This window comes from Thermobia domestica, chromosome 14 (genome assembly GCF_964235325.1).
Source record: "Thermobia domestica chromosome 14, izTheDome1.hap1.1, whole genome shotgun sequence".
NCBI classification, from domain to species: Eukaryota; Metazoa; Arthropoda; class Insecta; order Zygentoma; family Lepismatidae; genus Thermobia; species Thermobia domestica.
The window spans coordinates 202,320,220-202,392,308 of NC_137467.1; the positions used below are offsets into that span (position 1 = coordinate 202,320,220).

General features: G+C 35.1%; 1 protein-coding gene across 3 annotated transcripts; it reads right to left on the reverse strand.

Annotated features, from left to right (window-relative positions):
• Positions 1-389: 389 nt before the first annotated feature.
• LOC145670543 (uncharacterized) lies at positions 390-59,991 on the reverse strand. 3 transcript variants are annotated; one of them, XM_081739347.1, is made up of 3 exons: positions 59,873-59,991; positions 53,935-54,486; positions 390-2,452 (listed from the first exon to the last, which is right to left on the reverse strand). In XM_081739347.1, the coding sequence occupies exons 2-3, from the start codon at positions 54,369-54,371 to the stop codon at positions 2,005-2,007; spliced, it is 885 nt and encodes a 294-aa protein (XP_081595473.1). In that variant the 5' UTR covers positions 54,372-54,486; positions 59,873-59,991; the 3' UTR covers positions 390-2,004. The 3 variants fall into 3 exon arrangements, with proteins under 3 accessions (XP_081595473.1, XP_081595472.1, XP_081595471.1); XM_081739346.1 differs by having other exon boundaries at positions 59,797-59,986; XM_081739345.1 differs by having other exon boundaries at positions 59,217-59,986.
• Between the last annotated feature and the right edge of the window lie 12,098 nt (positions 59,992-72,089).

The following is a 72,089-nucleotide window of genomic DNA, read 5'->3' on the forward strand; positions in this document are numbered from 1 at the left end:
TGTGCCCCTTTGTATAGTTGCTTCGTGCAAAGTTTCGCTTTTCTCTCTCTTTTGGTTTCTCCGTCATCAAGGTTTGACATTATAAATGATATATATATATATGTGTGTGTGTGTGTGTGTGTATGAAGTCATAACAAAAAGTCAGTGAATCAAACTCAGAAACTCGCAGCTTGTAAAGCCTCTAATTGCAGAGACTGACCATGGCTCGGGTCCCAATATAGCGATCATCATATAGTGAATTCATGGGCTTCTTGCCCATTGACTTTCGTCGATATAGGAGGCAGTAATCAGGTCAGTTTTTTCCCCGGCTACGGCACTGTCTTGCGCTATTAAGCTTGTCACGTTTAAGAGGAAACTTAAATAAGAACAACTTTTGTATGTTTTTCCTTATCAGTTTTAAATTGTCATATGTATATTTTTCAAAAACACAATAGTAAGAACGGAAAATTTTACACGTATCAGTATGTGCTTGCGTTTTAAATCAAGAAACACGGCGTTTACAGGGTATGAGTGTACTTTTAGAAGACAGTACTTCCATATATAAGATATATATCTAGTTTCGTACACGAATGCACAAACTAATATAATACAATGCTTACTGAAACTTACTTTATTATAAAATACGCCTTTTGAGCTTGGCTTTAAACAAGTCTTTTGATAGTCTTGAATTTTAAACCTAATTCTTTTCCACCATTAAGACGTGAAATGTTTCGTCTACATGTGTAAACATATGCTTCCTTAATGTGTAAACATATGCTTCCTTAACTAGCTTTATATTTTTATTCTTTCAAAATATCCTTTTATGTGTGAACATGTATTGTGCCAAGTTTTCAATAAGTTGTTTCAGCATTCCTTACACGTCAAAGACATATTTACTTTTTTTTGCATTCTACATTCAAGTTATATGTGCCACTCTTATCTGTTAACACGTATTGCTAAATTTAGTTCTGAATTTTGTCATTAGTTACACTCTTCGCTTGTATGAAGATTCTTAACTTTATATGTTTACACGCCTATATACACTCATACATCATACCCTCATACACTGTGCATGTTGGAGAAATTAGTTTTAATATACCGCTTACAACACTTTACCCAATGCCTTTCCAATCTGTGCTGCTAACTTCAAGTAAATACTCTCGCACAGTCTTGCGACGAAGAACATTTTTCAGTTGTTTTTCCTAAATTTACTTTAAACCAAATATTTAACCATATTTTATATTTTGCCACATCTGAACCTCCCTTACGTCCAACTCTTAGGTCCTGTGTTTTTTCTCAACTCTATATGTAAATATCTGAATTGCTAAATTTGAATTTCGACTAAATTCTTTCTCGCACTTTTAACACCAACGGAAGTTCCTTCTGAGTGATAACATACTCAAAATTAGAGTAAAGTATTTATCACACTCTTGGCAAGTTTGACTTTTTCACCTGCAAACACAAACACGTGATGCAAATGTGATAATAGATGATATAACTCTCGGGAACAAAATGTGTTACCAAATCTGAAACATCTCTTTCCACACTCTTGGTATGTGTCATCTTTTCAACCTCTCTCTTGACATGTGTGTGTCTAAATTTGAAATTGGAACAAATCCCTTTCTACAATCTTAGTATGCGTCTGCTCTTACACTAGTATGTATTAACACGTCTAGCTAAATAAGTTTTTCTACTAAATGCCTTTCCACAATCATTGCATGTGTGAGGCTTTTCACCTATATGTATTAGCATGTGTCTAGCCAAATGGGATCGTTGACTGAATCCCTTTCCACAATCTCGGCATGTGTGGGCTTTTCACCTGTATAAACTAACATGTGTACAGCTAAATTTGAACTATGATTGAATCCCCTGTCACACACTTCGCATGTGTGAGGTTTCTCACCTGTATGTATTAAGATGTGTCTCTTCAAATACCAACTTCGTTTAAACCTTTTACCACACTCCTGGCATGTGTGAACCTTTTCACCTATATGTATTAGCATATGGTTAGCCAAATCGGAACGTTTATTGAATCCCTTTCCACAATCTTGGCATCTGTGAGGCTTTTCGCCTGTGTGTATTAGCATGTCTAGCCAAATGGGATCGTTGACTGAATCCCTTCCCACAATCTCGGCACGTTTGGGGCTTTTCACCTGTATGAACTAACATGTGTACAGCTAAATTTGAACTATGATTGAATCCCTTGCCACAGACTTTGCATGTGTGAGGTTCTTCACCTGTATGTATTAACATGTGTCCAACCCAACTTGAAAGAACATTGGATTCCTTTCTACACTCTCGACATGTGTGCGGATTTTCACCCGTGTCTTTGAACATATCTGTTGCAAAATGTGATTGAGGAAACCCTGCGTAAGCCTGATTGCAAATATGGGATTTCTCACCTGAATGACAATTTATTTCCTTCTGTGTTGTAAAGATATATGGTTTCCTGCAAGCAGTCTTTTTATGTAACCTGCAACAAATTCAATAAACACCCTGATGGGTATCAAGTTAAATATGAAACACTAATAATATGTAAACAGTTCCATATATAATACTTTCTTTCTGTTATATTTGTTATTGCATCTTAAAGCATGGATTGCTATGTGTATCATAGTGGTAAAATGACGTGTTCCGTCTATGCTTAGTGTATCATATCTGATACCGTAGATGCGGGCTACTTGGGCCCAATTTTGCAATAAATTCGTTCTTTCGGCCTGTTTTCATTCACTAAAACTCGAAAGTTATTGTCATAACTCATATTAAGTGGAATTACAGCCTTTATTGTACATATGGAGCACAGTTTCAATTACATACATTGAAAAAAACAGGCGATTATTGTAAAAAAAATGGGTCCACGTCAGACTCGCGTTGAGCCCCATATTTTCATACAGAAAACCACTGAAATCTGCTCTGAGACTTAGTAGGACGTAGGTGTTCCAAGAACAACACGTTTTATTTACTGCAAACCACAAAGAGAACATGTTAACAGGTACTATCAAATATAATGACTGTAATAGCTGATTACTTTGTCTTCTACAGCTGCACGAGCCCTATCTATATTAGCAGCGAATTTAGTAGTTGACTGGAGGTGCAGTTTCTAAAATAACTTCACCCAATCTCGACTGGGAAGATTGTCTTAGAAAGCAATGACAGTTCTTCCATGGATGGCTAAATAGGACTTCACAATAAATCTGAAATCAAGTTAATTAACGAGGAATCCGAAATCACAAACTTTATCAAGATGACTAGCGAAGGCTAATTTTTCTTCTTCAGTGAACACTTTCAGATGGCCCGGAATCTGCTTTGACCTGTTCTTTAATCTTTTTTCTATGGTGGAACGACTTATCTTGAAGTGAGCTTCTGTTTCTTTTTGCGACATTTTCCCAAACTGAATTGCTGGTACACATTCTTCAAATGAAAAATCAGCATATTTTCGACCTGCAGGCAATATTTTATATTGATGTACCATTTTGTACCGGTATCCTTAAGGAAAGAATGAAAATTCCTTACTTGTGTGCCACGTGACAGCAGACCTTTATTTTCAATTGATAAAGATAACAAAGGATGGGGTGGGATAAAGATAACAAAAGATGTGGTGGGACAAAATATCCATGTTTTCCACGTCATATGTACACACTTCATAAATAATGCAATTACGTACACATCATATTGTATATGAGAAAGTTTACCATGTCAGTTTCATTAACCTATATGTAACTAATTATGTGTTTACTTAGCATTGGTTCCACTTCCTTGCAAATAGTGTTCACACATAAAAGTTTGGCGGTCAATAAATACACTCTTTTCGTCAACGACCTTTCTCACAAATGCTGTTCAATCGTAGCCTACTACAGAACTAGTTTCAATATGTGTACGCCTTCATTATGAACCCATCTAACGGATCTAACTCTGAACTCACTCATTATTGCATTGCATAAGGGACTTTAAACGAGTTTTTGGTATGGGTCCAAGTAGCCCCTTAAGGGTCCAAGTAGCCCGCAATTACGGTACGTAAAGAACGTTCTTCTTATCGCTGTGAGTATATATATACATGCTTATTGGCCGTCAGGGAAATAGAAAAACATACTGCAGCAATAATTCTCGCGTTAGTTTAATTCTTTCCCTTCAGTGACTATGTTTTTGCTAAACAAAATGTGTAAACATTTAGTTAATACATCTGAACTAAGCAATTTGTATATTACCATCTTTATTTTTCATACGCATGTTTGGTATATTGTACAAACATTGGTTTCTGTAGGTAAGGTTAAGTTGATATAGTATCTATTACAGACATATGTACTAGGTACCATACTACTGAACCTGATGAGAGTTTTCGCGCAACAAGTGAAATCAAATGAAATCTTTGAGTTTTACATCCCACGGTAATGCCGGTTAGGCTAAAGACGGTGATAATGAGAAATGAGTGAAAATGGTGGAATGAAGAAAGTGGGAGGAAACGGGAGAACCCCGAGGAAACCCACGCAAACGGTGTTTGTCCACCACAAAGTTCACTTGGCGGGGGCTGGGATCGAACCCGGGACCCCAAGCATCAGAGGTGAACGCTTTACCACTGAGCCACCGCGGCCCCTTGGGCAACAAGTGATATTAAGAGCAATAATGATAAAATAATTGTCTACGTTAAATGAACGTCCTTCACAACAAAGTCCTGTAATCAATTACACAACCACTCCCTCCGGAACTGACTATCTTGATTCACACTTCTACCAAATACCATGCATAACCATTATCACTACATAACTTAAGAGACATTCATTTCGTATTTGTGGCGGTTCGATGGTACATAATGATGGAACAATTGTAGGCCTTGTCAGGGGATAATGGATTAATCCATGCACACCTTTCCTCCTCGAGGATATATACATTGATATTTGCTAATCAACAGATTTAGAATGTTTTCTACTTTATGAAGTCTATTGTCATTAGCAGTTTCGTTGTCGGCAAAATGTCACAATCGCAACAAAAGTTCAAATCTATTTTCCGACAACACCGATCTTGGTAGTGTGAGACTACATAATTTACTATTGCTCCAAAAGTCCTCCACACTACACTTTGACAAGTACCACAGAACCTACCAAGCCAAAAGTTTTCTTTATTTCTTCCATATTAGTCCGAGTGGACCTATATAGTTTGAATGAGGTTCAACGTCTTCATTTTGCACAAGAGTGTGAGTAGCGACGAAGTTTGTTTCATTCACCATAAAATGTAACAACATTTGGATTGTTAGACAAGTGAAATATGTTATATAAAATATCTACTACAAACCAGTGAGTAAAGTGATCTACGCTTTAAGAGATTGAAGCGGCAATTTGCGTAGATTTCTTAATATATATAAAATTACTATATTACGTAAAATTAATAATGAATGTTCAGTTTAGCGGTCACAGTTTTCCTTGCATACAAGAAATTTCAGGTAAACTAGCTTTTCATGAAAATTTCATAAAATGTTGTTCACCTGTGAATCCATGCATCTCAAACACAACATATAGACTTATTTCCATATTTTAACATGAAACAATGTCTTAAACTGTAGAAGCTCTCGTGGGATAAGACACTAGAGATCTTTTCAGGCAAACAAAGTATTTCCATCATCTATATAACGATATTTTCCCCTTCTTCAATTGCGTAGATTATTTTGCTGCTTGGGAAGAATATGTCAAAAAAAACTTTCTTCCTCCGTATTTCATACTCATATTACGTGTATCATTCCCAAGTTACTACACTGCAATTTTCACTGAACAAGACTTTACTAAGTATGTCTATGTAGTTTTAAGACTTCAGGCAGTATATAACTTTTTAAACAGACGACTGGGAAAGTAAAAATTACACACTATATGCCAAATAATCTGATAAGTACTCAATATTTGAAGACCAATATAACAAAACTAGAAAAGCAATTCAAATTTAAAATAGTGCTTTAGAAAATAACTTCTTTCCACAACTATACCAGTGCTTTCTGAAAACTGTACATATTTTATTTTTATTATCTCATTAAAGTCCCTTTGCTTCGTGAAAATGCTTGCAGAAACTTGTAAATTCTCATTTTAGTAACAAATAAGATCGAGAACCTGCAAATCTTGAATCGCGGAACAATATAGATAACTTATCCTCCATTGTATTTTCTAAAGAAGAGCTGTGAAATTCAGAAATTGAAGTTGTGCATTAGTTTTAAGGACATTCTGTTACAGAGATCGCATCTGGGTCAATCCATGCAATGTGATCGAGAAAAAAGAAAAATTGCCGCTCGACCTTTTCTAAAAAATCTAATTTTTTCAAGAATGTTTATCCTATATCAGGGTACTTCAAAATCACAATTAATTATTTTTAAAAGGTACCATGACGACGCAGCGGCTGCCGCCAATTTTCTTTTCTTCGATTTTAGGCAACCTTGTTTTGAATATTTCAGCATGTATTTGTCTTACCAAATTGAAAATTGCTGGACGTCTTTAACTCCTGCAGAACTAAAACTTTGATTTCTTAACATTTTTGCCTAAAACTACTTGAAGGGGGTGAAATCAGGGTCTACACTAGCAACGTTTTGGGACATTAAAAACATGATTGCAAAGAGGAAGCAACTGACGGAAATATCTGAATTTGGTTGTCTGTAGCCCGGGATCATAAGTTAATACACAAAAACTTACAGAACTGTAGCTGGTCCCAAAGCCCTGAAAAAAATAGTGAAGTTTGGGAATTATGCCAATTTAGCATCTTTCACTCTCCAATATCTCTAATGGACCTGAATAAAAAAATCTGAAATTTTTGCAATAGTTTGTTCTTAATATACCATAACACACAAAAAGTGTGTTTTGTGTTTTTGAGCAAAAAGTGAGTCAAAGTATCAAGTAATGACGTCATACTCTAGGAGGTGTTTTCTTCATTAAATCTACTGGAAATTTGTTATTGTAAAGTAAAATGAAGTAGGATGAATGCTTAGTTCAATCAAGGCTCACAAACTCGTTTCTTTCCTCAAGTTATAAACTTGTCACCACAAGAAAAGTCAAACGCTATTCTGATGGCATGGAAAAACACTGATGTCACAACAAAAGTGTACAGTAAGTACATGGTAACTAACATCTTAAGACCAGTATAGTTACAAATATCCATGTGACTAATACTACTACTACTTTTGATAATAATAATAATATAGAGAAGTTCACTAAGTTAAAATATTTGCCATAGGGCTAAAATGAATGAGATTAACGAGAAGAGAGGAACATTAATGGAGAAAAATGCGTGTAGATCTACTTACAAATATTTTTAACATTAGAATTAATATTGAAGAAACTAAACAATTGAAAATCCATAATTCATCAATAATAAACATACAGAGCTAGGGTACAGAACAATTGGAAAGGGTACAATGCATCAGTACAAGTTAACGATCGTATCTGTTTATAGAACTCCTGATAGTAATCCAAATGTTTTTTTTAGAAAAAATGGAGAAGTTATTGGCATTTCTCAGTTATTGCCAGTAACTCGCATAATTATCAGGTAGTAATAGGGAGCGATGAAAAAATGCACATTTTGATGTGACAATTGAGAAACGAACTGTCCAGGAGTTACTTAATCTACACAAACAACATAATCTTCAAATGGTTAACTTAAACCGACTAGAGGCACAGCGTGCTTAAATAATGTATTTACCAACGGAAAAACGGAATATTTAACCACTAATGTACGGTATGTCAATTTCCTTTCTCAGATCATGATACCCTCCTAGTCAATCTAATTAAAAGAAAAGAAGAATCCTGCAATTTTAATATTCCCTCCACCAAACTTATAGCAACTAGGCCCATCACACAAACTAATTTGCAAAGTTTAATTCAACCATTATCGTATATAAACTGCGATGTAAAAATTAAGTATAATAATTTAACTGCCAGGGATACATTTGATTTTTTCTTAAGTAAGTTTCTAAATAGTTTTGAAAGTTGTGTGCCTAAAATGGTGGTCCAATATAATTCACCAAAGAAAGCCAAGTTAGGTAATGGAACGTGGTAACCCCAGAACTCTCTGCTATGAAAAATAAGCTAATGCAATATTATAATATATATAAGAACAAAATGACTAGTGAATACAGTGATATTTATAAGTCTCAAACGAGTAAATATAAATCTGCAATAAAGGTAGCAAAAGCAATATATCATGAAAATTGGATCATCATCAAATAAATGCAAAACTGCATGAAAGATAATCAACAAGGTAAACAATAGTAATAATAATAATAATAAAATATGAAATGAAATTTTTGAGTTTTACATTCCACGTTTTTGCCGGTTAGGCTAAAGGAGACGGTGGTGATGAGAGATGAATGAAATGGTGGACTGAAGAAAGTGGGAGGAAACGGGAGAACCCCGAGAAAACCCACGCACACGGTGTTTGTCCACCACAAAGTTCACTTGGCGGGAGCAGGGTTTGAACCCGAGACCCCTAGCACTAGAGGTGAACGCTCTACCATTGAGCCACCGCGGCCCCAATAACAATTACGTTACGCTGTCGCCTGATACTCTTAACACGTATATTGTTACTTCCGTAGAGGAAAACAAGAAAAACAAAGCAGATACTAATGTAAATACGTATCAGTATTTAACTCAACATAGTTTATTTAATGGTTCTTTTGTTATTAACCATGTTAGTCCTGATGACGTCATAAAAGTAGTAAAAAAATGAAAACTTCTGACAGTAAGGATATATTTCACATATCGGGCAACCTTATAAAAGCTATCATTAATCACATTACCAAAACCCTTACAATGTGCTTCAATAAATGTCTCTCTCAAGGTGTTTTTCCTAAAGCGCTTAAAATAGCAAAAGCTATTCCTATATACTAAACGGGAGATCGATCGTGTTCGTCTAATTACCGTCCAATATCTCTTATTCCAGTTTTCTCTAAAATATGGAAACTAATGTTAAAGAACAGCTATATAAACATATAACTGATCAAAATTTAATTATGGAATCTCAAGTTTGATTCAGGCCTGGGAAATCCACAACTGATGCAGTAGAATCATTAACGAAAAACATATATGAAATTTTTGAAAAGAAGGGCTAGCTACATTCTGTGATTTAAGTAAAGCATTTGATAGAGTAGATAATAATATCCTATGTGATAAATTAACGTATTACTGATTCCATAGTAGCAGTTTAAACTTTGTAAAATCCTATTTAAACGAACGTAAACCCATAGTGTTAACAACATGCACTCAAACATCTTAAAAGTGAAATTTGGGGTAACGCAGGGTTCTGTTCTGGGTTTGGTACTATTTTTAAAATTATAAATGATTTGTCTCTAAATACTAATACCTCATCAATTTTATACGCGGATGACACTACCCTACTTAATATAAATACAAGCTTTGAAGAAGTATATATAGAAGCTCAAGCTGCATTAAGAGAGGCAGCGACCTGGTTTACAAAAAAATGGTTTTGTTCTAAATCAAGATAAAAAAGTAACCTTTAGTCTCAATCACTGCAATGATAAAGGAAACTATGATGCATTTTAGGTTAAATTTATTGGTATATGTATAGACACCCAACTAACCAGAAAAAAAAATTTCAAATATGTATGTACAAAGCTCTCCCGAGTGCTCTTTATGTTAAGAAAACTGTAAGATACAGTTCCCTATGAGTATCAGTAGTAGAAAATGGATCGATCTGGAACAGATCTGGAACAGCATAGAACAACTCAGGAGCCCCTGGGAAAGTGACCACCGTGCACCGTGAGCCCACGGTCTTTTACGACCTCCATTTTAGGGGTGAATTTATTCCCTTTTATGACCACTTTTTAGGGGGTGTACTCGTTCTCTTTTATGAGCACATTTTTAAGGGTGTACTCGTTCCCTTTTATGAGCACTTTTCCAACCCCTATGTTAATTACGAACACATAGAAGAAGAGATAACACATAACACTACGTAACACACAGCAGAACAGATAAGAATATGAAACATAGAAGGGGTGTATTCGTTCTCTTTTATGAGCATATTTTCCAACCCCTATTTTAAGATAACAGAAATTACATACGATTACGAACACATAGAAGAGCAGATAACACATAAGAGTACCTAACATAACAAGGGTGTATTCATTCCCTTTTATGAGCATATTTTCCAACCCTTATTTTAACATAGCAGAAGTTACATTGAGACTATGAACACACAGCACAACAGATAATACATAGCACAGCTAATAAAAGAGCATGGCGTATTTTCCAACCCCTACTTCAACATAGCGCATCAGACAGAGACTACGTAGCGGGGGTGTACTCGTTTTTACGAACACACAGCAGATACATAAGACACGTTCCACCCTTCCAACCCCTATTTGAACCCATGGTCTTTTAGGGGGGTGAACTCTTTCCCTTTTCGAACCCTTATTTTAACATAGCAGAAATTACACTGCGACAATGAACACACAGCACAACAGAGAATACGTAAGATTCATTCACTTTTAAGGGGTGTACTCGTTCTTTCTTATGAGCACATTTTTCAACCCCTAGTAGAAATTACATAAAACTAAGACAATAATGAGGGTGTATTCGTTCCACCGAAGATTAAACATAGTCCATTTTAAAGGGTGATCTCGTTCTCCAACCCCTATTTTAACATAGCATAGAATACACTGAGACTATGAACACACAGCACAACAGATAATACATAGCACAGCTAATAAAAGAACATGGCTTATTTTCCAACAACACATAGCACACATAAGACTACGGGGGGTGTACTCGTTCTCATTTTTCAACCCTTATTTGAACATAACAGATAATACATTCGAACCCTATAGCAAAGATTCTTTTAAGGAGTGAACTTGTTCTAACCTATATTTGAACATAGCAGAGATTATCTAAAGATTGTAGAGGAATGCGAAACTTCCGTGTGTTGTTATCAGTTACATAATAACTTCCGCCATATGTAGATAATTCTCATTACGTCATTCATCCGGATTTTAAAAAACATTGAGCTAGTTTTCTCTTTAACAGACAATAACTTGTCATTCAACGATAGGAATCCCTGAACGTAATGTAATCAATTACAAAGGTATAAAAAAGAGGGGAATCCTCGAGCATGACTCATACCTATTGCGTAATATTGCGCAATGCAATCACGCAGGTATAAAAGACTGACCGACATGTTTTTTGTAATCACTACCTGTTTGCCGTCTGAAGCGTAAAGTTGATATTTTTTGTGTGTGTGGTTTATATTACTAGTGTGGTTTATTATCAGTGTGGTTTTCTTTTCTTTTGTAAGTAACACATTTTATAATAATATTAATATTATTTTATAAAAACTCAGTTCAGAATTATTATAGTAACTTTGAGGAGTTAGTTTTTTTAAAAAAATGGCAACAAAAAAGGTTAAATCAAATACTATCAATTCTGATACTCTATTTAATAATAATTTTAAAAAAAAATATTTTAAAATGTGATACTGATTTAAATGAGGATAGTGGATGTTTTTTAAAGAATAAAAGAAAAGACTGTTTAGATATATTAAAACAGGAACAAGATAATTCAGCATTTAAAGTAAATTTTTCGTTGGCTACAACTTTTGTAAAACCAGTAGATTTAGAAACATGTCGATTCTTAGTAAATAGTGGTAACGAAATTATTTTACCGAGTACAGATGTGAATTCTATAATAGAAAAACTATTTAATAAAATTTTAGTTGAACAAGAAAATAGAGCAATTAAGAAATCAGGGTGGTCTTTCTGTTCTGAACCAAACCATCACTTAGAAATTAAAATCAGTGAATATGATCCTCTTTCCGCTTCTTCTTTTATAAAATTACCTCAATGGATTTTATCCAAAAAGAATTGTGTTCTAAATAATCAAAATAATGATAATAGATGTTTTATGTATAGTATTCTAGCTGCGTTGCATCCCGCAAAAGATAATCCACATCGTGTAAATAATTACATACAATATATTAATACTTTATTACCATTATTTGAAAAAACCAATATAAAATTTCCCGTCGAAATAGAACACATAAGCAAATTTGAACATATGTATAATTCTGTATTTCCTAAGGAACAAATTTCCGTTAATATATATGGCATTGATTATGATCATGAAACTATTTTCTCGTTACGTATAAGCGAAAACACATGTGTAGATAAACGTATAGATTTACTGTATTGTGAAGAAAATTGCAACACTCATTATTGTTTAATAAAAAATCTCAATGCGTTATTGAAGAGTCATAAAGAGAAAACTTATGTAAAATTGCCTCAATGGATTTTATCCACAAAATGTATTATAAATATTCAAAATAACGATAATAGAAGTTTTATGTATAGCATTCTAGCTGCATTGCATCCCACAAAAGATAATCCACATCGTGTGAATAATTACATACAATATATTAATACTTTATTACCATTATTTGAAAAAAACAATATAAAATTTCCCGTCGAAAGAGAACACATAAGCAAATTTGAACATATGTATAATTCTGTATTTACTAAGGAACAAATTTCCGTTAATATATATGGCATTGATTATGATCATGAAACTATTTTCCCGTTACGTATAAGCGAAAACACATGTGTAGATAAACGTATAGATTTACTGTATTGTGAAGAAAATTGCAACACTCATTATTGTCTTATAAAAAATATCAATGCGTTATTGAAGAGTCATATAAAATTGCCTCAATGGATTTTATCCACAAAATGTATTATAAATAATCAAAATAACGATAATAGAAGATTTATGTATAGCATTCTAGCTGCATTGCATCCCACAAAAGATAATCCACATCGTGTGAATAATTACATACAATATATTAATACTTTATTACCATTGTTTGAAAAAACAAATATAAAATTCCCCGTTGAAATAGAACACATAAGCAAATTTGAACATATGTATAATTCTGTATTTACTAAGGAACAAATTTCTATTAATATATATGGCATTTATTATGATAATAAAACTATTTTTCCGTTACGTATAAGCGAAAACACAGCTGTAGGTAAACATATTGATTTATTATATTTAAACTCTCATTATTGTTTAATTACAAATTTAAATGGTTTAGTCAGACATCAGTTAGGTAGTCATCAAACATTTATTTGTAGACGATGTTTAATATCTTTTTATAACAAATCAAAATTAGATGAACATGACAAATTATGTAAAGAACACACTCCAACCAAAATTAACATGGCGAAACAAGGAGAAGTTTTAAAATTTCGAAAATTGAAATTGTTATTACAGAATGATGTAATAATAATTGCAGATATGGAAAGTTTATTAAAACTTATAAATAAACAAAGTGGATCTCATACAATACAAATTCACCAACATATACCATGCAGTTTTGGTTATATTGTATGTTGGAGTAACAACTACATGAAATCAGATTTAGTTATTTATCGGGGAGAAAACGTATCGATAAAGTTTATGTCTGCTATGGAGAATGAATTAAGAAAAATCATAAACATATTAGATCAACAAAAACCATTAATACCATTAAATAGTTCTTAGTTACAGGAGTTTAACCTATCCACTGAATGCTCGGTTTGCGATAGTAAATATACGAGTAACAATAGAAAAGTTAAACATCATAACCATTTAACTGGTCAATTTATTGCCACGGTGTGCAACAATTGCAATTTACAAATTAAACGTCAAAGTAATTTTATCCCTGTCTTCTTCCATAATTTGTCTGGGTATGATGCACATTTATTTGTGAAAGAATTAGGTTGCACCCCTGGAAATATTTCGGTAATTGCTGAAAGCACTGAGAAATACATAACATTCTCTAAGCACTTTAATTTTAATGGTAGACCTATCGAGTTACGTTTTGTAGACTTATTTAAATTCCTGCCGTACAGTCTCGAAAATTTGGTGTCAAAATTAAAACCTGAGCAATTTGTCTATACAAAGCAATATTTTTCTGATGAAACGTTTCCTTTAATTCTTCGTAAGGGAATTTATTTTTATGAATACATAACAAATTTAGATACATTTAAAGAAACTGAATTTCCTGGAAGAGAGGCGTTTAGTAGCAAATTGAATGAACACAAATTTCCGAGACTGATTATCAATATGCAAAACTGATTTGGCGTGTGTTTAAATGTGAAAATTTAGGGGACTACCACGATCTATATTTAAAATGTGATGTACTTCTCACAGCAGATGTGTTGGAGAATTTTAGAAAGACATGTTTAAATGCTTTTTGTATTGATCCGATTAATTGTTTTACTGCACCTGGGTTGGCATGGCAAGCCATGTTATATAGAACAAAAATTGAACTTGAACTTTTATCAGATATCAATATGTATATGTTTGTAGAAAAATCGATTCGCGGAGGTATTACTCAAGCTGTGTTAAGATATGCCAAAGCTAATAATCCTTACGTACATGATTTTGATGCGGAAAAAGAACAATCTTATTTACTGTATATTGACATGAACAATTTGTACGGACTATCAATGATTGACTATTTACCACATGGTGGTTTTCGGTGGGAGGATAAAATTGACAATTGGCAAGACAAACAAAATTATCAATTGGCCCACGGATAGTGAATGGGTTTTTTTTTCTAGAAGTGTACTTAGAGTATCCAAATTATTTACACGAATACCATTCTGATTTTCCATGTGCTCCCACTAATGAAGTTCCACCGAATGGTAAATACTCAAAATTACTATTGACACTTAAATCGAAATCGAATTATATCTTGCATTATAGAGTATTACAATTTTATCTAAATCAAGGTTTAATATTGGTAAAATTACATAAAATATTATGGTTTCGTCAATTTAAATGGCTTGCATCTTATATTCAAGAAAATACTCAACGCCGTGCAAATGCTACAATTGAATTTAAAAAAGATTTCTATAAGTTATTAAATAATTCTGTATACGGAAAGACAATGGAGAATGTACAAAAACGAATTGATATAAAATTAATTAAAATGAAAAAAAGTGTAAAAAATTAGTAGCGCAAAATCAGTTTCAAAATTGGGTAAAATTGGCTGATAATTTGGCATTGTTTCATATGGTAAAAAAATCTGTAACCCTTAATAAACCGATCTATGTAGGAGCGACAGTTTTAGAATTATCAAAATTAGCTATATATAACTTTCATTATAATATAATGAAACCGCGATATGGAGATAAAATTAGAATTGCATATATGGATACTGACTCTTTCATTTACTATATTAAAACTAACAATATTTATAACAATATAAAAAATATGAATGACTTTTTTGATACCTCAAATTATCCTGAAAATAATTCTTTATATAGCACAAAAAATAAACACATTTTGGGTAAAATGAAAGACGAATTAGGTGGAGTTCCCATTATTGAGTATGTCGGCTTACGAGCAAAAAATTATGCAATAAAAACTGGTGAAAATAAAGAATTAAAAAATGTAAAGGGATCAAGAAAAATGTAGTTAAAGAACAAATTAGGTTTGACGATTATAAATCATGTATATTTAAAAACGAAACGATTCATAAAACACAGTTTGAAATTAAAAGTAAATACCATAATTTAACAACAAATCAGGTGACAAAATTAGCGTTAGATCCGTATGATGACAAAAGAAAAATTTTAAATTGTAATATACACACTGTTCCTTGGGGGTATCATAATAAAGATATAACATGTACGATTTGTATATTGTAAATACGATATAACTTTTTTTGGATATATTAGTATTAAAAAAATATGTCACAATCAGTTCGAGAACAAATAGTTGCAGAATTACATAAAAGTGCAAGACGAAACTATCCTCGAATACCCGTTATAACGAAAGGGATTCATTATTTATGGCAAGCTGATTTAGTTGAAATGAATAGTGGAAAATTGAAAGGTCTAGCAAAAATTAATCGAAATTTCAAATATTTATTAACTGTGATAGATACATTCTCTAAATATGCTTGGGCTATTCCTGTGAAAAATAAAACTGGGAAAGAAATTACACAAGCATTTATAACAGTACTGAGAAAAGCAAACAAAATCCCTAAATTTTTACAAACTGACAGGGGTCGAGAATTTTATAATTCAGAGTTTCAGAAGGCGATGAACCAAAATAACATTAAACATTATTCCACGTACAGTGACGTGAAAGCAAGTATTATTGAAAGATTTAATAGATCATTACGTAATTTAATGTGGAGAAAATTTACACTGCAGGGAAATTATAAATGGATTGGCATTCTGCCGGAATTACTACATAAATATAATAATACTATTCATTCCACTATTAAAATGAAACCTATCGACGCTATTAAAAAAGAAAATGAAAAACATCTATTGACAAACATCTATTGCAAAAAGTTTTCTGTGATAAAAAGAAAAAGTAAATTTAAGATAGGTGAATATGTAAGAATTAGTAAACTTAAGCGTCCTGGTTTTGATAGAGGTTTTACACGCAATTGGAGTACAGAAATTTTTCGAATTGCTAAAGTTTTCTTCACTAATCCTCCGACATATCACTTAGTAGACTCAAATAATAAACCTATTGAAGGAAGATTTTACGGACACGAATTACAATTAACGAAATTTCCAAAAACATATTTAATTGAAAAAGTTTTGCGAAAGAAAAATAATAAGGCCTATGTGAAATGGTTAGGTCTGCCAAAAAGCGAAAATTCTTGGATTGATTTAAAACATACTATATTGTAAAAAAGAGAAGTCAAGAATTTATAGGTGAAGCATGTCGTCACAAGTATTTTAAATTCTAGCAATATATCTGTAATAGAGATGGAATGGAAAATTCCTTTTACATGTATGGTAGCAGGTCCTACAGGATGTGGAAAAACATATTTTATTAAATCATTTCTTGACCATTATAGCAAGTTATTTAAAAATATTGTATGGTGTTATGTTGAATGGCAACCGTTGTATGATACTCTTTCAAACTGTACGTTTAAAGAAGGTTTACCTCAAAATAATGAATTTCAAGCACACGAAGGTCCACATCTTGTCATTATTGATGATTTAATGCGTGAGTGTGACCATCGGATTGTAGATATTTTTACTAAGGGTAGCCATCATAGAAATATAAGTGTAATATCTATAACACAGAATATTTTTCATCAACAAAAAGGAATGCGGGATATTTCGTTAAATTGTCATTATATTGTTTGTTTTAAAAATCCTACAGACCAAGCTCAAATTAATTATCTCGCACGACAATTGTATCCAGGTAATACAAAATTTATTCAAGAAGCATATCAAGATGCAACTCGAATTGCACATGGTTATTTACTCTTTTTTATTTAAAACAAAATACTCCTGATGAACAGCGAGTTCGAACAAATATCTTTCCAACAGATTCTTTTAATTATGTTTATGTACCTGTAAAAAATAATAATTGTAATATGGTTTATATTCTAACAACTATTTGTGCTTTAGTAGCCGTAAAAAATGATTAGTAAGGAAAATGCACATTTGTTAAAACTTTTAGCAAAGTCAAAACCGAAAGCACGTAAGGCAATTTTACAAAATGCAGATCCTGATTTAATTCGCTCTATTTGTGAATGTTCCTGTAACGTATTACAGGGAAATGTTCCATTAAATAAAACAGAGATAAATAAGCTAAGAAAATATAAAAAGGAACTGAGATATTTGGTGAAAAAAGGTCCGTCATTAAAACAAGAAAAAACAGGGTGTCTACTAAATGTTCATTTTCAAATTCCAGGTTTTATCAAGGTTTTCAAGGTTTATTTTTCCTTTTTTTCCAGGTCAATTAACTAGAGTGACGTTTATTGTAACACGTATAAGTTAATGCAATTTTATATAGTTCTAAACAAAAACTGGTTATAATTAGAGAATGCATATGGCAAGTGATAGTTTCTTTAAATGACAAGATGAAAAGAAAAAGAAACTGACTGGAATGTAGGTTCTCAAAACATTTTACACAAGAAAATGTTTAATTAAAATATTCCCTACCAGAAGGTCAGTTGAGAAAAATGTGCAGTAGTTTTAAATATCCTAATGTATTAATACTATACAGGGGTGAACCTTAATTAAACCGACAAACTTCGGGAAATGATTCTCGGCACTCAAACAAGAACTCTTCTCCAAGACGCATAGTTTCCGAGCTAAAAGGTGCCGAAAGTGTGGAAAAATGAACTTCCGACGCCTATATTTCCAAAATTATCCAAAGTTGAGAGTGCTGCTTAAAATCTCACAAAGGAAATTATATGTTCAGAACAGATAAGACCCTTAAAAAGATATTAAGCTGCACTCTCTACGTTGGATAGGTTTGGAAATATAGGACACGGAAGTTCATTTTTCCACACTTTCGGCACCTTGTAGCTCCAAAACTATGTACTGTGGAGAAAAGTTAGAGGAATTTTCTTCTTGTTTCGGTTTCGAGATTCACCTCCCGAAGTTTATCGGTTTAGTTAAGGTTCACCCTGTATAATAGTAAATTTCTGTCAAAAACATTACTTCAAATAAACTAATATTATAGTAGTAGCACGTGAATGTTGATAAACAATGACAAAAATGGCGGGAAAATAGCTTACTCACCGCTAAGTTATGGGACAAAATACCACAAGAGTATTTTACTACAAGCACTCCCCTTTAAAGTACTCTTGTGGTATTTTATGCTAAGTACTTCTAGTATTAGTTTAGAAGTAAAAGGAAAATGATCATATAAAATACAAATTCTTAACGCAAAGTAGTCCATATTGTTAAATGTTACTGCACATTCTTCTTGGATGGGGTTGGCCATCAGTTATATTTTATTTAAAATGTATTGTAACGTGAAAGTTTAAAAAACTGACAATGGTATGGAACCACGCACATTATATGAAGAAATAAAGAAAACAACTTTCACAGTGAACAGTTTTTGACATTTAACTTCTAGAGTTCAACATCCCTTTTAACTTTTTCGCCTGTTCTTCCAACGCATCTACTTCTGCTTCGGCGTCAGTTAGTATTCTTTTCTTCTTTAATTCCAACTCTCTTATTTTCTTCTTAATATCTTTCTTTTCTCGAGCTGCTCTGTCTTTTTCACCGCGGTCTTCCAGATATTCATTTCTTCTGCTGGATGCATTCCTCACATACTGAACCATACTCTTTGTGATATTCATATTACGTATGTCACCAGCAACACGCACAGCAACCAACACACTTCTCTAGACAATCAAGCACTCCTCTTGGAGATTTTCAACAATGCACTCTTTGTTAATGGAGAAATTCCTATTCACTGCTGCGTTGCTATGGAAAAGTACATATATCTTATGCATGAATATCTTAAACGCATTGGAGACACCTTCTTTACTTAAAAGATCATGGAGAAAAACGTCTATCATTTTTGTAACTGAAATTTGACAGTTTTCGTGCTGTGTCTTGGTCTGAACAAAATTTTAAATATTCCAAATTCACCATATCAGCATTTACAGGCGTTATTTGCTCCTTCTCGACAAATGTCTCCAGGACGAGTGTGATGCGTGATTCACGAAGGGTTTCGTTGGTCATAGTTTCTGAAGACAAGCAATTTGCGGCTCTTGTTACACTGTATTTTAAAAGACATTTTAGCATATATTTTTTACATAGTTCTTGTAAAAATCTTCTACATTCTTTCTTAAAGTTCAATATATATTAACATCCTTCATTCCTTTAAGCGATGTAACCGCAGAAAATCCAACATCAACTAGATTAAGTGGTTTTAAGATGTCCTTATCAAAAACATCTATTGAGGTCAGTTTTCTTGAAGTTTTAGCTACTTTAAGACATCATCTTTCACGAAGCGGCTTAACAAACTACGAATCAATGTGTTAGGTCATTCCATAGAAACGGTAGTAATGGACTGTCTGTATGGTACTTAGTGAGGAATTCTTCTAGTTCTACAGATACGGACTGAAGGAACCCTAATCTAGCAGGCAAAGTACACCAGAGATGTGGGCTTTTACTTTAGAGGAGTTTGATGTTTCAGGAGGTTTTGTTTTCACTGCATCAACATAAACTTTTAAGGCAGAAATCATAGATATGGCACGGTTGATAACTTTAGAATTCTCCACCCATCTAATAGAACAAAATTTAAGAGGGGAACTGCTGTTCCAGATGCTGCCATGAAATCTGCTCTTCTTGAAGGGAAGTCCTTGAATAAATAGTACAACGCTCTCAAAAACTCTGTCACATTCCAACCAGCTTTGGTATGTGCAGTCTTAAAAGCCCCATTAACAATATGTAAAGAGCGCGTTCCTGTCTCCAAAAGCTGTAGACCTTCACCATTTCCTTCACTCAGATAGGCCTTTAAATCACTCAGAAATTTCAAATTAACGTTGGGGCCATCAAGAGAAACCTGAAGTAACTTACAAAAATCGCAAGTAATTATAAATGCACTTAACAAATCCTGGGCAGTAGCATGTCCGAGAAATACTGATGTTAAATAAAGTGTTAAAACTTTATTTTCGTCACTGTGCCAGAAACGAACTACTAAGTCCATTTGATTTTTCTGTGAGATAGTGTTTAAGCTTTCGTCGAACGATACTGCAAAAAATTCACAATTTTGTAGTTCAAGAAGTAATGTCTGTTGGAAATATAAACCCAATCCAAAAGTGATGACATAACCTATTTTGTCTTTGTATAATTGCATATTTTTTAGCGACTCCACACTCAGGAAACATTAAAGGAAACAAATCCGTTGCACTCGCTTGGCTTCTGGCCGATGCATGACTTGTAACTTTATGTAATGTCCAGATTATTTCTGCTTTCGTCACTTGATCTTAGATAAGATAACTCTTTATTACACCACTAGTTTTTGCTGGGCTTTCATTTTTCTCCTGAACAACTGGAATAGATGATGTGCCAGTCACTGAACTGGAAGACGCTGTAGAATTTTTTGTACAGGAAGGCTCCTTGTTATCATTGCTTGAGAACTTTGCGATCGAACATTATGCATTAAGAGCTTTAACAGCTATTTGATGTTTCTTTCCTTTTTCATGAAATTTCAATGATCAATATCTGAAATGTCAAAATCAGTTCTGCAGAGTTTACAACCTGCTTTAAATGGATCGTTGGACCTAATAACCCATTTCCACTGGCCTTTCCACGAGTCCTGGAATTTAGTTTTACTTTTCGCCATTTTAATGGCTGAAAAATAAAATGTTAATTGTTAATGTGTAACAGGATTTATTGTAAGACTAGTAAAATGTTAACCTAAATACAAAAAGTGATTCCGTTAAGATGTGGGCAATTTTACTTTTTTCCGGTGATACACCTTTCGGCCACCGGGAATGGTGTTCACTGCGATATCCGCGGGCCTGGACTCCTGTTAAAAAGCTTCGGCACAGGACTATAAGCGGAATGTTGTTCCAGACATGTCTACTACTCTTGCTACAGAAACATGTAAACCAATGTTTTCACAAAGCAGCAAATAAGCTTGATTCATACTATGCAAATAAGCAGCAACTACAGAGAAAGCTTCTAGCTTGTATGCCAGTATTCCTTCAGTGTAAGACACAAACTTAATAGATCATGAAATTTAACTTTTTCAATTACCTTACTCTCATCATCGGGGACTAATTTATCTCTTTTTTAAATCACTGTTATTCACAACGACCATGCCAAACAAATAAAATCTTATTCAGTCTCTTCTTGTACCCTCAACATACCTTCCAAAAACATTCAGCGCCTGCACTGTGCTCACGCCTGTCTGTCTTTCTCAATTACGTCTCCACTGAATAAGTTATTATTGGCTTTTAACTTATGCTGTAGTATATGACTTTCTTGCATTTTACAAAAATATACTTATTCCATACCAATCCCAAAAACAATATTTTAAAAAATTTTAAAACTTCCAGGTTCCTCGTCCAATTCCAGGCTATTTCCAGGTTTTCCAGGTCCAAAAGTTAATTCCAGGCTAATTCCAGGTTTTCAAGGTTTTCCAGGTCAGTAGACACCCTGAAAAACGAATAATTATACAAAAAGGTGGTTTTCTTACTGCTTTGCTTGCACCTATTATTGGAGGTATACTATCTAGTTTAATTAAATAATTATGCAAAACGCACAGAAACTTATTTTAATCTCACCAGAAAAATTACATCATTATCAAACGATATCTAATCTTGATGATGAAATGAAAGAAATTTTAAATAATAAAAGTTTAAATGCAGAAGAAAAATGGACAAAATATAGAGAAGTCTTACAAAAATATTTAAATATAATTCAAAAACCGGCAGCAGTTACAACATTTACATGAAATTTGTAAACGTAAAGCGAGACCTTTATTACGTAAATTGAAACAAAATCCAAATATTCAATGGGACAATAATGGAAATGTGAATATTAATAATAAATTAATTCCAGGTGCAAATATAGTGGATTTGATATCCGATTTTGTTAGATGTCGTAAGAAAAATATTTCAGTTGCCGGCTGGAAACCTTTTGCTACATTATTAGCAAAAGCCAATATACCCTTAGAGTACATTGGTAATCCTCAACGAATAGATTATATTAGAAAACTAACAGAAGACGAAGAAGACGAAGAGGATGGTCCTCCACCCCATAAACGCAAATGGTGTACTTATAAGCAATAATACTAATATTCTATTGTGATCTATTGATATTTTTAAGTATATAGAAAGAAAGAAAGAAAGAAAGATGAATGAGCCCTACCTTAATTATTACATACATCAAGCAGGAGGTAATTATAACGTGTATAGAAGTACAGCATATCAAGAAGGTTATGGCATTGGTAGTTTTCTAGGAGGTTTATTTCGTACTGTATTTCCTTTATTAAAACAAGGTGCAAAAACTGTTGGTAAAGAATTGATACGTACAGGAATTAATGTAGCAGGAGATGTACTAGATAATAATAGACCTATTGAAGAGTCTTTGCATGATCGATGGCAAGAAGCTAAAACAAATTTAAAAAATAAAGCTCAAAATAAATTAAATCCGGTGTTGGAAGGATCTGGAAGAAGAAAAAGAAAGAAAGTTCATTTTAGTGGTGGTGGTGGTGGTGTGAAACGGATAAAAAGATCCAAAGATATCTTTGATTGATTAATTATGGAGCAAAGTGATAGTTTTTATCTCACACTTCCTAGCAATAGTTCTATGGAATATTTTCCTCAAAATACTCTTGCTTGTTATACTACTAAATTATATCAACCTATTGTACTGGAGAAGGGAGTGTGGGAAACAGCTGTTGTTGAAGTGCATTATACAAGTTCATTTCAGAATGTTTCCAAATATACAAATAATATTTATTATCGTTTCATGAATACAAAAAACTGGAAAATAACTCAAATCTTACCAGGCCACTATTATCATGTTGATGATATTCTATCTCAAATTAATCATAAAAGTGATATATTAAATTTACAATTAAAAGTCAAAGCATCAGTGAAACGAATTGAGGTTAATAGAGTAATAAAAGATCAAGAGAAGCATATACAAGTACGCCTATCTCCTGAACTAGCCAGAATACTAGGTTTTGATCATATTCAGCAAGAAGATATTGCAGTTGTTCATCATGCTCGTTATCCACCTGATTTACAAAAAGCGCTACCTACACTTATGTATATTTACAGTGATATTGTAGAACCACAAATGGTGGGTGACACAGTAGCTCCATTGTTACGTATTATAAATACAAATATTACAGAGCATGGTATTAATAATGTACATATTTTTGATAATCCTCATTATGTCACTGTGCAACGTAAACAATTTGATCAAATTATTATTGATTTAAGAGATAATACAGGTAATCCACTTCCTTTCCAATATGGTAGTGTATGTGTAAAATTACATTTTCGTAGACGTAATATGGTATTTTAAATTTCATGTGTGAATATTAATAGTAAGAAAAGAGAAAAATGCAGTGTGAATGTATGAAATCAGAATTAGATTTATTTGCTGGTTTACCCACTCAAACCAGTATTATAGGTAATAAAATAGTTCCATATAAGCCTGTGGCTTCAATAGCTGATAATGCACCAATAGAATTTGTAGTCCCCGGTCATGGGGATGACTATATTGACTTACCGCACACAATGTTATATGTTAAAGGTAAAATTACTAAATCAGATGGTTCTAATTTAACTTCTACCGATAAGAAAATCGGCCCTGTAAATGATTTTCTCAATGCAATGTTCAGTGAAGTGCAATTATATTTAAATAAACAAATTATTTCCTACTCTTCACATACATATCCATATCGATCGTATATTGAAAAACTACTAAATTATAATGCTGAAGCTAAAACAACGCATCTTCAAACATCAATGTGGTTTAAAGATACTGCAGGGCATATGGACAGTGTGGCCGATGCTAATGTAGGATTTAAACAACGTTTTCTTCTCACTGCTTTAAGTCAGTCATTTGAATTATTGGGTTATATTCATGCTGATATTTTCAATCAGGAGAAATTTTTACTGGATGATGTACAATTGCGTATTAAACTAATTCCAGCTAAACCTACATTTTGTCTAATGGGTGACGCAGATGCTGATGGAAAAGTTGTAATTACAGATGCAACATTTCTTGTGAAAAAGGTTGATGTATCACCAGCAGTTAAAATAGCACAAAATAAAGTATTACAAAATCCTAAATTTAGAATAAAATATCCTATAACAAAAGTGCAGGTGAAGACAGAAACTCTGCCACAAGGAATTATGGATAGTACACTTCCAGATCTGTTTTCAGGCATAGTGCCTAAACGTATTATTATTGGTTTTGTTACTAATACTGCTTTCAATGGTACTTATCAAACAAATCCATTCAATTTTCAACATTTTAGTATGTCATTTTTTACATTGTATGTTGATGGAAATCCAATGCCCTTCAAATCTTTACAACCAGATTTTGATAATAAGCTATATGTACAAGCATATTCTACGTTATTTACAGGTTCAGGTATTTATTATTCTAATCAAGGTAATAATATTTCACTCGCTGAATATTCTAATGGTTATACTCTACTGGTGTTTGATTTAGCTCCTGATTCAAGCGCAAGTGCTGCATTTCATACTAGTCCGCAACGGCAAGGAAGTGTACGTTTAGAGGTTCATTTTAAAGAAGCACTGCCATCTCCTGTAACAACAATTATTTATGGTGAATTCTCTTCAGAATTAGAAATTGATTTCCAGAGAAAAATATATATTAATTAAAGAAATGTTAAATACAATTGAGCTTTATGAAGCATTACAACAAAATTTGCCTAAAGATCATTTTATTGGTGTGTATGCTGCTGATGAGTTACCTTTGTTTATTCATACATTTCCAGCCGCCATAATTATAAATACTGATTCTAGTGATAAGCCTGGTGAACATTGGGTTGCTGTTTATATATCTAATATGTGTGTGGGAGAGTATTTCGATAGCTATGGTATACCTCCCTATATACAACATCATATAAGGTTTTTAAAACGAAACTGTCTGTATTATACATGGAATAATAGACGTATTCAAGGTGATTTATCTCATTTTTGTGGACATTACTGTTTCCTATATCTAGCATGTCGTGCATCTGGGTATTCGATGCAGGATTTTTTAAACAAATTCTCACTCACTACTATTGATGCTAATGATGTTATGCCTTATTCATTTATGAGTATGATGATGTTATTTTTTTAAACTCCGCCATTGCCGGTCCCAAGCCCTGGATGAGAAAGGAGGAGGGTTGGGGGTGTTGCTACCCCCGTAAAAGAAAATAATGTTACATTAAAATAGGGGTTGAAAACGAGTACACTTCTATTCTCTGCTATGTTCAAATAAGGGTGGAATCCAAAACGAATACACCCCCCTAAAAGACCATGGGTTCAAATAGGGGTTGGAAGGGTGGAACGAGTCTTATGTATCTGCTGTGTGTTCGTAAAAACGAGTAAACCCCCGCTATGTTACGTAGTCTCTGTCTGATGCGCTATGTTGAAATAGGGGTTGGAAAATACGCCATGCTCTTTTATTAGCTGTGCTATGTATTATCTGTTGTGCTGTGTGTTCATAGTCTCAGTGTAATTTCTGCTATGTTAAAATAAGGGTTGGAAAATATGCTCATAAAAGGGAATGAATACACCCTTGTTATGTTAGGTACTCTTATGTGTTATCTGCTCTTCTATGTGTTCGTAATCGTATGTAATTTCTGTTATCTTAAAATAGGGGTTGGAAAATATGCTCATACAAGAGAACGAATACACCCCTTCTATGTTTCATATTCTTATCTGTTATCTGTTCTGCTGTGTGTTACGTAGTGTTATGTGTTATCTCTTCTTCTATGTGTTCGTAATTAACATAGGGGTTGGAAAAGTGCTCATAAAAGGGAACGAGTACACCCTTAAAAATGTGCTCAGAAAAGAGAACGAGTACACCCCCTAAAAAGTGGTCATAAAAGGGAATAAATTCACCCCTAAAATGGAGGTCGTAAAAGACCGTGGGCTCACTGTGCACGGTGGTCATTTTCCCAGGAGCTCCTGAGTTGTTCTATGCTGTTCCAGGTCTGTTCCAGATCGATCCATTTTCTACTACTAGTATCTGAGGTATTCATTTTTTGCATTTTTTCACAACATAATTGGTTATGAGATTTTGCTTTGGAATAACAGTAGCCAAGCACATGATATTCTAGTTTTGCAAAAGAAATTCATCAGGATTATTGTTGGAACACACGATAAAGAACACTGCAAACATCTATTTATCAGGTTTAAGATTATGACAGTCGTTAATGTATATATGTATCAAGCGCTACTTTATACTAAGTAAAACCTGGCAAATATGACACTCAGGGATGAAGTACATACATATTATACTGGATTGTGTAAGAAAATTGATATACCCTTCACTAGATTATCGAAGATCAAAAATAGTTATTTAGTTATAGGACTGAAGCTGTTTAATAACTAGACAATAGAACAGCTGCAATTGAAAGATTATAAGAAAAATTGTACGATTGGTTAATAGTGAATAAATTTTATTCGATTGAAAAGTTTAGTGAATGTCAAGACACTGTGTCCTAATGTGCAGTGTCACTTTGTATCAAATATTATTAGGTTATCTATTATAACATTAACCAATAACTGATTGTCTGTATGTTATGATTACTTTTCTATATATCTGCATCTATATGTATATCTCATTCGGACGTTGTCTATTGCTTGTAAAGCTCAATGACAATAAACTATTCTATTTTAATTTATTGCATCCTTGTTACACTAACAACTTCCCACCACGATCCACTAAGACCACTGTCTATTATAACCTTCAATGAACTACTATGACGTATGACTATTCACAAACAGCGAGATATACCGTTGATGTCTTAGCAGCACTTAATTGAAAAGAGCGTACAAATGTTAATTTTCTTATGTATGTTTTACTAGTTAAATCATTGAATATTATTGAATTGAATTGCACGTGGGGAAATGAAGAAAATAGAAACACCACTGACATTTCCTAGCTAATCAGATGTGTGAATCTCTATGGTATTCACTTAAACTTCTTCCTGTACAGCAACTGTAGATCATATGAATATGATACAAGTACAGTTGAGTAGTGGCTATAGCTAGCCTAAACGAAGAGAGACAAAACTGCCTGAAGCCAAGTTCTAGTGATGCTAAAAGGAGGCAATTGTTTTATACGCTAGCCAGCACTGTAGTTGAAAGTCTTAAATATTTTCATTCCTTTCCGTTCTCTTTTCTTATCTTCTACCTACTTTCAAGAGTCCTCTGTTTCCCACAGTAGGCATAGATTTAACGTACTCCCCTTAGTTGTAAGTTTTGCCTCGAAACATATCTGTACATAATCCACATACATCTTTTATGATTTTGAGCAACACATAACTGACAATTTTCTGTGTACAACAGAATACAGACGAACATTGCGTTATCAAATTATGTATTAATCAACTTCTAGTAATTCCCAAGAAACAGATATTAAAAAACGTTCTTTAAAATACAACTGAATTTCTTACTTGAAGTTCTTCAATTTTTGAGTTGGTCAATTTATTAAAGCCACATATTCAAAGAACTGAATGCTTACTTATTTAATAAATGGCCCAAAGCACACATTATCCTAATAGAGTATGTCCCTGCCATTTTATTACACAATTACAAACCACCTTTTACAATGTTTCTCATTAAATGATGACAACCAATTATCATTAAATACTAAGCTAAAGAAACCCTAAAGTTATAATTTGATGACATTTCGTTACAGGTCAATATACCACCTTAAGAAATATTCTCCTGAGACACGAACTATTACAAGTGAAGTTAATGAAGCCAGATACTAAAATTAACTATTTCTGGTTGGTCTAGTTATAGTACATTCGTGACACGACATACATCAATGTTGGAGCAATCACATTAAATGAAAGGATTTCGTTACGTATCATTAAAGAAAAAAGTCTCCACATTTCCTTCGTGTGAACAGCATTTGGCATTCTTATTTACTAAGTAGTTCTGTACATAAAAGGTTAGAGTTTCTTAACTGATAAATACAATTGATACAAAAATATGAGCTTTTGTATAATGAAAATATTTTTAATGAGAGGGGGAACTTATAGATAAGAGTATGAGGTACTGTTCTCTATAATATGAAACTTACTAACGAATATTGACATTACTCGCAAGGAGAGGACATGAACCTGATAACGGGACTTCCTAATTAAACCTAATGCATTCGATAAACTTAACAAAGTTATGTTCATGCACAAAAAATTAGGTGCCATGGACAAAGGAGTAACTCCTGGAGTCCATTGACTCTGTTAATATAAAGAAAATAGTCGACTTACAGTAAAATAGCTATTACATCAACACTGTTCATTGGAAGGTCATGTTTTATTGTTCATTCCTTCAGCATGAAACAAGCTTTCCAAAGGTGCTATGTATTAGGGCCCCTAGCGTACTCGAACAGGGAACACTAGGAGAATGTCGGGAAAATTCCTTCCAGAAATTCCTCCCATTAAAATTTAGACACCTCTGAAGTAACCCTGGGTAAAAGCACACAATGCAAATATATCTCAAAAAATACTATAGGGGACAAAACATATGTGCACCCCAAGTTGTATTGATAAACGGAATAGATATCAGAAAAGCTTGTATAACAATACACTATTTCCCCTCATACCTAGTCTTTCTAGCATTATAAACCTTGGTAAACAAGTTTCTTGTTCCCTATGGTATTTTCTGAGATACATTTGGATTGTGTGTTTATACCCGGGGTTACTCCAGATGAGTCCAAAATTGATGGGAAGAATATTCCCGACATTCTCCCAATATTCACAGTTCATGTACGTTATTAGCCCAAACACATAGCACCTCTGGCAAGCTGGTTTCATCCTAAAGAGAATGAACTATGACCCATGAGTTTCCAGTGTCGATGCAATAGTTACTTTACTGCGAGTCTCCGGTTTTCTTTACACTAAAAGGGTCAATAGGGTTTACTCCGTTGTCCGCGACACCTAATTTTTTGTGCATAGACATATCTTTGTCACGCTGAGCTTTCGTTACGATACACCGGTAACGCCTTCAGAGTTCTGGGTTAGAGTATGCAATTGGTATGGGTTGGAGCGTGCAGAAGTTTGAGTTGGAGCAATTCCTTAAGACTACAATATAAATTGTACAATCAATTTATATTGTAGTATTAAGGAATTGCTCTTTCTATTTGTTGTTACTGGCCAATAGCGTGCTCTGATGTTGCTGGCGGAAACTGTTCTATGACTGGCTGATGGTTGTTTTCGTACTAAGAAGCTGAAGCCAGATGTCAGGTAAACGATAACCTTCGTCTCTGTTAATGGAGGTATTATGTGTACGAATGAACAGAGCTTCATGTACTTTCCTGTTCAAGAACTGTTTGCTTTTCTTTAGAACTTCAATTTGGTTCCAAATACTAGTATGATTTTATTGTATGCGGTGTTCGGCTTTTGCAGATTTTTCAGGTTGTTTCAATCTGGTGTTCTTTCATTGTCTTCAATATTCCTTCTCGTTTCGCCTATGTAAGTAGCGTTATATTCACATGTGATCCTATAGATACCCTGTGTCTTTAATCCCAATGCTTCTTTTGGGGTAGGTAGAAAACTCTTGATCTTCGGTGGGGGGCAGTGTTCCATCTTGATGTTGAATTTCTTTAGTAGCCTTGCTAGTTGACTAGAGGATTTTCCCATGTATGGAATAACTGCAACATTTTCCCTGTATCCCGTTTTGTCTTCTTTTGTGGCGCAATTTCTGTTACTGTATATTCTCATGGCTGTCTTGATCTGTTCCGACGAATATCCATTGAATTTAAATACGTTTTCCAGGCAAAAGTGTGCTATGCTTATATTATCTGCATCAGCTATTTGGTGTGCTCTGTGCATTAGATTATTTAACATACCCATTTTGTGTGCAGGCTGATGAAAACTGGAATCGTCAAGGTAGAGATCAGTGTGTTTGGGTTTCCTGTAGATTGGGTGGCCTAGACTTCCATCTGGTTTCTTGTATACGAGTACGTGAAGGAACGGGAGTCTTCCTGCTGTTTCTATTTCCATTGTGAACTGAATGTTGCGGTTTATAGAATTAAGAATGAATGTTCTCGTATTCAAGAAACCAGAAAGAAATCTAGGCCAGTCAATATACAGGACACCCATACACACTGATCTCTACGTCGATGATACCAGTTTTCATCATCTTACACAGAAGATGGGGATGGTAAATACTCCAATACAGAGAGAACACCAAATAGCACATGCAGATAAGCATAGTATTCCGTCAGATCAAAACGGTATTTAAATTCAACGCACAGTCATCGAAACAGATCAAGACAGCCATGAGAAAATATAGTAACAGAAATTGCGCCACAAAAGAAGACTATACGGCAGGCAAGGGAAATATTGCAGTTATTCCACAGGTGGGAAAAACCTCTAATCAACTGGCAAGAATACTGAACAAATCCAACATCAAGACGGTACATTGCCCCCACCGAAAATCAAGAGTTTTCTACTAATCCCAAGAGACCCATTGGGATGAAAGACAACGGGTATCCATAGGATCATATGTGAATGTAACACCATTTACATAGGCGAAACGGGAAGGAATATTGAAGACAGAATGAAAGAACACCAGCGAAACATCATACTGAAACAACCTGAAAAATCTGCAATAGCCGACAACGGGTATGTGGGACCAAATTGAAGTCTTAAAGAGAAGAAAACAGCTCTGCGACAGGAAAATACATGAAGCTCTATTCGTTCGTTCACACAATGTCTCCACCAACATAGACGAAGGTTATCATCCACTTGATATCTGGCTTCAGCCTCTCAGTACGAGAATAACCATCAGCCAATCAGAGAACTGTTTCCACCAGCAACTCAGAGCACGCTATTGGCCAATAACAACAACCAATGGTGCCTTCCATTTCAACTCAGGCAAAAAAATATAAAATTGTACCATCACCATCTCAGATATTGTTGAAACTTTTTTTATAGCAACTAGACATGTTTTCAAGAGACCCATATTTTTTTGTTTCGTCGAAAAAAATTTTCCCGCCAAGTAATGGACCATCAAAGACGGGGAGTACAATTTACGAATTGTAGAAGACATGGAAAATGATCAATTTCGGAGCCTCGCCATTCGGCTATGGAGACAGGTAGAGTTATAATTCTTGTTGTGGTATGTACATAGGGATATAAATAAACTATATTTTATTTTAGTTTGGTTTACGCATGCGTATTTTTTATACATAAATTAACAAATGAACGTCAATTTATCTGAAAAGTCGAAGTTTGGGAATGTTTTTTCGAGCACTTCCGGTTCGAATTTTAAAATTCTGTTTTCACAGTTTGTAAGACCTGGTTACCCGCTTTTTGAAAAAAAAAATTGTATCGCTTCTGTATGCAACCGTTTTGTCGCAAAAAATTCGAGAAATTGTAAAGTTTTCAAAAATCTCCATTTTCGTGCGCCATTTTCTCGAAAACACCACCTTTTAAAATTCTGAAATTTTGTCGGATGGTTCAACTTTACATGAATAATAAACACACCAAATATCATTCTCGAGCAATGCTTCATCAATTAACTGCAGCGTTTTAAAATTAGCGAAGTTTCGTGAACATTGATGTCACAGTTAGCACCACTGGGAACAATAAAAGTGCAATGATTTGATGATGTTTGTGGTTCACATTCATCAAATGAAGAATAAAAGGTTTTCTTGACTGTTTTTTTCATTATTTTGATCAAGAAGGCTCTCTGAAATAGTAAAATGAGCCTCCCCCTACTCGTCCGTTTTCTTAAACCGAAATAATCTGAGGTGGAAATTACGATTACGAAACGCAGAAATTTCCAGTTGACTTACTTAAAACGGTCTTCGGAAACAAAACTTCACTGATTTCTTTTATTTTTTTATTTTTTACATGGACCAATCATTTGCTTGATTGGTGTCTTCTTCGCTAATGGCACGTAACCGTGCAGGTGCTCCAATAGGTGTTGGCTCACTCACAAATCGTTTAGGAGTGGATCTATGGGGAAGAAACTTTCTATTTTATATATAAATAAAACCGATCTCAGAGTTTGAAGCTCGTAGCTCTAAGTAGCAGTATAACCTCCCCCCCCCTTCCAGAAGTCCATCCTGGATCCGCCCCTGCGTAGCACATTGTCGATAGTCACAAACGCTGAAGGTCCATGCGGAAGCATAAACAGCACTTCAACTTCACGTAATTAATGATTTATTCATAATATGTCTGCTACGCACCACTGGTTATCATACATATATGTACGTAACAAAAGTTCCTATTTGAAGATTTCTTAAATCTACATTTTGAATTGCAGAAGTTCAATTTTGGGGAAAGCATGAAGTTAGTTAGTGGTGACCTGTTACTGCCATAAAAACTTCGCCATTTTCCGAAAGCCAAAGATGACTTCGTTGAATACCAGTTACCGGTCGCATACTTTCCCTTTCTTTCTTCCGGAAGTCGTCGAATTCAGTTCCAGGCAACATAACAAGAGTAATACCCGGAGTTTGTACTTGCACTATACTCACGAATTCTTCTGCGGTTTTAGTGGGGGCGCGGTGGCTCAGTGGCAGAGCGTTCACCTCCGGTGCTTAGGGTCCCTGGTTCGATACCAGATCGCGCCGTGTGAGCTTTGTGCTGGACAACCACCGTGCTCGTGGGTTTTCTCGGGGTTATCCCGTTTCCTTCCACTTTCTTCATTCCACCATTTCATTCATTTCTCATAATCACCGTCTCCTTTAGCCTAAACGGCATAATCGTGGGACGTAAAACTTAAAGATTTCATTTCATTTTTTTCTACTGCGGTTTTAATACTGTGTATCAGTATCTGTCTAAGGGTATGCCGCGTTGCCACATTCTTTACGCCTCTTCCCCCTGAATACCGTCGTAGAGACCCTTGCATGGCCGGTTTCACTGCAAAACCACTGCTTTATCGGACCTCTCTGCATCTCGAATATCTGAAAGCGATTTTTAAAGTGGGATGCAGCACCATCAGAAATCACTGACACGGTTTGGGAAATTGTAGACACTTATTTTCTCGTATTCGAACCTTTTTCTATAAAATACATTTTCGCTTTTCTTCGAGTATTTTTAGAATTTTGTCTATGGCTATGATTACATGAGCCGAATCGTGTGTTTTATCTTCGTTCATTACAACAAAACTGTCAATTGTTTCATATTCCGGTGATAACTCTGAATTTCACTTTGCAGAATAACAGTCCAGTTTTCAGCGAAGTCCACATGAAGTAAAATATAATTTGTATCTTGAAATTTTATACCGTGCTTTTCGGTAGCAATTAATTCTCTTTGGATTTTCTTGATGTAGTCGTGAATTACAATTCTTACAGTTAAATAAACAATGTACGATACGAAAACAGAAAGCGGCACAGTTTTTTAACGAGACTATTGTTTTCCCATATGGCATACGTAACACTTTCATTTTCATCAGGATCAATAATTGAAGACTCCACACTTATTGCTTCCACTCCAGGACATTCAACACATTCTTGAAGAAGACAGTGGTCATTTTCTACGGATCATACTACTAAACGAAATAGGTCACTCATGACAGCTACAATACAGGCTGCACCTTTGATTTGTAGCAACGCAGTAGCAGCTAACTTAAAATTTGCACAATACACACACACACACACATACACACTTCCCTTGCAGGTTGCGGACTGGTCCAATTTAGTCGAATACTGTAAAATTCCGAGTGATCCATTTTTATGTTGGGATTGTTCTGTTTAAAAAGTCAGTAAATTTCTTTGGAACGCGTAAGAAAACCTTTCGATTTTTTTTAACTTTTGTTCTTTTTCGATCACTGTAATGACATCGCACTTAATTGAGACTGACTGGAGCATTCCAAATCATCACCGAGGTAATAGTTCAGGCTTTTTCTAGATCATCAGAATTTATTGGATGGCCATTTCAAGTAAACTTAAAATTTGTGTGTTTCATAATCGTAATTTCCACCTCAGATTATTTCGGTTTAAGAAAAAACGGAGGAGTAAGGGGAGGACCATTTTACTATTTTAGAGAGCCTTCTTGATCAAAATAATAAAAAAAAACAGTCAAGAAAACCTTTTATTCTTCATTTATTTAATGTGATCCACAAACATTATCAAATCATTGCACTTTTATTGTTCCCAGTGTTGCTAACTGTGACATAAAAGTTCACGAAACTTCGGTAAATTTAAAAGGATGCAGTTAATTCATGATGCATTGGTCGAGAATGGTATTTGGTGTGTTTATTAATCATGTAAAGTTGAACCATCCGACAAAATTTCAGAATTTTACAAGATGGTGTTTTCGAGAAAATGGCGCACGAAAATGGCGATTCTTGAAAATTTTACAATTTCTCGAATGTTTTGCGGCAAAATGGCTGCACACAGAAGCGATACAAAAATTTTTTCGGAAAGCGCGTAACCAGGTCTTACAAACTGTGAAAACAGAATTTTAAAATTCGAACCGGAAGTGCTCTAAAAAAAATTCGCAAACTTCGACTTTTCAGATAAATTGACGTTCATTTGTTAATTTATGTACAGAAAGATACGCATGCGCAAACCAACTATAATAATATATAGTTTATTTATATCCCTATATACTACTATGAGCAAAATAAATGAGGCGTCTCTTTATTTTGAAGTTTTCTGAAAATATCTCCGTTTTCTTTATATGTTCGAAATTTTGGAAGGTTTCCCCAGCAGGAAACGTTAATAACAAAGCCGTTTTTAATATTTGTGATAGATATTAGTTTAAAATAAATACATTAGAAGCGAAAAACATTAAATCGACCGAAATTACGAGAATTACCAACTCTGCTAAAGTGTGAAATTTTCTAGAACGCGAGGGAATTCTGCAGTTCAACACGAAGCAGCGACATCTATGAGAGAAATGTGAATGAAATGTACAAACAAAACTTTTAACGAAACATTTCTAATGTGTCTTACTACGTGCATTATCTGCGAACTCCAAATATATGAATCGATACTAAGTACTAACGTATAGATAGAGCAAATAGTGGAAATTGCCTATGGAAAAAGGACGAATTGGTAGCATGATCGTAATGAAAAATCATCTTTACGGTAGAACAGGTTCGCTTCACGTAAGAAAACAAATAGCTCAGTTTGTTAAAGCAACGAGTCTGTATGCCGGAGGTAGCTGGTTCGAACCCCACAGAGGAGCAACGGTCATTTTTATTACTGTGGTTATTTTATTTATTTTTTTAAGTCGGAAAGAATCAAATTCTAACATGTGTAAAACTCATGACGATACCAAAAAAGAAAAAAAATGTCGCACTTGCATTAGTGTCCCTAATTTTTGTTCGCTAACTGTTTCGTTATTATTTCCCCTGTGCTCACTGCTCACTACATGCACACTGGTGTTCGGAGACCCGGGTTCGATTCCCGGCGGGAGCTCATGTGGTTCGGATTCCACGTTAATCAGTAGGTCCACGTCTCATATAGCCTCGCTGCTGAAAGGGTCGCTAAACTAAAATCAACTCAACTCAATGCTCACTGGTGCATAACGAATGTTTTCCAGTAAATGTTAATTCTAATTTGGGGAATTTTATAAAGTTTCACAATGTTAAATACTAGATAGTCTTCTATCCACTTTTTTGGCCCCATTAAATGTTTAATTTTCCTTATATATATTTAATTACGGAAAAGTTTTACAATGTATTTGTTTTAAATTGAAATTGTTTTGAATTTACCCCACGAGGCAAGTAGCCCGAAGGAGGGGAACTGAAGTAACTGATATTCTACTTAAAAGCAACCAATTTTAGATTTATGACGCTTCTTATCTTCAGCACATAATCTTTACGTTAGAGAGTCAGACAGAAAAATCCTGTTTTTTCCTCCCCTATGACCACCCGTCTTAATCTTCTACATACCATGGTTCGTTTCACACAATTTCGGTGCTCCTCCAAAGACATTAATAATAATAATAATAATAATAATAATAATAATAATAATAATAATAATAATAATAATAATAATCCTGAATATGCCATCATTACATAATGTAGTAACGTTAGACATCTTAGTTAAAAGTGCTTCCTTTAGAAATAATTTGAGCAACCACGTAACAAAATTTAAAATGTAGGAGGGGCATGACGTTTTATTTTGCCCCTCTCCTTTCAGCACCCTCCCAAAAGAAAGTATTTAATTTCTGACAAGCATGTCAGACAAAAATAAGAAATATATTTAGAGCACCCTTTCCTCCGTGAATGGAATATCACTTAGCATTCTTTTTCTACCGAAGGTGACCCTAGGATGTTATGGTTAGGTAAGAAAAGAAATTCGTAATATATTTATAGCGCCCCTTGACTGTAATGTTACCGCTTCTTTATTCGTTCGAGGGCGCCCTACATAACCAAGGGTGCAAAAAGAATAGGAAAAGAGTCTACAGATTACAAAACACTTTATATTTTGTCAGAAGCATGGCAGTGTATACACAGCATTGCTTTCATTAACAAGTGTTTTACCCTTGATTCGCTTATAAAATTAGGCAGAATAAACTTTTGCCGATCATTGCTCTAGAGGGATTTGTCCAGGATCTTTTGGTGTCGGGCTAATAACGATGAGTATGTTTATTTACATCACCGTTAAAGATGAAACTTTCTGAAGGGAACTTACGAAACATCAGATCCTCCTTATATTTAGCCAGAGCCCATTCTGGAAAATTGCATCTGGTGTTCTGGGTGAAAGATCAATAGGACTATTAGAAAAATATATATTCCCGTTTCCACGCTGATGGTAGAATTTCTGAAACAGTTATTGAATTACGTTCGAAGCATAGGCGTAAATAGCGCCCTGCAGAAGGCTGCAAAGCCAAATATATATATATATATATAGAGAGAGAGAGAGAGAGAGAGAAAGTACGTAGGGGCGGACCAAGCCAAATTTTCACCCGGGCAAAGTGACTTTTTGGCGCCCTCCTCCCCTAGAACTAGCCTATACTTTACATTTTATCATAGTGTTTTTAATATTTTAAACCCATTTTTGAAAAAGACATTCATTACCTAGGAATACTTCATAAAGAATATGGCCCGCTATAAACAATACAAACTCCGCTCCCCCGCTTGGCCTAGTGGCTAGCACGCCTGCCTTCTGTGGTCCCGGGTCCAATTCCCGGTGGGTTACTGTTGAACGATATACGTGGTTCAGATTCCACTATAATCAGTATCCACATCTCCTTTGGCCATTAAGGCATAACCGTGGAACGCTAAACTCAAGCAAACAAACAAACAATACTTACTCCTCCTCCACTCTTTATTCTACATGCCATCTCTCCATTTGTCGATACAGTTCCCTTAGTACTAAGAAACTCTTCTTCCATGGTGAAATGGACAAAGATTATGTAATTGCCGCTACTTTACAACAATATAAACCAAAAAAGTCAGTAGAAAACACATTATAAAATTTACTTTTTGAGGCTCGTTTTGGAGCCCCGGGCAGTTTTCCGGCCCTTGGTCCACTCCTGAAAGTACGGACGCATAACTAGGGGCTGCGGAGGAGAGGTTAACCTTCATGTTATGCCAAAGGTTTGACGTATTTGGAATGTTCAGTAACTGATCGGTAAGTGAAATAATTTCGACGGTTACTGATATTTAAAGTTTAGCTAAGACAAAGTTACCTAACCAAATACATTTGATATCGCGATGTCACAATTTGATTTTTCCTCACATAAAAAAGAGAAAACAATAGTAATAAAAACCCTTGCCCGTATTGGGTTCGAATTAATAAACTAATTCGTTCAGACTAGTTGTTCTGACAAACTGAGTTTCGATTTCTTAGGCGAAAGAAGTCTGTTATATTACGAGGCATACTTTTCATTATGATCGTGCTGTTAATTTATTCTTTCGATAGGTAGTTTCCACTGTTTGCTTTATCTATATAAATAAATGTATAGATATTAAGAGTCTTTGGGTAATGTGTGTAATAATTTCACGACAAATATACTTTATTAAATGTATGCTATGATTGACCCTGATTGCCTGTTCCTATGGAGTTTGGAAAACAAATACGTCAAAACTGTTCGAAGTAATACGAATACGGCTTAAGAACAGGGACGGAACTGGGTTATCACTCGATTGACCTTGAGGGCAAATCACCAAAGGGTACCTATAAACGAAAGTTCAGCATGCATTTCTGTGGAGTTCTGTTCAGTATTCCTATTTGCTAACATTTACAAACCTCACCTTTCGATAGAGCGCAATGCCAAAGAACAAAGGGAAAGAATTCTTGCTCTTGTTAACGTGGGGTATCACCATGTCCAATAAAAATGTCGCGTCACCTTGAAGTGATACTTTATCGAAAATAACTCGTTTTCCTTTATATATTCGAAGTTTTTGAGGATTTCAAAATGAGGAAACAAAGACGCATTTAGGGGTGGGTCCAGGGGTTCTGGACCCCCGCTGAAATCCCAACTTTTCTGTAAATTTAACCTAATTTGGGGTTATTTTTAAAACTTTTATTATAATTTATCCTAATACTGAAGTCGCCTCCCCCCCTCCCCAATAGGTTTGGACCGCTCCCGAAATAAGTTCCTGCATACGTGCCTGCTGACAAAAACATTTTCAATATATTCGTTAAATAATAAAGTAAAATAACTAAATTAGGAGCAAAAAGCTTCAACACGGGCTAACTTTTGTCAACTGCCAATATTATTAGAAGGGATATTAATAGCAAAAACTCCTAGTCAATACTGAATCTTGGAACTTCACCCCGAACAGCAAGCATATTTTCGAAATACACTCAGCCCTAGCCAGAAGGCATTGTAAGCGAGTTACGTTTGATAACATCGCATGGAAACTAATGAATGCTGAATTGCATTCTAACCCGTTCCTACTACTACTACTACTACTACTACTACTACTACTTTTACTACTACTACTACTACTTTTGCTATGGATCTGTATAGTACAGGGGCAAACTTATTTTAATGAACGAAGTTTAATGAAAATTAAAAAAATAATCGTTAAATCACTTTTTGAATATTATTTTAACAAAAGAAGTGTTATAAAAATAATAATAACTTCCTTTAGGCAGGGTTTGAACTCACGCCGAAACCAATTTTTCTTACTATCATGATGCGCTAGGTCAGTCGACTACGAGAGCCGACAGTATCTGTCGTTTACTTTGTGCCATATATAGGCCATGACTCGTGATGTCACCAATAGGATCACGATATAGACGACATTATTTTTCCTACATTGCAGAGCCCCCGAGATTTGATCATTGTCTACTCGGACTGAAATTGTCATTTGGAACCAACATTTTAATATGAAGCCAAAAATTCCTTTAAAATAGATGAAAACTTTGAAAGTTTTACGAATTTTAATATTTTTGCCTTTTACCATATGGGGGTCATAACATCTACACCGAAGAGACCCCCGAGATTTGATCGTTGACCACTCGGACTGAAATTCTCATTTGAACCAGAACTTTAATATGAAGCCAAAAATTAAACTTTTACATCAATTAGAACTAAGTGGGTTCCGGTTCCCCCCACTATTATGTTTAGTATAGTTAAGTGGTAATTTGTGACAGCTTCACATCATCAAAAGAATTTTTCACTTCACCGCCTCCCCCAGGAGTCCGTGCTAGATCCGCCACTAGAATCAATAGACACTTCTATTATTTTTGTTACCCTTGCTTGTGTACGGGCTCCCTCGAACAAATAAAGAAACAGTAATACCTAATATATAGCCCCTCGTATTACAATCAAGGGGCGCTATATATGAGGTATTTCTTTAGTTACCTACCGCTAACCGCACAAGACCATCTTCGGTAGAATAAAAATGCTACCTGATATTCCAATCATGAAGGGGGAGAGGATGCTGTAAATATATTTCTTATAATTTTGTCTGCCCTGCTTATCAGAAATTACTTTCTGTTGGGAGGGTACTGAAATGAGAGGGGCAAAATAAAACGTCGTGCAGCCTCCTACATGGTTGCTCAAATTATTACTGAAGAAAGCATTTTGAACTAATATGTCTAAAGTTACTACATTATGTAAGGATGGCTTATTCAGGATTATTATTATTATTATTATTATTATTACTATTATTATTAATGTCTTTGGAGGAGCACCGAAATTGTGTGAAACGAACCATGGTATGTAGAAGTTTAAGATGGGAGGGAATAGGGGAGAAAAAAAACAGGATTTTTCTGTCTGACTCTCTAACGTAAAGATTATGTGCTGAAGGTAAGACGCGTCATCAATCTGAAATTGGTTGCTTTTAAGTAGAATATCAGTTACTTCAGTTCTCCTCCTTCGGGCTACTTACCTCATGGGGTAAATTCAAAACAATTTCAATTTAAAACAAATACATTGTAAAACTTTTCCGTAATTAAATATATATATATAAGGAAAATTAAACATTTAATGGGGAAATCTGTTATCAGGTTCGAACCAGCTACCTCCGGCATACAGACTCGTTGCTTTAACAAACTGAGCTATTTGTTTTCTTACGTGAAGCGAACCTGTTCTACCGTAAAGATGATTTTTCATTACGATCGTCCTACCAGTTCGTGCTTTTCCATAGGCAATTTCCACTATTTGCTCTATGTATACGTAAATACTTGGCATAGATTCATATATTTGGAGTTTGCAGATAATGCATGTAGTTTAGAAATGTTTCGTTAAAAGTTTCGTTTGTAGATTTAATCCACATTTCTCTCAATGACATAGATGTCGCTGCTTCGTGTTGAACTGCAGAATTCCCTCGCGTTCTAGAAAATTTCACACTTTAGCAGAGTTGGTAATTCTCGTAATTTCGGTCGATTTAATGTTTTTCGCTTCTAATGTACTTATTTTAAGCTAATATCTAACACAAATATTAAAAATGGCTTTGTTATTAACGTTTCCTGCTGGGGAAACCTTCCAAAATTTCGAACATATAAAGAAAACGGAGATATTTTCAGAAAACTTCAAAATAAAGAGACGCGTCATTTATTTTGCTCATAGTAGTACATACCACAATAAGAATTATAACTCTAACTCTCTCCATAGCCGAATGGTGAGGCTCCGAACTTGACCATTTTCCATGTCTTCTATAATTCATGAATTGTACTCCCCGTCTTTGATGGCCCATTACTTGGCGGGAAAAATTTTTCGACAAAACAAAAAAATATGGGTCTCTTAAAAACATGTCTAGTTGCTATAAAAAAAGTTTCAACAATATCTGAGATGGTGATGGTACATGCTCTGCCTGAATTGAAATTGTCACCGTCCTATGGCTCATTTTTTGGATTTAAAAGAAACATTTATTCTAAGCTTTATTAACTAACCCTCGTATAGTTCCAAATGTTCTAGAAACTCTTCTCATCGCTTTGGAATGTCTTTTCATCTGTGTTAGTAGACTTCAGTGAGATTTCGTAACCAAATATGGACATACGACGCAGAAACAATGACTCTCTTTGTGAACGCTCTCAGTCCGGAAAAAACGGGAAAGTTGCAAAGACATCTTACTTCTCGTCATCACTCAACGCTGATTCGATTATTTAAAATGTCCGCACTCCTTCAGCCAAAGAGTGTGAATTTGTTATCATACGTCATCACCGGAGAGCTTCAGCCCGGAGAACATATACGCAATAGCTAACTGAACAAAGCGTGCAGTTGTCCTGTGTCTAATCGACGAGAAACTTGTCGACGTTTGCTCGCGCATATCGCGCTTTTCTAAAAGCAGCATTCAGGCTGCCTATAATTATGGTACTACTAGATGGTTACGCGCATATAAACGTTCTGTGTTAAGTTAAAAGTGATGAAGCTTTCTATATACAAAAGTGACAGTTTGTATTTTCTCACAGTGATTTTTACATAAGTGCACTTGTCTAATAGTACGTCGACAACGACCCCATGGAACAGGACTCATACTTATAACGCCAATTTGGGACTCTTATCGAGGAAATAGCAGTTGGGATTCAAACTTGGGACTTCAACTTCAGAAACAGCGTATACATTCGAATACAGGACATCGAAGGAGCAACTTCGACAGGCTAGCCGAAGAAACACGTGAGTTACCTACCATTTTAAGCCACCACGTTACCTACTATTTAAGCCATCACGCCGCCACGTTATTAATACTGAATCATTAATTGTAAATGTATTTGAAACGTAAATGCCTGTAATACTTGTGTCTATACAGTAATATTACTTTCTTTCTACGAAAAGGTCAGTTTGTCATTTGCTATATATTTAATATTTAACTCTATTATATGTGTAGCTTAACAGAAATTTCACGTTGTCTACATTTTCATCTGCCATGCTCCCAGTCATCGTAAGTTGAAATTGCAGGCATGGGCAGTAATCATAATCGTCGTAGTGTAACTGGGAATCACAACTAAGAAAAAGGGGAATATATGAGAAATGAAAATCACTCCGAACCACGACGTAAATATTGATTACACCCGAAATGGCGAAACCGTAAACAGGACATACTGCAATCTTCGGATAGAACTGCATTTAATTATTTCAGCGTTCATTTATTAAAATACGAAAATAGTAAACATTTGAATCACGTAGTCACAAGTAGTTAACTTGGTGCAGAATCATGCGCAGATCGTTTCAACTTGTGAAGAGAAAGAAAAGAAAAAGAAAATAATGAATAGGATTTGAAACAAACAGAAAGTAAATATAATTATCACAGAAATATCATTAACATAAATTGTTTCGTGAGAAATTAAAACATTTTACTTGTTCGCGAATTTTTTCTTCCGTCAACTTTTAGAGTACGTACAAACGAAAGCACTGAACAGCTGATCATAGCCACACAAACACACACACAATTGTATCCATATGCACCTTGGAAAGTAAGGAATGAAAAAAAAAAATGTGCCTTGTGTAAGATATTCGCTCATGTTTGTGTAATTTTTGTTGAAACATTTAATTAAGTGAAAATTCAAAGCAAATTTTGTGCAATTGAAATTACATTGGTTTTAGAAAAGTGTTTGTTTATATATTGTTATCGAATTCAAGTGTTTATTTTTGCATGTTTCGTATTGTGATTTAGTTTTTAAGTTAAGTAAACATGGAGAGTAGTATTACGTTAGAGCAAATTCAAGCATTATTAGAGAAACAGTCTGAGAAATTAGAGCAAAAATTAGAAAGTAATAGTGAACGTTTAGAACATAAAATTGATAGTAATAACGAGCGAATAGATGAATTAAGAAATGAATGCACGAACAATAAGTTAGAGCTAGGATATAAGTTTGATTGTAAATTCGACCAATTGAGTACTGATATTACAACCACCAACAATTCCATTATCGAGGTACACGCTGGACTAATTAATGTGACGAATCAGGAACTGTTGAGTTTAAGAACAGTATAGAAGAATGTAGCAAAAGCCTTGTTGAGTTTCGTGAATGCATGCAGACGATACAACTTAACCGCAAAGAAGTGCAAGGCGAAAGTGAAATCGTAAACACTCTTGAATTCGCGCCGGCTCACATCGCGGAAGGTAGATGCCTAATAAGTCAGAGAGTTAGTTACAGTCAGGAAAGGAAATATGTAGTGTGGAAGTAGCAGTAAACAAAGGATCGTTATGTGTACGTACAGACAACTACGTTTCTAGTGTATTTAGTGTTATTGATTTACCGGCTAGGGATGCCGATGGTTCACACACAATGAGTGGTAGCATTGGGAATGCGCGTACCCACCCTCTCCAAGAAGCCAGGGAAGGCTTGAGAGTTGAATTGTTGTTTTTGTGTGATGATTTAATTACAGTGTTGTAGCTTTTACATCGCGGGCAAGTGGTCTTGTGCGACCTAACAGATTCAAATTTGTCTTTGGTACCATACACGGCCAACGTGAATTGCATTTTTATACTGCAGATCCATTCCGACTTTACTAACTTCGAGTACGGTAGTAAGAAACAGCTCCAGATTGATAGTTTGAAGTGTAGTCCTATCCAGCGAATTTTGTTTTATGTGGTAAGCGCTTTATTTGTAAACAATTTGTCAGAAACGTTTACGGTAACTGAGCCTAAAGGTAACATTCTTACTCAAGTGCATGCAAACAAAGGGAAACTGCCATTAGTGAAAAAGTTGAAATGTAGTACCGAGGTCAAGAAGAACAATGAGATAGTCCATGATAACCAATCGGGTTTTGCTAACACTGTGGTTTATAGGCATTCGGTCTCAAGGCGTACCAACAGTAAACTTAAAGGGAGTAAATTAGATTCTAGTATGGTCACCTTTTATCAAGCTAATGCGTCATCATTGCGAAATTGTAGAAAACGAAGGTTCAAATGTAAATCTACTCGAAATCAGCCGATTGTTCGTGATTATGTTCATGCTCGTCAATTTCAATGCAAAACGTACTCACAGCGCGCACAATCCCGCGTTAAGCATACAGTGGAAGGGAGAGCAAGAGTAAGACAAAAGTATTTTCGAAAACGAAAGTTAGGACAAAGCGATCGTGAGAAAGTCAAGACGCGAAAAAAGTGTACGTCGACTCCGAAGAATGCTAAAAGGCGGAAGCGTAAATACGTGCGAGTATTGTGCAGCAAATTACATGGTGAATACAGTGATAGGAAGTGTAAACGTAAAAAGAAATCTGTGCAAAAATCCATGATGCATTGCAAATTTAAGCGCCGTAAACAAAGACGCGTCATTGCGCGGAAATTAAGTAAATGCGCCACAAAAGGGAGAAAAGCCCGACGAATCCCAAAAACTAATTGGAAAAGTACTCGTAAGCGTATGAAATTGCAGGCGTACAAGTGTAATCGGCATCGGTGGAAAATGAAAGCTGTAGCGTAACCAAAGCGTGAACTTTGCCCGAACTTGGACTAACTCCCGAAAGAGACGAGAACTTAAACATTGAATCTGACTTTTAAGCTTTTATAAAGAATGAAAATAAAGATTATTACTCTTTTACTTCAATTATTCCCCACCGAATCTCGAAAGTTAGGAATTTGTTTTTCAGCTTTGAGTGTGTGCGCACCGCCCCTGACGCGCCCGTCCGAAAGAACCATCAACATCTATCTACCAACATGTACGTTTATAGAAATATCATGTTTATTCTTTCTTTACAGTTTTGGAAGAGGAATGTGGAAAGCAGAGGAAGGACAGCATTGGAAATTTTAAATAGGTAATCAACTTAGATCGCGATTTCGGACTTTGAAAATTTTAATAATTTCCCTCCACTTTTGGAAACTCTGATTATCCCGTTTCGGATACGGAACTTCTGTATCGAATTTTTGTTAGGATGTTTATGTTTCGTATGTCTTATTTCTTTTCAGGTGCTTCCAGTCTTGGGAACCAAATGTCATTAATAAAATTTTACTATTTTATTTTCTTTGAGTTTTTATTCATTTACCTTGTATGATTATATGAACATCTAGCTGTCCCCATACCATCAGGCATTTAGAGAAATGTTAGGCAATTAGAGATACTTAAAATTCAATTAGAGAAATACTAATGAATATTACAATTAATTATGAAATTTGGATTTTGAAAAAAAAATGTGGGTTCTTTAGGTTCTTCAGTTAATGAACCTTTCATCCGGTTTTGTCATTAAGTATGTGCAAGAGCATAATAAGTTTTGTAATATAAGACTGGTTAGGCGTCGAAATACTGAAAATTAAATAATACTTAGTATGGTTTTGTAAGTAATTGAAAATAATGTTGAATTTAATAAATCTATTTATGAATTCATTCGCATATGGTGTTCGTTATGCAAAGTCAGTGGGTATTTGTTACGACGTTAATGAAGTTCGAATTTAATTGAGTTTAAAGATAACTGTTCTGTTCTACAAGATAAGAAGAGGTAAAAGGTTGAAAAATATGATTCAACCCTTAGAGGCGTCACTAGTTTCTTTCTAAATTAGTGACGAAATCGGGGTAGCGTCCGATTGGGCCTCAGCTAGTGTGTGATTCGGCAATTATACACACACACTTCAAAATTCCATTTTGGCTTGTGACGTTTAATATACATATTTAAGAAAAAGGAAAGACATTTAATTGACGCTTAAAATTTCATATTTTTATTAGATATTCATCTTTAATTGACTTAAAAGAGATAATAAATTGTATTTGTTTAGATCCTAGTAAACCACCTTTTCTCTTCTTTTCTTTTGGCTGGACTGTGTTGATAAGATAAGATAATAAAAGATGCACAAGATATTGTTAGGGAATATGGTTATCATCCAGAGCTGTAAGTTTTGCTATAGTATCATGTCAACACGGTACAACCAACAATAACCGATACAATTTGGTATCGACGTATAAAGTGTCTATTTCAATTAGGTAGCATTACCTATAATATATTCGGTACATTTAAAGTGAAATATTTTATTAAAAGTGAATAATATTTTGCGTCGTAGAGAATTCAATGTTGAAGTATTCTCGTTATTTGTTTAAGTTTCCATCAGAAACTTGTTTCAGTTTAGTGAAACGATTTGGCTATCATTTTATTCAATTTGAAATGAAAAAAAAACAAAAAGAAAGGACGTATAGCGGCAGTAAGTAACTGAGATATGCAAGGCAACAGGCCAGTTGTAACTTAACAACTATAATTGGGCAAGAATGGATTAGGCTAATAAGTAGTTCCCATGTTGCGGGTTAATGCCGGTGTCAAAGGCTAATTGAAAAGCGGCACCGATGTTGAGTTTCAGGATATTGGCGATGATATTCGCATATAGGGCGATCATACCGTGTAAGGCCTATAGAGAGGCAAACGCTTATATTGAGAACCATGAATTATGTATATTGCGAAGTGTACACGATGCAAAGGGCAATGAAAGGCCGCATCTGTGTTTTTCGAGGTTGATTTTTCCTTCGTTGTTGTTAAGTTCCCAGCCAAGGGTGCTGGAGGAGGCAAGAAGCCTATAATTTTGTGCGTATATGCTACTAAATGACAATGATCCATAAGGTTGACATGTATATCCCCTTTATGTTCGATGTTGGGAAAGCGTAAGAAATATTTCTAGAAACGCCCATGCTTTGAGGTGAATTTATCCCTCTTATGTTGTGTAAATTGTCTTTTTAAAGACAACCGCAATATGGATTATTCTAGCTCAGTTTTGTAAGTGCACATAACCCAGTTAGTTGCCATTAAACGTCTATCACAAAATTGTTGTTAATAAATTGTTATAGCCAGGTTAAAATAAGATAAATAAGTAAACTTAAGATGTTAAGTTGGGATTTCAAGCAATGTTTTTCAGAATTAAATTTATGAGAATACATCAACTTTATTACGTAACAACAGATGCTAAACTGTATTAATGTTTAATGAACAAGTTATAAACATTATGGAAATTTGATAACTAAATTTGTCGTTAGTTTTGAATTCATCAACATTATTGGTTTGATTTTGGATAAAATTTGATAAATATTGTTTTAAATTTTGAAATGAGCGTATTTTAGAAATTGAGAAAATGTGAATAATAATTATTAAAGTAAAATTAATTGAATAACGAATATGACATTCTGATTGTAAATGATATGGTCAAATGTAATGATTTATTCTTGATTGTGACTTTAATCTCGGATATGACGATAATCCCGATAATGATACGTGCATTTTGCCAGAAGGCCGCACATTTTGAATCGGCTAGCGCTCTTTAAAAGAATATTTTGTAAACCTACAAATTTTGTAGGTATGAGCGGGTCTAAAATAATTAATAGTTATTGAATGGTTGATGATATTGAGATGCAGGGCTGTAGTATCGAACTTCCCTCCCCCAGGGTATTCTTATTGTCCTTTTCATGTTTATTTTCTTGAAACACCTTCTTTAGGTCTAGATACTGACAGTCCAATTGGGGTTGGAAAATTTTACCCGATTATGACATAGCTGTAATGCGCGAAGCATTCAGCTGGGAGGGACTGGGATTTAGTGCAGAAGCGATTTATTCAAATCGTCGGGGAGTTCAGCGACCCCGCACACTCTAGCTATGTGAGATTGTAAGTCGGTGCCTTTTGGTCTTCGGGACCAATTCATTAACCTATATTTTTGTTTAATTAACGACTTGCAACCTGTGCTGTCTACCAATGACACGCAGGACGGCCCTACGTAGGGCTTAACCGCCGTTTAACTCATGTATATATTAAAATGTTTGAAAGTCTACTAGTTAGGTTATGTAATGCAAATATATAGATAAACATGTTAATTGTTTTGCATATTATGATATAATACGTAAAAATGTTAGTATATAGGAAGATTTTGTTTAGTTTTGAACTTTACTAGTTTTATGAATAGATTTTGCATATGCAGTGAGAAAGTATAACTAGAATTTGAACTTTGTTCATATATCGAACTATATTTACATAGTATATTCGTATAATTTTAATTATTATTCTGAAAAACAAATATTTAGAAATGAAGAAGTAGTCTTAATGTGGAAAACATATTTAAAAAAAAGTTTGCTTCTATAGATTTTTACAAGTTTATCTATTGCTCAACGACTCACATAAAGGAGAGAATACCTAATTTTGTTTTGTTTCGTGTCAAATAATTCATACAGATGGAAAAATTTAATTTAATTCACTTTATTAGAGTTTTATTCATTGCAATATGAGAAAAAGCATTAGTTGGAGCTTTCGCTACATGCTTCATTTGAATCATAATTAACGAATTATTTTGTTGTTTATCTGATTATTTTCATGTTCAAAAGTTTGAGAGGAGAGAACATTGTTTTGAATTAGCACTTGTCTATAAAACTCACACAATTGTAATGGAATTCAGAGTGAATTCGAGAATTTTGAGAGTTGAGAATTTGAAAAAAAGAAAAAAAGAAAATAATAATAATGGAAAGAAATTGGTTTGTTGTACAATTTAATAGTAACTGATAGATCCCATTGCTTATAGTATGTTGAGGTAATCAGGGTTAAATCTGTTAGTCACGTTGATATTGATAATGGTCATCGAGTGAACAAAATCATTGCGTGTAAATGATTTTGAGCTGTATGCGTTTTAGTTCAACTGAATGGCAATTGAGCATTACAAATAAGTTAGGGCTATTTTGAGATGCCAAAGGCTGTATAGAGCGGCATCCTTGGATGAATTTATTATTATGAGTTTATTGTTATTTTACCGTGAAACCAAAGGCCATTAGAGGGCGGTTCACGTTTAGAGATGGATACTCCTTGAATACCTAGCTTGGGAATGCTAGAAGGGTAGAGAGAGTTTGTTCCAAGTGTTTAATGTTTTTTAGAGGTGGATTGTAAATCCCTCTTATTATGCGATATGTGTTTGCGATTAATGCCCGTAGAATCGACTTGTAATTTGCCTTTGCCAATAAAATGCTTGTTGAAAATGAGGTAAGGACATGATTGTATCAGCCAAAAGTTGTGTGTTCTCCAATGTTATACAAGTTCCGTGCACTAGTGTTGATGCCCGCATACTTATTACAATAAATAAGTAAAATAAAAGTTTACGTTTGTCGCGAGTAATGCTGATAATTAAAAAAAATGCGAATTGACAGTTGATTCTAAATTTATTTGAAGCAACCCAATAGATCTTTTGTTTGTTGTTTGTCGTAACTATTTTACGAATATTTGTTTTGAAAATTCTTTTGTATTATTAATGTTTTACATGTATGAATATATATTAGTTGATATAATCATTTTTATGTTGTATTAAACTTTTATGGTTGATAATCGAGTGTTATAAAAATTTTGAATAAGAAAATTTAAGTATTAATTAAGTTTGTTGTAAAAGGTGCATATATACACATACTACACTACACAAATTACATATTAGGAATTCCGATATTATCGTTTATTTCGTTGTTAAGCTACACTTCTGAAATTGGTATACACATTGTTGCTATTGTCTAGTAGTTAAGTATTTCCTGTGTCAATGTTCATTTGTACATTTATTTGGCTTTGCATGCTTGAATATATTATGTGTTTAGTGAAAAATAATTGAAAGGTAAATTAAAGTACATTGAATTATAGTGAGAAACCAATATTTGAAAAAATGAATAAACAAATAAAAGGAACTATAAACTGAAAATATAAATAAATTAATGATGAACAATTCATTAATGGTGGCATAAAAGTGGCTTAATTAGAACTTAAAGGTGGCTTCATATAAATGAAAGGTGGCTTCATATAAATGAAAGGTGGCTTTATAAACATAATAGGTGACTTTAACAAAGGTGGCTTGTTGTCATACAGGGTGAACAACCTCACAGTTACAAAGTGAAGTGTAATATATACAGTGCAATCCCAATACGCCGATTTTTCATAGTGAGTCCCCACCGATCTTCGATTCATATACAGAATGTTCCACAATATAGTGATTTTCTAGTAACACTTCGGTGAACTAGTGAAGTTTGTTATATACTGTGCAGTCCCGATATACTGAATCTCTACGGTGAATTTCCAGTGACAGTCGATTCATATATATAGGACGTTCCAAAATATAATGACCCTCAAGTGACATTCCAGTATGGACTATTAACCCTTCAACGGCCAGGGTTCTCTTCACAAATTGAATCAATTTGTTCGGCCACTGTTCAGGCCCCAATAGGTTGTCACCGTCCTATGGCTCATTTTTTGGATTTAAAAGAAACATTGAAAAGATAGATTTATTCTAAGCTTTATTAACTAACCCTCGTATAGTTCCAAATGTTCTAGAAACTCTTCTCATCGCTTTGGAATGTCTTTTCATCTGTGTTAGTAGACTTCAGTGAGATTTCGTAACCAAATATGGACATACGACGCAGAAACAATGACTCTCTTTGTGAACGCTCTCAGTCCGGAAAAAACGGGAAAGTTGCAAAGACATCTTACTTCTCGTCATCACCCAACGCTGATTCGATTATTTAAAATGTCCGCACTCCTTCAACCAAAGAGTGTGAATTTGTTATCATACGTCATCACCGGAGAGCTTCAGCCCGGAGAACATATACGCAATAGCTAACTGAACAAAGCGTGCAGTTGCCCTGTGTCTAACCGACGAGAAACTTGTCGACGTTTGCTCGCGCATATCGCGCTTTTCTAAAAGCAGCATTCAGGCTGCCTATAATTATGGTACTACTAGATGGTTACGCGCATATAAACGTTCTGTGTTAAGTTAAAAGTGATGAAGCTTTCTATATACAAAAGTGACAGTTTGTATTTTCTCACAGTGATTTTTACATAAGTGCACTTGTCTAATAGTACGTCGATAACGACCCCATGGAACAGGACTCATACTTATAACGCCAATTTGGGACTCTTATCGAGGAAATAGCAGTTGGGATTCAAACTTAGGACTTCAACTTCAGAAACAGCGTATACATTCGAATACAGGACATCGAAGGAGCAACTTCGACAGGCTAGCCGAAGAAACACGTGAGTTACCTACCATTTTAAGCCACCACGTTACCTACTATTTAAGCCATCACGCTGCCACGTTATTAATACTGAATCATTAATTGTAAATGTATTTGAAACGTAAATGCCTGTAATACTTGTGTCTATACAGTAATATTACTTTCTTTCTACGAAAAGGTCAGTTTGTCATTTGCTATATGTTTAATATTTAACTCTATTATATGTTTAGCTTAACAGAAATTTCACGTTGTCTACATTTTCATCTGCCATGCTCCCAGTCATCGTAAGTTGAAATTGTAGGCATGGGCAGTAATCATAATCGTCGTAGTGTAACTGGGAATCACAACTAAGAAAAAGGGGAATATATGAGAAATGAAAGTCACTCCGAACCACGACGTAAATATTGATTACAAAATGGAAGGCACCCAATAGAAATACATAATTTCCTTCAGACTGTGACAGAATGTGGTTCTATTACCGTGTATTCCCGATTGAGATAAGCCATTCTATGACGGTATCGAGGTTCATCTTCCGATAAGGGGAACATTACACTATCACGGTCTCCAGGTTCGGGTGCTATCGGATTAACAAAGAGAGACTTGGTCGCGTACCCACCGTTGCTGACGAGCCAGTCATATTTCAAAAGAAGGGTTTGAACTTTTGTTTTTCACAGTCTCATAAGAATTATATTTCCGAGCTTCTCCTATAGCGTCTGGAAAGAAACTTATGAGGTGTGCAAAAAGCAAAATAAGCACCGGACGGTTGCAGAGGACAAATGTATCCTTGCACTGCGCTACATTAAATATTTCGATGAGTATCTGGGCAAAGGTGATATGTCCAATTTTTTTCCGAAAATGAGGTAATGAGGTTATGACTGATACGAATAATGTCCGAAGTGCTTCTTCATTCGTGAGCAATGGTTCTAAATGCAAATACGTAATAACGACGTTATTGGCAAAAAACAAAAATTATATGTTTTGGAATCATGATATGCTGTTAGCAAGGTGATAAGTCCATTTGTATATACATATCACTTATGTTTTTCCTAAAAACGGAGGTGATAAGTCAATTTATGTGAACATATCAGCTGTTTTTCTGAAAACGGTTCGTAGTAATTTTGGTATCTTCACATATCTTCTATTTCTTGCTGACCATTCTACTTTGTACATGCACTTGTTATTAATTTTTAGAATTTTACTGGAGGTATCTATTTCCACATTTTGCACTTGTGGTTTCAATATTCTGAAAATATGAGCCACTTTGTGAGACGGTTGAAGTTACGTTTACCGGTCCTTTTCCAGTATGAAACTCTTGCCTCCGTTTTTGAGCGTTATGCCTTGTAATCGCAATGAAGGCGTAGAGATACACTAGCAAAACCAAAAATAGTTCCAACACAACACTTAGTTTTTAAGCACTTTCTTCGCTTATGAAAGTTGATCAATTGAATATTATCTTATTGGGAACATATTTATCATATTAAAACACATAATAATATACGTAATAACTTATTAGTGAAAAAATGCACATTATTGCGTATAGTCCACACATGCCTTTTAGCTTTGGAATTCAGCAGGGAGGAGAATGTTAAGCTGATTTGAATTTTTTGTCCGTATTTGGTCGCACGAAGAGGAAAGCAGCTGGGTGGCAGAAACTTATGACCACAGGAGTCCGCAGCATCTCGGTTCATAAGAATTTTTGTTCTCGTGCGTGGCAATTCCAAGAAATTCTCTTTGAATACCAGGGTTGATTGAGAATTATATAACGATAACGTTATAAAATTACAATATAAATTTTACTAGCAGCACACTCCAAGCCATAGCTCTGAAGATGTTACCGTTGCATTGTAACGAAAGCTCAGCACAACATTCACTCTGGCAGCAATACCGAAAAAATTAGATTAATATCTATGTTATGTTTATCGAATGGACTGAGTTTGAATAGGAAGTCTCATTGACAGGTTCATGTCCTTTCCTTGTCAGAAGTGTGTCAGTATTCAATTCTAACACCCAACTCTTAGCAAAACGACGTTTACAGCAAATTGTAATTACTTTTGGATACTTATTTCACTGCCAAAATTTTTTCCCTTTTACAAACTTAAGCATTATGTTGCATTCTCTACGTGTCCAAACGTTTGCGATTAAATTAACTCAGTTTAAAGTAAACGAAGAAAAGAATAGTTAACGACGTATTTCAAATGTTGAAAATATATATTTGTACGCACCATACCCATAAGGAAACAAAACGAATTTAAACGTACCTGAGGGCTTGAGCATCGTTACCTGCTTCTCGAATATCATTTTCTTGAACATTTTCTTCCTGATCGTCCTTCTCTCCAATAGTGACAGACATGTGACTGCTTGACTCTTCCGTGTTGTGTGTAAAATCCGGGGATCTTGGCTCGATGTTACTGTGAAAATGATTGGCATTTACGACTACTTCATCTGTTGATAAACTCTTGACTAAACATATTGCTTCCGAAGTTAGTTTCCAATCGGATATTGATTCATCCTTATTACTTTCTGAAGAGATATTCTCCCTTTCGGTTGCACTTTCACGTTTCTTACATTCCAAACATATTTTAAGAGGATCTTTGTGAACTCTAGTGTCACTAGTACTTAGTACATAATTACAATCTTCAAATGACTCGTTTTCTGTTTTCATTTCAACTTTAATATGATCATTTTCTGTTTCCATTTCAATTTTATTACGACCAAAGTAGTAACAGTGAAAAGGAATTTCGCTGACACAAAAACTGTCCACGTTAGAGACTGATACCTTCAGCACTTAGTGTTCAGCAATGCGAACAAATCTGAAAAATAGAAACATATTAACAAAAATTATAAGAGAGCCAGAGGAAGACAATAGTAAAAGCAGCTTCAGGTCAAATTCAGTTGGTGAGTGAAATCGTTTAGGATCAGACTACGGGTGTGAAAGGTACTGAAATCACTATTTTAAAATATCTGAAATTTGCTACTACCGATACCAAAATATCGATATACCATAATACCGAGAATAGAGAACTGTATCGAAATACTGATATTATGTTTTCTTCTATTTTACATATGAGTATATTATAGATCTGTATTACCTCTCTTGTATAGTGTTGTTCTTTAATACATAAGTTCATTTTATCGATGTACTGTTTTTGCTTTTTGAATTTAAGTAGTTAGGAATTGTCAAAATCCAGTGTTGTACGAGGACAGAAAAATATTATATTTTTTAAATAAAATATGGAAAGCAATGTTATATAAATTTCCCAATTAAAAATAGATAACAATTTCCAAACTTACTGTAATATTTTAAAAACAGATCTGCTGTTCCCTGAGAATTTTGTCTTTACTCAAATGCAATAGCGCTAGCAATTTCTAGTTAAATTCATTTTGTTTTCATTGTCCTATGTTTTAATTTTATGAACTTACCTTTCTTCGGTATTTTTGGTTTACAATATTCATCATCTTCTTTTTTTTTTTTTTTTTTTTTTTTTTTTAAGAAACTTATGGTATTTCTTGTTATATTCACGTTAAGCGTCACTTTGGTAAAAATATTCAGTATGTAGAACCTACTGATTAATGCTGAATCCTATCAACGTTAGATCTTATCACAAATAAATGAGTATCTCGCGCAGAAGGTGAACAAGCTAACTGCAGAACATATAGAGAGTTCTTCTATGGGATGTAATAGGGTATATACTCATTTAATCTTTTTGTAGTTTAGCATACCTACCTTAAATTAACGAAAGAACAAACGTATTAAATGCATAATCATATGGTATATTTTACTTAACTAAAACGGTTCAATAAATAGATACACATTGTATACTTGTTATACAATGTTTTTCGATAGACAATCAAAATTAATACCAAACAAATCTTAACACCAAACAGCACAAATGCTAGCGAGAAATTTCATTTATTCTAAAATGGAAGTAAAATAGAAAGATGAAAATAGTAATAATGCAACTTTTTTTAACCTAACATTAAAAACAAAATTTATTTTACCGAATAAATTGCTGTTTACAATAGTAGGTAGTTCACGATTTAAACGGTTATCTTTCATATATGGACGCAGAAAACTGTCATTTTCTGGCTGGTGGTGTAGTTTTGGCGCACAACAGTTTGGAAGATTTACAGGTAAAATTAGATACTTTGCACCATAGAACACAGGGTTTGAAAAAACCCGTTTTTTTTAAAAAAAAAGCCCAACCCACCTGGGCCCATGTGAGTTTTTTCGGGTATTTTCGGGTTTAATTGGGTTTTTTCGAAATATTTCAATGTTTTTGGGGTAAAAGTGTTAAAATATGATTTATATTTCAAGATTATCATTGTCACAACTTGTCACAATTGTCACAACAATTTTCTATTCAGTTCAGTTTTGAAAAAAAGGCCACCATTTTGAAATTTTACGTTGGATCGCTGCCAAAGTGTATACAGCTAATTTATAGTGTCTCGTGCTTCTACTATGAACATGTCAACTTAAAAGATCAAAAATTGCACTTTGTAGCGTGGATATCCGCTGTTTTGAAAAAAGAATGGCCGCCATTTTGAAATTTTACGTTGGTATGCAGCCAAAATCTATACAGGAAATTTAGTGTATCTCGTGATTGTACCTTGAAAATTTCAACTTAAAAGACCGAAAGTGATACCCGAAGTAATATGTGTGGTACAAACAGACGAAAGAACAAATGTAGATCGAATCATCCCAGGAGCCTCAGTGACATTCGCCAAATATGAACACAAAATATATTAATTTAAAACAAAGATATCTAATTCGTGTTTTATACAATAAATGTTTCAAAATGTCTTATACGACATAAATATTTTCCAGTGTAAAATAAATAGTTTTATTGTAGGAGTCATGGGCAGCGATTATGGGGGCAAAGGGGGGAGTTGCCCCCACTTTTTTGAAATTACACATTAACGTATATAGTTTCATTTTGAAATATAAAGTTTTGTATGTATTATTGCTTCATAGAATAAAAATGGTGCCATAAAATATTTGTCGTTCCATGAGTACGTATTGGTTGTCTTCCCGTGGAATTAAGGAAGCTACAGGAATTGCGTTTGAATTGCCACTAAAAATGGCCCAAAAATTAACCTATTCGAGCACCACAAATTCGAGCGTAATTTCATTTCTTCTTCCAAGGGCTCGCTATGTTAGTCAGGCGCTCTGGAACTAATTGAGATAACATTTCGCAAGAAAAGATGTCCTTCACAAGTTATTCTTTAATTGCACAAAAATCAACAGTTCCTAAAATGTATTTTCTTCTTTCTAATAATAAGGAATATTTTGATTTTTTCAGTTTAACATCCTGTTCAGCAGCGAAGTTATATGAGACGTGGATTTAATGGTCAACGTAGAGTCATAACCACGTGAGCTTCTCCCCGGGAATCGAGCCCGGGTCTCCCACGTCAAAGGCGTGTACGCTAAACGCTTAGCCACGAAGGAGCTCAGTAAGGAATATTAATTTTGCAGTGCAATATAGAAGGTTAAGGGTATACATATATAGTTTTGTATATACAGATAAGATTTAGTAAATTCAATAATTCTAGGTTTTAGGATTATTTTGTAAAACCGAAATGTGGAGTGACTAAGTATTGCTGAGTTTTGATATATTCCAAGAAAGTGAAAACTGTACTTAATGGGAGCGAACATGTTTCGGGAAGCTGCTAAAGTATTTCTTTAAATGTCGTAGCATATAGTTGTAGTATTCACTATCATTCTAAGAGTAATAACACATATAATAACATGCGTGGAATTAAAAATATAAGTTGTTCATTAATTTCCAGTTTCAATATAACTTTTGCAAAACAAGCCTTATTATTCATTACTATGATTATTTGATTAATATTATCCTTTCTGTTTATTTGTTTTGCAAATTTGTTATTAAATAGGCCCCTAATATGATCACAAAATTTTCTAGACAGATATTCATGAGCAAGGAACCAAATCCCTTTTTACACCTTCGTTGTTGAAGAGTACAAAGGGCTAGTACCTACTTGCGTTGCTCTTGTCAATTTACTTAATAAAATATGAAACAAGATATACGGTATTTTAACTGAAAAAGACAGTTATCCTAATAGTTATATACCCTTTCGTCAAACAAAGTGTTACAAGCAGCCAGGAAAACTAACATTGATACCCAATATTCAGATCATGTCTTACCCCCTCCCCTACTTTTAACGTCCAACTGCCGCCACTGGTTGGAGTTCACTTCCGATACTTTGTGCGTTCAATTACGGGAATTTCCCGAGCATTTGTTGCAAGAGGCTCTTTCCAGAAAATTAATTTAAAACAATTAACACAAACATAATTCATATTTTATAAAGTAAATGTCTTAAATGATATTCAATATCTTCCAGCGTAAAATAAATAGTGTTATTGTTGAACTATTCAGTTGCGACGCTTTGTGCGTTGAATTGCGGGAATTTCCCGAGCACTTCTTTCGCGTATTTTTTTTCGAAAATGCAGCTTTTTCTTGGTGTATATCGAAACTTCCACTAGTAAGGAAGTTTGAATTCAGCATTTGAAATAGTAAGAGTTACGTAATCTTCGGAACTCCGAGCATTAAGCTTTTTAAATTTGGCAAGAATTTTTACGCTATTGCTGGTGTTGATTTTGCAGAATGGTTATTTGAAGAGTAGCAACAAATAACTGAACTAAACTGCTGTTGTTGGAAAACCAAATTTTACTGAAGAATACTTGTGTTACCACCAAAGGTACTAAAATAATAATACCAATAGGTTTACTAATGCACTACATATTTACTGGTAGTACCGGCACCTATGGTCTTAAACCCGATGAGGGATAACGTCCCTCGGCGTCGCCGAGTCAGCGAGCACACTTTTCATGGAAAGTATTTTCTAAAATATAAAATTTCATATCTTACTTCAAACAGGCTATAAGTATAATCTATACATTAATTTGTTCTATAATTACCTCAAGCTAAGTTTTTTTTTTAAATATTTTTTAAAATTCATTCAGTGCATTCAGAAGTTTATAAAAGTATTATGTTGCTGTATACCTTAACGTGAAAGCATTTAATTCGCCCAAGAAAGTCCAAAATCTGATAAAAATAACTTTCAATGTAATTACCTTAGTTGTACCAACAATATACTAACAAAAAGCTCAAAAACCCAGGTGGGTTTTTTCCGGTGGGTCCAACCCGAAAAAATCCGGTGGGTTTTTTCGGGCTGGGCCCACTTGGGCAAACCCTGATAGAACAACATCTTAAAAAACAAATTTCTCAAGCGACAGAATTTAATAAAAAGTAATACAGCTGTATTTTAGGTTTTAAATGCAGGTCTACTAGTGCAAAATCATTTCAAGTGCATTACGTCGGATCAAAATAAGTGAGTGCATAAGAAAGAGGACTCTATTAGGTGCTACTTTTCTTTCGGTATATTTTCTTTAGTGTAGACAAGCGGTATTTTATGTTAACAAATAGTGTTGCTAGTAGGAAATGATGGCAAATGCTATTGAAATTTGTAACATTGCCAAAACACATCTATTTTTAGTAACCTCACATAGGCATATACATACCATCGCTGACGAGCCCGCTACCTCAAAGCATCCCCGGCTGGCCACCAAGCTTGGACCCGCCCTGCCGCGGTTAGATAGTATTTTTTTTTTTACAAGTCAATTAGCATGGGTTGGTTTGTGTTTTAAAGACTGTATGCGTAAGGAGTATTTACACGCAAATTATAAAACAATTGTAACTTTTCAATTTTTACTTCTGGTGGTTCCTTTTATCTATACAAAGTGAGATATTTTCGTTTCCTTCAGCGCAAATCTTCTATGGGACAATAATAAGGAAATTAGTGAACGAATTATAGTTTTTCAATAATTATTTGAGGGGTTTACCAAAAGCAAACCTTTACGATTTTCTATACTTAACAAATAATAGTATATTATTTTCCTTCCCTTTCAGCAACATCCTGGGAGAATTTATCCAACAGGATTCAAGTAGGGTTACCATTCTTTCGTAGTACTTATTTCCTCTCAGGTAGAAATGTTTTGTACTCATTACTGCTACAGTTAATTACTCGAATGACATATTATATGAGTAGCCTACTTAACACTTATATAATACGAAGTGGCTGAATATACTGAGACCACTCACATACAATGACCTGTTTGAAATCAATTTTCATGTTTTCTTTCATATTTGTAAGAAGTTACCAATCTTGAATTATAACCTAGATTTCATAGATCATAATTCAGCCTGTAGATGATGTGCAGATACTCCTTACTGTTCTGTTGGTGTTCTTATGCAATAGCAATCTGCATCTTGTTTTATGGTAGAAATGACGAGAAAATACCTGTGTCTGACAACGCGTGACAACCAGTGTTGCCAACAAGCCCGGAAGAAAACAGGATGGATGGCCTTCACAAACAAGCTTTTTGACGCAAAAATTGGTAACCTTGTGAACTGCTAACCTAAATTGGGGCTATAGAAAAATTTGAAATGATGAATTTTATTCGATGGAGAATAACAATCAACATACATAACTTTAAATTACAATAAAATCCATCACCAACCAAGGGCATCAGTCCTGAGGGACCGGGCCCACAATTCACGTGCGGGCTCCATGTATTTTTATGAATACGTAATTTTTATTGTATTTTTATGAATACGTATACGAACATTACACGTATTTAATGAATATGCAATATTTTGCATAATTTTAACTCAATTTGTCTTAAGATCCTCATATATGCCCTCTTAAACCCTTGTCTGCAGATAGCCCTATATCCGTTTTTATTTGATTCTTTGAAATAGTAATACAGTGTATGTGTGATATGGGAGTTTTAGAAAACAAGCTATATTTAAGACTATAAGCATTTCATAGTTTTATATGGCTAAATGCCTCTCCAAATAGGCTAGATTTAGCCAAAAATAGGCTAAATTGGCATCACAAGGAAGAAGTTATCAAAAGTGTCACTGGGAGAGGTATTCACGGAGGCAGGATGCCAGTACCATATAAATTATTTGGTTCTGATACTAGATTGTACAATTACAGTGGGGATATTCAGTAATGGATTACGTAAAGCAACCCTAATCTTGCGACAATCTGCATAATAGTTATAATAACATTTACGTCGCCTACAATAAAAACATGTTTTCATCAATATCATGCTCTATTTAAACTTCAACTTCACCGTATACATTTTTCGGTGTGAATAGATTCTCAGAAAAGACAGTGGGCATATTAAGTAACGGTTTGCGTATAGGCGAAGATAATCTTGAGATAACGTTATTGAAATTTTACATGACATTTATGTGTGTGTTGCGTTACTGTACGTGGAATGTTTCGATGACTGGTACGGAATGAACCTCAGCATGATTTAGTGTCACATTAAACTGTTTTACAAGGGTTATGTTTCGGAAATGAAATTTTGTACTTTGAAAGGAATGTGACATGGAAGTTCAAATGAGACATCCGATTTGATCCGTCAGGGATAGTTTACGAGTAATTCAAGCATTCATGTACTACATATATTCATATACATGCGAAACACAGTATATGGTGACAAAAGGGAATTTGGAAAGTAAGACCTTGCAACATTGACAAGTAATAACAGGGCAAAAGAAAAAAGTCAAAAATTAACAAAGGATTAGCTCAGGAGAGTAATGGTCCCGGAAGTAGGAACGAGAAACACAGTTCTGATTGGTTGGCGTTATCCACTTCTTGCCACGTTGCATTTAAATAGCAGAAATCAAACGCTCACTGCTGTCGGTCTTCGTGGCCGAGTGGGCTCACGTGTGCCTTTGGTGCACGGGGTCCCGGGTTCGATTCCCGGTGGGAGAGCCTTTGTGATTTTAACTGTCCTCGATGTTTCTGTGTTCGTGTCCCTGTCGTTCTGGGTAATTCGAAAGAAGTCAAGTTAACAAGTAAAGCAAGAAAAATTAAGTAATAAGTAGTTCAAGTAAGTTACTGAGACACGTTCGGTGAGTCAGTTAACTTTATTAAAAAAAAAAAAGTGGGCTAGAGCTAGTAGCAAAAGTCTGTTTTGGCGTGAGTTCCCGGCCCGAGGAAAGTTTTTTTTCTTTTTTTTTTTACATTTTTTTAACATTTTTATAACACTTATTAAATTAAAATAATATGAAAATAATACTCAAAAAAGTGATTTATTTACTTTTGTGCAGATCAGTAGTAGTAGTAGTAGGGACGGGTTAGAAGCCCCGCAGGGCTCGTTTTCTTTCCTTTGTACTCCATGATATAGGGCTAGTTTTGTTCCCCTTGTACTCCATGGTATAAATTTTGTGACCAACTTAAAACAACTGGCTAGGATAGCGCGTAAAACAGCTGGCTAGAGTAGCACGCGGAAAAACGTACTTCCGGGAGTATTACTCTCCCGAGCGGGTCGTAATAACAAATGATGAAGGATCTTATAAAATATAGGATCTGCCCTTATCACAAAATCTTGAAGCCGTACGTCACAGTTTCACTACCCTTACTCTGCCCACCCCGCCCAATAGGCTTGCAATGTTTTGAGCCAATAATCATGGCAGAAGGAAAAATAGCCAATCAGACGATAGCAGAAACAAGAATAGCCAATCAGACGTGCCGATGCTCGGTTGTATTTTTGGCTTCATCGATTTAATAGGATGAAGATTCATATAGGCAGATCCTCTATTTATAACATCCTTGCAAATGATATTGAAAATATGGAAACAGAGAAGGCTAGGAAAAAACTAGGAAGAGGAAAAGCAACAGGAACACATGAGGTGTCAAATGAGATGTTAATAAACTTAGATATTAAATTTTTGGAAAGTTTAAAGAATATTATGAGTAATTTACTTGAATCAAGAACCATTCCTCCAAGTTGGAAGCAAACAAAGATTAAGTTATTATATAAAGAAAAAAGTAGAGAAAAACATGACATAAAAATTATAGACCAATAGCTATTACCAGCTGCGTATATAAGTTCTTTGCAATTATTCTAAGAGACAGATTAATGAACTGGCTAGAGCAAAACAAAATATTAAGTGAGTTACAAAATGGATTGAGAACAGATAGAAGAACAACAGATAGCATTTACATTATAACACAACTGATAGAAATATGCAGAGAAAGAAAAGAAGATTTCATAGTAGCATTTATTGATATTGAAAAGGCGTATGATACAGTCAAGAGAAAGATATTATGGGAAGTAATGGAAAACATAGGAATATCAAAGAAATTTATTATGCTTCTTAAGGAACTATATAAGGATAACAAATACAGATATGAAATGGGAAACAAAATCAAAATGGATGGATAGTAACAAATTCTGAAACAAGGATGTCCTCTATCACCAGTTCTATTCCTGATATACATACATGAAGTGGAAGAAGCATTGTTCAAAACGAAGAGGGTTAGAATTAAGATTGCAAGGAAAAGAAAAAGTAAGAAAAATCCCTGGCACTCTATTTGCAGACGATGTAGCATTGATGAGTACTAATATTGAAGATATTAAGGAAATGTTAGAAACAGTAGTTAGGAAAGGAGAAGAAATTGGTTTAAAAATAAATTAAGAAAAAAGCAAGTTCATGGTTTTTAGTGGAGACATAGAGGATCAAAATATACACGCAGGAAACATAGTAATAAGCAGGACTGAAAAATTAGAATTTTTAGGAATTACACTTGAAGAAGAAGAACAATACTTACTTGAACATAAGAAAAAACTTAAAAATAAACTACAAAAATATACAGCAATTATAAAAAATAGAGCAATGTGGGTCATACAATAGATATGAGGTGTCAAAAATACTATGGAAACAGAGAAGAAAATTATAAAAAAATGAGAAAAAATCACAGAAAAAACAATTAAAGAAAAAGCGCAGGAAAAGTGGTATGAAAAAGTTGTCAAAAAAAGCAGTTTAAAAGGAATTTACACACATGTGAAAAGCGTTATGAGAAAATAAATTACATGAACAATGATTTACGAAGCATTTTACTTTCCAAAGCCAATTCAGGGAGCCTTGAAACAGGGGTAAGATTGAAAAAATTTAAAGCAGTGAACGAAAAATGTCAACTATGTTTTAAAGAAGTTGAAACCCTAGAACACTTATTGTTAAAATGTTAAGAAACCCTAACAATCAGGGAAAATGGAAATGGAATGATGACATGAAAAAGGAAGGGAATTTTTTAAAATTAGCTTGGAGGCCAGGCTTTAATGTAAATGGAAGGGAACTAAGTGAGAAAAAATGGAAAAAAAACCAAAGAACTTCTTGAATTTTGTTGGAAAATGAAAATGGAAAATGTTAAATGAAAAAAGAGGAGTACTTTCTTTCACTTTTTTTTCAGGAACCAAACTTCCGAAGAGAAGAAAAACCTTCAGAGGTTGGCAAAACTTGCCCGACAGTGTTTTTTTGTTGTAATGTGATTTCGGGAGTAGTTTGTGAGTTAAACTAAGCGTGTGAATCTGGTATTTTATCGGGCGTTAGTACTACTTACTGTATGTAAACTGAATGCTGTGGATTCATTTTGTTTGTGTTTAAGTGAAGTAAAAAAAAAAAAAAAAGCCTCGCACTCGTGGTTGTAAATACGCAGCTAACAACTTCTTTTATGATTGTGGCGAGTTCACCTTCGTGAGTAACAGGAAGAAAATCACACCCATCATCAAGAGAGCATATAAGCAGTACTTTGGCGTTGGAGCTCGTGAATTTGATAAGAACTGGTCACCTAATATGTGTTGTGTTACATGTTATTGTAAATTAATTACGTGGTGGCACTGAAAAAATGTTTCATTATTTGCTGTACCGATGGTTTGGAGGTAACCAAGGGACCATTTGACAGACTGTTATTTCTGATTAACCAAAAGGGATTCACGAACAACAAATCAAAGAAACATATTGTTTATCCGGATATGCCGTCAGCAAGACGACCTGTTTCACATTCTGAAGCTTTACCAGTTCCTTCAAGGCCCACAGATATAGAAGAGATGAGTGATAGTGAAGAAAGTAGCACTACAGAACTTACATCTTCTCCGGAGAAAGAAGGGATTTCCCGTATCAAGGCACGAGTACGGCCACGCCACGTGTATTACAGCAGGATGATTTAAATGATTTAGTAAGAGACTTAGGACTCAGTAAACAGAAAGCACAATTGTTAGGCTCCAGGTTACATGAATATAACCTTCTCCAGGAAACAACCAACATAACCTTCAGGAACAGAGAACGTGCTTTCGTGTATTGTTTCGCCAGTGATAGTTCCGTGACATTCTGCAATGATGTTCATGAATTAATGACAGCCTTGCACATAACATACGAACCTGGTAAATGGAGATCATTTTTGGATGCTTGGAAGAATAGCTTAAAATTTGTATTGCTGCATATCGGGAATAAACTGCCTTCAATTCCAGTTGCATATGCCCCTTTTAGAATAGAGAGTTATGAAATTTTCAGAAAGATATTGACCTTAATTAAGTACAGTGAACATAAGTGGAAGTTGTGTTGTGACTTCAAGGTAATAGCATTATTATTAGGGATGCAACAAGGCTACACGAAGTATGCATGCTTTTTGTGTGAATGGGATAGTCGGGAAAGAACTTCCCACTATGAGAAAAAGGAGTGGTCTAAACGCAATTGGACGGTTGGTGAAAAAAATGTACAACTGGACAGTCTTGTAGATCCTAAAAATGTTCTTGTTCCACCCCTACATATAAAACATGGACTTAGTAACAGCTTGTGAAGGCAATGGATCCAAATGGACCAGTTTTTGCATATCTTGCTGACAAATTTTCTCGACTGTCAGTTCCAAAAGTAAGAGAGGGCATGTTTGTAGGTCCGCAGATACGAGAACTGCAGAAAGATAGAGGTTTTGAGGCATCTCTCACAGAGAAAGAAAAGCGCGCATTGATGAGTTTTCGAAAGTAATCCAAAGCTTCCTTGGGAGAACACGGGACCCTAAATACAAGAAGATGGTGGATCTTGCAGCTTATGAGGATTTACGGTGCAAAATGTCCTTGAAGGGGCATATCATGGACTCACATTTGGATTACTTCCCCAGTAATTGCTGTGACATTTCCGATGAATACGGAGAAAGATTTCATAAAGATATATCCACCATTGAAAAACGGTATGAAGGGAAGTGTATGCCCACCATGCTGGCAAACTATTGCTGGTGTATCATTAGAGACAAGAGAGACACTCAGTACAAAAAAGAAGTAAACCATTATGTACTGTCGATAGAATTACATACCTATAATTCTATGTAATATATAGTGTCAACAATATATAGTAATGCTTTACAAACACAAATATTACGTGCTGATTACTCCAAAACTATCACTGATGCAGAAAAACTAAAATCAGATGTGAATTTAGGAGTGATAATTCTTTCAGAATCACAACTTTGTTACACAGAATTTTTTTTTCTAATTTTTCTGTAGAACAGTGTTAATAGGTGACATTTTTCCGAAAATGGAGAGATTTTATTTAAAGAAATTAGGAGAGAGCGAGGGAAGAGAGGAATACCAAATTGAAGTTTCCAATAGATTCTCGGTTTTAGAAGATTCAGAGTGCACTAGTGTTCAGGATACTAGGCTTGAAATTAGAGATAGCATTAAAATTTCAGCAAACGAAAAACTGGGACACGCGGAAATAGGTAGGAACAAACCATTGTTCGACCAGGAATGCATTAAACTAGCAGAGAAGAGAAAATAGGCAAAATTACGCTGGCTATACAATCCAATGAAATATGTACACAAAATTTCTCAGATATCAGGCGGGAAACTTCCAAAACTTTAAGAAGAAAGGAACGCGGTTTTCTGAAAGCTAAAATTAAGGAACTTGAAAATAATGGTAAAAATAAAAACATTTGGGACAGATATAAGGGGATCAGCGAATTTAAGAAAGGCTATCAACTTCGTGCTTATATATTAAAGAAAGCTGACGGTACAGTTCTCACTGATACGGATAGCATCTTAAATAGATGGAAAGATTTTTTCTACGATTTGCTTAACACGCAACCAAAAACTAGTGTGCGCGGAGAAAAGGAGATACACACCGCAGGACCGTATATTCCAGAACCCAACCGAATAGAAGTAGAAACCGCTATAAAGAAATTAAATAAACACAATTTTAAGGGTATAGATGAAATTACGGCTGAGTTAATTGTAGCCGGTGGCAAAAAATTGTAGAACAAGATCCACAAACTCATCCTCCTTATCTGGAACAAGGAAGAATCGCCACAAGAGTGGAAAGAATCAATCATTGTTCCAATTCATAAGAAACTGGCTGTAATAATTATCGAGGCATTTCTCTTCTGTCAACATCCTATAAAATCCTTTCAAATATTCTATTAGCAAGATTGACCCCATACATAGATGATATTATTGGAGATTATCAGTGCGGATTTAGACGAAATCGGTTAACTATCGACCAAATATTTACCATTGGCCAAATACTCGAAAAGAAGTGGATCAAGTGGAAGTAGTGTACAAGTTCCCGGTACATCAACTATTTATTGATTTCAGAAAGGCGTACGACTCGGTTAGGAGAGAAACATACATCGTTCTTACATAACTTGGAATACCGACAAAGCTAATTAGGTTAATTAAGATATGTTTAAATGAATCCCAAAGTAAAGTCCGGGTAGAAAAATGTTTGTCCACGAGCTTTCACGTCGAAACAAGCAGATGCGTTGTCGCATTATTATTCAACTTCGTTCTGGAATACGCTATAAGGAAAATCAAAAATAGCAACCAGGGCCTAGAGTTGAACAGCATTTACCAGGTTATTTCATACGCTGATGATGTGAATTTACTAGGGGATGATAGGAGAACAATAGAAAGAAATGCAGAGATCTTATTAAACGCTTGCAGGGACATAATGCAGAAAGTTTAGAGGTAAATGCAGAGAAAACTAAATGCATGGACTAATGGCAAATTGTGGATGCGTTAAAATATTTAATAATACTTTGATAAAGTGGATACTTTCAAATATCTAGGATCAATATTAACAGACGAAAACCATATTCACGAAGAAGTTAAATGTCGACTAAAAGCAGGGAATTCGTGTTACTCTTCGGTTCAAAATCTCATATTTCGGTAACCATGAGGAATAACGAATTGTGGTTTTTATGTATAAATAAAACATGTGAACATAGATGGCAGCATATTTGAGCCTACTTATTTCGCGAACGAATACAGAACTGTTACAGATATTTTAATATAAACTTAAAGTTTCACTTACATTTTGAACTTTATCTGAATGCTATGTTTAAAGTATAAAAAGTTTTCTGCGTTGTTATATAAAAGGGTAGAAATTTCAAGTACTCGCGGCTAATATATCAAGATTTTGGATATTGTCAAGAACCAACGTCGAGAAGGTCACATCATCATCGAACCTAGCCTAGCTGGGAAGTGTTAACGTGCCCTCGAGGATATTGTGTAGCACACGCACAATTGAGACCCGCACGCATACGCTCTCTCTAGGATTGACAGTACTTTTCAGTGCTGGAGGGTGACATCTTTCATCATCTCATCTCATATCTTCCATATCATTCTGTCTGATCATTGTTGTTTTCTTCTCATATTGCACTGGCTTCGGCCATTCCGCAGTCTTCGCGATCCGTGGGTGTGTCCCCTCTGAACTCGATGGAGTGCAAGGGGGCCAAACCCAGAACGGGTCCCAATTCTCAGAAACGATCAGGTGATACACTGCAATCGGAAAGTCAGAAAAAACAACCTCGACCTCGATCAAGTTCTCCGTTCAGTCAAGCATCTGAAAGTGACCTCTATGAACAAGCTATGGACATCGCTTCAAACAAACCTCCAGCTACCTTCAATTACCTTCTTACTAATGCCGACACCAAATACTCTAACCCTAAACATATCTTAATCCAACTCATGAAATACTACCCGAGAGCCAATGTATCAGAAATAGTCTTCACTAAAAACGGAATCATCATTAAATCTCCAGACCAAAACTTCGTTTCTACAATCCGGAACAAAGCAGGCTTTCACATTTTTGGTGACAAAGCAAACATCCAAGCACTCTCACAAACCAGGAAAAAGCTACCACCACCACCCAGACGACAGCCCATGTTCTCAGTAGTGATAAAAGGCGTTCCACCAGCCTATTCAGACGAAGAAATCCTAGACGAACTACGACTCGAATGTTATGAAGTACATAAATGCATCCGCATCAAGTGTGAATCAGGCCCCACCTATCTTGTACGAGTTCTTACACAATCCAAAGACACAGTAGACGATCTACTTCAAAATGGTGCCTATATTTATCGCAGACGCCACAGGGTTGAACCATCTCGCACATCACCCCCACTTCCTATACGCTGCGACCGATGCCAGACATATGCCTCACACCTCACGAAAAATTGTCCTAACTCACCCCGCTGTGGACACTGTAATGAAGACCATATAACCAACAACTGCCCAAACCTTAAAAAACCACCTCTCTGTAATACCTGCCATCAACAACATCCAACCTACAGCTACAAATGCAACCAAAAACCTGCTCCACCAACTGACAAACCTGAACTCTCAGTCCCAATCCGCACTACTGATTCCACAACAACTCCTACAAACTCATTAAGAGAACCCGTAACAGTAGAAGACTTGCTTCGCTTCACGACGCTCGTTCTACAAAATATCCATCCTTTCTTACGCCCTCACATTCTTATGCAGGTCGACCAAATCGCTCAACAATTATTTGGCCTACAACTGTCTGCCACTTATACAGGTCCACATGCTCACTTTTCTATAACATCTACCAAAACAGATCCAGAATGGCCATCTCTGTAAATACAAAATCCATCCAACCAACCTTTCTCATGTTATTAATTACCATGGCAGTCACCTTCCTCTTCCTTAACATTCGATCTCTTGTTACTCACAAAGCAGTTTTTGAACAACTTCTCCGAGAAGAAAAAGTACAGGCTTTTACCCTAAATGAAACTTATCTCAAACCTACCGATTATATCCGCATTCCTCAGTTTCAATTACAACGCCATGACTGTCCTAGACCTTATCAACGAGCGAATGGTGGCACAGCAATTGGAACCTATCATACTATTCCTGTCCGTCCTCATACTTTCCCAAAACCACATGATCTCCCAGAATATTCCATAGTCACACTATATCTTCGCACAAAAATCATTACTCTTTGCACCATATATATCAGACCAGGCCACCCTATTCCCTACGAATTTTTTCAATACATCGACAACACGTTCAGACATTATATAATCATGGCAGACATCAATATTCATAATCGTCCACAGACAGAGAAACAACATTTTCAAAACTACATTTCTAATATTTTAGCCGTCGACTACCATCATCTCCCATCGCCATCACGCCCAATAAGCAATACCTCACCCGACATAGTGATCAGTACTCCTTCTCTTACTATTCACAACCTCCGAGTTCTACCACCTTTCGGCAGCGATCATGCTCCGATACTCCTTGATCTTCTTATCACCACACACCCCAAAACACAACCCCCACCAATTCACTTCTTTGATTATACTCATGCGAACTGGGCTAATTTTCAAAACGATCTCACAACCTCATTGCAAAATCTACAGGAGCCCACTAGTGAAGAAGAACTCTATAACCTTGTGGACCAAATCACAACATCCCTTGACACAGCCACCCAAAACAACATCCCTCTTCGTACACGTCATCCGCACAAACCTCCAATACCTCCACAATATCAGTCTATCGTTGCTGCTTCTAGACGCTCTTTCCGTGACTTCCAACGTACACGTAATCCTATATCATTAGAACATCATCGTCGCTGGAATCGCATGCTCCACAATTACTTAGATGCCTACAAACGAAAACGCTGGATCTCAGCCTGCAACACTCTATCCACTACCTCGCACCCTACCAAATTCTGGCAAAAATTTCATCAATTAACTGGCAAAAACCGTCATACTTCATACCCTATCATCTCCCATAACAACCCTCTTCAAACCGATACTGACAAAGCAAATGCTTTCGCCTCTTTCTTTCAAGACATTTTTACCCCAACCGTACAACTACTTCATCCAAATCTCACCCGCCGTGTGGAACATCTCGCAAACCCGCACGCTCCTCACCTCCAACCCAATCTTCAGCACCAACTTACCGCTTCTCCTCTTAACGATATCATAACTCCTGAAGATATCTCCTCCGCCATCCGATCAAAACGAAACTCGGCCCCCGGCTTTGACCACATTACCTATAAACTCATCAAATCATCTCCTCCCATCCTCTTTTCACTTCTCGCAATCATCTACAACTTCATTCTTCGCACCGGATTTTACCCTCCCCAATGGAAAATCTCCAAAACCCTCCTTTTCATCAAACCAAACAAACCTCCTACTGCACTCTCATCATACCGACCAATCCAACTAACATCAGTCCTAAGCAAAATCTTTGAACGCATTCTAGTCAGTCGTCTGCATACTCATCTTTCCGACCATAATCTCATCCCTCTACACCAAGCCGGCTTTCGCCCACATATTAGTATTTCTGACCAGCTTCTACGCCTCACCACTGCTATAACAAATCATTATAATACCTCAAAACCATCTTGTCTGTTACTGTCTGATCTGGAGAAGGCTTTTGACAAAGTTTGGCATGCCGGCCTCATCGCAAAACTTCACTCTTTCAATCTTCCTATCTCATACATCCGATGTATACTTTCTTTCCTTTCCAATCGTATGACTTATATTAATATCAACCAATCCCTTTCCTATCCGATCTTTCTTCACTGTGGCGTCCCTCAGGGATCTGTCCTTTCACCTCTTCTATATATTTTATATGTCGCCGACATGCCCCCTCTCCCACCAAATGTCTCAGTGTACCAATATGCAGATGATACCGCTTTTCTTGCCACATCTAATACTGTTCAAAACATAAATAAAACACTTCAGCAGGCAATTGACGCCTTTACCTCCTGGTGTTCCAAATGGCGCCTCACCATCAATTCTCTGAAAACACAAGCTCTTATTTTTCTCCCACCTCGCTGCCGCTCACGCATCCATCGCAATCCTTCACTTCTTCACCTTAATGTAAATGGCACTTTCATCCGCCCATCATCACACGTTACCTACCTTGGGATCATCTTTGATTCTAAACTCAGTTGGAAACCCCACCTACAAAAGATTCGATCACAGGCAACGAACCGCTTAAACCTCCTCCGACGGCTAGTGGGCATTCCTGGGGCTTACATACCGAAACAGTCATTACGACCTATAAAGTGTTCCTGCGACCTGCTCTTACACATGGCCATATCTGCTGGATTTCTGCCCCTGATGAACTATATAATAGACTTGCCATATCCGAAAGACATGCTCTCCGACTCGCTTATCGTATCAAACTACCAGCACCGACTGCCGACCTCTATCGCCGAATCAACTTTCCAACAATACTTCCACACTTAGAAGCACTTCGCACTAAATATATTATAAAAGT

Excerpts from the sequence above, each read along its gene's own strand:
- LOC145670543 (XM_081739347.1), bottom strand. The coding sequence starts at position 54,371 with ATGGAAACAGAAAATGATCATATTAAAGTTGAAATGAAAACAGAAAAC. Across the intron at positions 2,453-53,934 it reads AACGATGCTCAAGCCCTCAG|GTTACATAAAAAGACTGCTT; the intron begins GTACGTTTAAAT and ends AATTTGTTGCAG.